Below are 72089 nucleotides of genomic sequence, written 5' to 3' on the forward strand. Positions count from 1 at the left end.
GGCAAAATGGTCCAAAAAATCTCGTAGTACATCGTTGACAAAATGTTGAAATGCAGATGGGGCATTGCAAAGACCGAATGGCATAACTTGATACTCAAATAAGCTGAATCGAGTTCTAAACGCCGTTTTCCATTTGTCCCCTTCAGCCATGTGAACCAAGTGCTGGGCCCCCCGCAGATCTAATTTGGTATGGATTTGAGCCTCCTTTACTTGATCCAAATGTTCCAAAATCAAAGGTAAAGGATACCTATTCTTCTTGGTGACCAGGTTCAATGCACGATAATCAATGCACGTTCTTAAACTCTCATCTTTCTTTGGAAAAAAGAAAAGAGGAGAAGAGACTGGAGACTGGGACGGACAGATGAATCCATTGGCAAGATACTGGTCTAAATAGTCTCTTAAATGATTGTTCTCCACTTCTGACAATGCATATATACGACTACAAAGTAAAGATGCACCGGGTTCCAGTTCAATCTTGCAATCATACTCCCGATGTGGAGGTCATTTCAAAGCTTCCTTCTCATTGAACACCTCTTCCAAATCTTGATACTCTTCAGGAATACTTTGAACTTCCACAGCACAAATCAATCTGGTTTGCTCTGCCACACAAACTGATGGTGATGGTCGAGATTCATGCTTGTCTTCACCCATATCAGAGTCAAAGCAATGCCTGATACAATAGTCTGAATTCAATTCTATGGTTCTCTTTGCCCAATCAATCTTCGGATTGTGTTCCGTTAGCCACGGCAATCCCAGGATTAGCTGAAAGCGAGGGGCATCAATAAGATTGAAACTTATCAAACTCCGATATCTAGTAGGACCATACAAGGTGATCTCCTCTGTATTAAAAGTGATGGGTCCTGAGGTAAGATTGGTGCCATCCACCGCTCGTACAGGTTCTGGTTTTTATTTCTTGATAAACAAAATTCCCATAGACTTAGCAAATTGGATATCACAAAAATTTCCAGTAGCTCCAGAATTAATCATTACAGAAACTTCCTCCACTTGTGTCTCTCGAAATGAGATTCTGCTTGAAATTATCAAATGCGGGGCCGATGATTGAAGAGTGTTCACCACCTGCTGTGTGTTTGGAGTTGTCTCTCTGACCGCTCCCACCAGAGCAACTCCATCTACTGTGGGGCCTGTCGTTGGGCTTCTTAGGACATTCCTTGACGAAGTGACCAGATCCTCCACAGTACATGCCTAACTTCCCTTACCGCCTCTTTTCACGTTCCTCCTTACTCAGAGGCTCATGTACAGTACCAATCTGCATTGGTTCTTCAGTTGGACCTACTTCAACAGGCTTAGATGCTTCGGATTTGGCCCTGTCAAATCTGGGTGGTATTTGCCGAATATCTTTCCGACGCTCACACCTTCTTTCCGCTTGACTTTGATCGATCTGCAGCACTAGATCAATTAGTTCAGATACATCAGTGGGTCTCTTGGGAATCTGAGATAGACCATCCTTCAACTCATCATGAAGGCCTCTGTAAAAAAATGCTGCATGCTTGGACTCAGGCCACTGAGTTTCTACTATAAGTTTGTTATACTGAGCCAGATATGCCACCAACTCATGATTTCCTTGTTTCAGGTCTTACAGCTTCTTGTCTGTGGTCTGTGAAATAGCTCGACGATCAAAGATGCGCAGGAACTCAGACTTAAACTCATCGGAATTGTACAGCACAAAATCATTGGATGTGACCAGAGGCATGGACCAAGATGCGGCGTCTCCACTCAAATAAGACAGCACGAACGCCACTTTAGACTGATCTTCTTCAAAAATGATTGGCTTTCACAAGAAATGTAAAGAACACTGTGTGAGGAAAATTTGCGCTTTGTGAGGATCTCCCATAAATCTTTCTGGAGGGGCCAAGGGGATAGTGGGAGACATTGCATGAATAACCTGGGTAGTTAATTCCGAAGTGGAGGGGGTAGGTGAAAATGTAGAGGATTTTGACTCACTAAAATTAGGACTAGGACTAATAGCTAGTTCATCCAATCTTTGTATTAAATAACTCGCCTCCTGGTTTGATTTCCTCACCTCCTCCCTAGTTTCACTTAACTGTTTTTGTAACCCTTCTAAAATAGAAGCTAATGTCTTGACATCAATCCCTTCTGCCATTCTGCCCATGTGGATCCACAAAAGGTTTTTTGGCACTTCAATCTGTCAAAACCAGTACCAAAAATCAAACCTTCCACAGGAGCTGAATGGCAAAAGATCTTCGATGAATATTTCCCAACTCCCCTATACTCCTGAACCGGAATCACTCCGATGCCAGAAACAGGGGGGAAAGGGGAATGGGAGAGAAAGAGAGACTGCCACACCGGAATCGTCACTGGACTCCTTCCTAGAGGACATCTGACTGCACCTGTGAAATAAGCACAAATACTACAGTCTAGCAAATTCTATTATCAATATTTATGTGTATGTGTGAGTACTTTTATATAACTGAATACCTTAACTTGTGTGGGCTTGAGCTTCTCTCTTATGCAATGTAAATGGAAATACTGCTTTCCTAAATAAGCATATATCTGACTTGATGCACAAAACATTTAAATAAGTCTTTTCTTCTTTTCCGCAGAATGGATTTCCCACGAAGCTGTAGCAGTTTAAGAACAGAATGGAGGTAAGTACAAATATATATAAATATTTCCGCCTACTTGTAGAATGAAGAATGAAACATAGGAACTGTAAGTTTGGTATTGAGCATTTAAATAGTCTTATGATAGCCTCAGGAAAAATAGAAAGTTTATACGGCCAACAGACAATTGAGGCTTTTAATTTTATCCAAGAAACAAATAGCAAAGAGTTTTCACGAGACCTTATCCAAAGAATGGCAGGAATAGAGTAAATCCTACCTTAAGTACCCAGTAGAATTGACTTGGAAATATGTCAAGCGTATGAATATAAACGCAGGCGAGAGCAGTTCAAAGCTAAGGTCAAAACGCACCCAAACTCTCTGAAACCTTGCTGCGCTGACTCCCTGACTGACGACTTAACAGACAGAATCCAAAACACCTCACCGGAAAATTATTGCTGCTTAGAAAAAATGGGTGCAAAATACTTGATAACTCCCAGGACGCTGATGCTGGTACAGGAAGAGCTGAAACTCTGGAAAAGGTACGATGGGAAATGTTTCTCACAAGAGAAACACTGGAAACGAGGTACTCCGGCAAAAACTTCAGTTGAAGTGCGCCGTTTTAAACCAGCACGAGCAGGATACAGCTGCACTGTAAAGCAGAGTGCAACACTAGAGCGCTAACAAACACGCATCCGCCATGTTGGATGTGAAATCAAAGGGTAGTGCATCTAATCAAGCAATGTGACTACCTTGCCTGCGCCACCAATTGGCTCCATGAAATGTGGGAATCAAACAGGGAGTCAATCGGTCTTAATTTGAAACTGGGACCACCGAACCTAGACTGGTGAGGATTTTGCCCAATCCTGACACCAACACAGGCGTTGCTGGCAACTAGGACCTCAGTGAAGGCGGAGGCCCTGGGATGAATTGTGTACCCGTGCCACAGTCTTGGGCGAAAGATGGGGTCACAAACCGGAAAGGAGAGATCGTGGATCAAGTTTTTGATGCCCAGCTGAGAGTCACAGACCAACCAGAACGGCGAGGAGGCTTTGCTGAGGTGACCCGTTTTGAAACAGGGCTGCTTTAGAGATCCCAGCATCAGGCCTCTGAATCCTGGTCCCAAAGTGAATGCACGTTTTCTCCTTTGTTTGTTGGTCAAGAGATACCTGGGCACACTGGATGCAATGTGTGGCCCCAACGAATGAGCAGTGCACCAGCAGAGCAATACAGGAGTTGGGGAAGGACTTGAGTTTAGGGTGCTGGTGCTGTGTCTCTGGTGTCTGTGAAGTGAAGAAAACTGGTGCACTGCCTGAGACACTGGACAGGATCGCTGAGGGCATTTGCTTTGGGGCGGTGTTTGCCCTCTCCTGAAAGAAGAAACTTTTCCTTGAAACTGGGATGTGATTCTTGAGTTGCGAGTTGTGTAGCTCCACTGTGGAAACAACAAGAGCCTGCCTGTGAGGCTCAAACGGACACAGAGAGCAGACTACCCTCTGGGTGTTTGTACAGCGACTTCAATTTCACTTTGGACATCCCTTTTTTGAGGAGGAGCAGCCCTTTGCAGCTCTTCTTCCTAATTCCTATGGCCCTGTGTGGTCCTCGTGGTCCCTTGGAGCCAGGATTGTTTTTGTAATAATCTGTTTATTTGCTTTAATATTCGCATTAGTTTTGTTCATTCTGCACGAAAAAAAGTTTTTCTGAGCAATTGAAAAATGTGACTTTGCCCTTTCCTTGAATGTATTCAATTGTTGTTCTAGCCATCATAAAGGGAACCCTGGAAAAGTCTAGTGAAAATGTTTTTATTAGATATGTGCTGTTGGCTATTCTGAAATTGAAATGGATGGTCACTGAAATGCATAGGAGCCCTGAAAATGTTTTTACTAGATGGTTCTAGGATTTGCTTAAAAAAAGGAAAACATTTATAATTCTGTTTGTGATAAGTGATTACTCTCTCCTGCTGTATGTTAATTATGACCCAATGCTCCGTTCCCTTTGTATTCCTGCTTATACCTCATATATACCCATTGAATGAAATGTTTAGAATGGAAAATGCCCACCTAGTAATGAATTAGGATATTGATAAATGTATTAAAATTAATGTGCAAATATTTTCTTTGTTCCTACTGGATCCTAGGAATGTCTTTAGCTCATGCTAAAAGGACCATCTTCTGAAGATTGCAGGGATTTGTTAGCATGAGATGAAAGCCATTTTGTACTTGGCAGCCATTTTAGTTACCCATGTGCTGTTTCCCTCTTCAGAGCCTTTAACATGATTAGAGAGGGCTAGCTAGTAGAATGCGCCTGCTTCTAGTATTGAACTGTCAGGCTATTCTTGCTGATGTAAGGAGAAGTAAGTCTCCTCCCACTTTGTTGAGCAAGCAAATCTTGAATACCCATATTAGTCATTTTGCATGCTTAGATGTGCCAGGACCTCCCCTTGGTTTTATGCTGACTAATGTAACCTAAGCATATATAAGGTCCCTGTTTTCTGTACTCCTTAGACTGCCTCATACAGTTTCCTGAGGGTACTGTGTAACATAGTCTCCCTCATCTGAGGGGAATAAAAGATGTATTTTATAGTACAGCTTCTGTGCCAATCTCTTCTTTGTTGGTTTAAAAGAACCAGGTTTATCAGTGAGACCCCTGAGAAGGTGCCTATGTTCTATAGACTGTGCCCATGGGAAAGGCTAAAACAGAGTCTTGCAAAATAAAGTCATCTAGTAATGTGCGCAAAAGCAGCATCATGGCAGCAGAGCTTATGCTAACTTAGCAATGTCGACAATGACCCTAATGGCCATATACCAATCTGCAGGAAGATTTTGTAGCCAGCAGAAGGTTTGTGGCAGAAAATAAGTAACTGTTTTTTTTTGTCGCCGAAAAAACATTGGTAATTACTTACTTAAAGACAGAAGTAAATCTAGATTTTATATTGATATACCTCCCAACATAGGTTTATATTATGAATGGAAACTAAATCCAGTAATACCAAAAGAGTTAGAAAAACACTGCTACCCTAGACACCAGTTTGAAATCCTTATTTTTCACATAACCTATGCCCTTTACTTTGATTTTAGAACATTAGTGATGCCAGCAAACAGGACAGAGAGGACAGGTTTTGATGATTATACCTTTAGCTGTGCAGTCATCCCTTCGTGGTGAAGAAGCAGTTACTGTTGGGTCTGTAGTTTGGTTAGGATTCTCATTTCTCACCCACAAAGGCTTTCCCAGCCCTGCGCTCTTACGCCCCTGTCAGCTGTGACTTATGGCTTGATGCATGCATGTGGTGGTCTCTTTAATCTACTAACTGTGCAGATAATACTGTGGTCCAGGGGACATTTGCATCTGCTAAACATTGTAGAACCAAGAGCGGGTCATCTCGCTCATTACTCTGTCCTCTAACATCGAGATCTGTTTTTACAAAAACTAAGCTGTTATATAAAATGGGGAAGGACTAAGTTCCAGGTGATTTTGGTTGGGGGTAGGTTAATAAAAAATTTAATTGACTTCTGTAATAAACTGTGTACCAGGCTTTATTACCACCAAAGCAGAACAACATATGGCCATAAGCTAGTGTATGCTGAACTGTGAATGCTCAAGGGACATCTCTAAATGAGGGACACATACTGCTTTGGTTTTTTGTCACTGCTAGAAACCTAAAATGCTAAGACTTTAGATCTAGGTTTCAAAGAGCAAATATCTAAAAGCACTGCAATTAATAGGATAATATGGAACATATTAATGCTCTTCCACCAGTTCTCTTCGTTAGAGTAATTACAAAATTGGAACATCGAAAAAATTAACATTGCCCATGAATGGTCACAGTAGTGATGGTAACTCGACGTTCATTCCTTTTCCAGAAGCCACTCAGGAGGCTCGGGTCCAAATTTGGTAAGCCCTTGTGTTACCATTATGTCACACAAGACAATGCAAGAGCTTATGTGATCTTTACTAAGCCACAGCTCAGCGTGGCATAGTAAATCCAGAGTAACGCAAGGCAGCGCAAATTGCTGCTTTTTCGTTACTCTATGTGGTTACGGTGTTCCATGGATGGAGTGTGGGAATTTCCTTTCATCCACCTATGGATTAGGCACATTCTTAGATTTACTAAGGGTAGTAAACCTGAGAATGTGTGATAAAGCGATCCGCACCCCAACAGAGGCGTGATGAGGAGAAATCTGTTCATTTCTCCCTTTTATTTTCTCTTTCTTCATGTGCTTTATCATGCAGCACCCACGGATGAAATGTCTCTGAGGATTATTTGGGGGGGAGTTTTATGTAGCGCAAACTCGACCCAAAGGTACCAGAGCGCTTTACATAAGCACTTGTTTAATTAACGATGGACACATTAATTTTGTTAGGCATGGGGAGATTAAGTGATTTGCCCGGAATCACTGGATGTTGAGTGTCCTTGCTGTGACTCTAACTTGGTTCCCCAGCTCCGAGATCGACTGCTCTAGCCATTAGGCCACATCCTCTTCCGTAATTGGATTGTTTTTGTGCAGGGTGGTGTCTCTTGCTGCTCAAATACAATCCTTCCTGAAATGCTGGCACCTTTGAATCATGGGGCAAAGGTGCCTATGTTGAGGCTAAACTGTACGCAATGCACCAATGCAGAGAGAGAGAGAGAGAGAGAGAGAGAGAGAGAGAGAGAGAGAGAGAGCGAGCAGAAATGCCCCATAGTAAATATTGTGCAATCCTGCTCTCTCCATTTGAATCCATGCAGCAAGTTGTTGTGCTTCATTGCGTTGCATCAAATGTTAGTAAGCCAGCCCTTGATCTATACATACCAGTGTTAGATAGGATTGTTCATGGTAGGCTTCTATCACACAGCTTGACCATATGACTCCTGAATAAGACGATTAAATCTAGTGCCTAATTGTATGGGCATAGTTTTGTTCTGGGGGAGCATTGTTTCCATTCTCTTAGGTGGCAGAAATGGTGCATTTGTAGGTTTTCTGTCAATACACCAAAGGACATTTTAAAAAAGAAACAGAACTACGTTATTTTCTGTATTTGACAAGAAGAGGAATTCATTTTTCCTGTGCAAACGTTCACCTTTCAGTTATGAATGGTTTTTCTATTGTTGATTACAAGTATATATTTTAACTCTAACATCAGTCATACATTTTCATTGCCCTCGTGCTCCTTATTGCCACCCTCCCTGGTAGGAGGACCCTTACTTAATTAGTCATGACGTTATTTTATTTAACTTAACACCAAAGTTGCAGGTATATTAAAATAGCTTTTAGTAAATTATTATTCTTGCTCTGGTTTAGCATCTTCAAGACAATCCATAAGATAGCTGTTGGATTTGCCCATTTTTGCAGGATTATCCCCAAAGTATTTGCCTTCTTCCTCCTATTTTTGTCTGACCAGGTTTTGTTTGCTTTAGGACTCTAGGCACTTTACCATTGCTAACCAGTGGTAAAGTGCATATGCTCTCTGTCTAAATTGTATTGGTGATTGTTTTTTCCTTGATTGGCATTTTTGATTCACCAGTAAGAGCCTAGTAAAGTCCACCAGGTGTACCCAGGGTCTGTAAATCAAATGAGACTAGTGGGCCTGAAGCACTGATTGTGCCAGCCACATGAGTAGCCCTACAAATATGTCTCATACTAGCCACTGCAGTGTCTGTGAGTGCAGTTTTAAACTGCCTTTTCTACCAGGCAAGTGCACCCTCCTCCCAGGACCAAATCTTCCCTTTTACTATAAGTAAGGTACCCCTAAGGTAGGCCCAAGGCAGCCCCATGAGCAGACTTCTGTTTATAGAAAAAAGTAGGACATGTACTGGTGTTTTTTACATGTCCTAATAGTGAAATACTGCTGATTTCTATATTCGCTATTGCAAGGACTGTCTCTACCGTTGGGTAATATTGTGATTGCATTGAAATATCTTTTAGGTGTAATTTCCTATTGGGAGTAGAAATTTGGAGTTTTGGGGTCTCTGAACTCACAATTTAAAAATACCACTTTTGGTGAAGATGTTTTTTAAAATGCATATTTGAAAATGGAACTTGTAGAAAGTTGGCATTTTCTTGCTTAACCATTCTGTGTCTTTGCCTGTCTGTAGAATAAACGTCTGTGTCGACTGACAGTTGGGATGTTTGTGCATTCACTCTAGACAGTCACACAAAAGGAGATGAGGTGTACCTTGCATATCCTGATGGCCCATCACCAGGCGTATGGGCCTTCCTGAGCTAGAATGAGGAAAGGAGTTGCCACTGACACCTAAATAGGGCTGTGCCTTACCTCACACAGAGCTATCTCTATCCCCTTGTAGTGTGTCTGGAGACAGGTCAGGGAGTTTGCCTACTTCAAAGGCAGAAAGGGGTATAAGTATTGGGCCTCTGACACCCAAAATCAGAACACTTCTGGACTGAGGACATTCAGCCACGAAGAAGAGCTGGATGCTGTAGGAAGGACTGCCCCTCTGCCTGTTGCTTTGTTGTGCTGGCCTGCTGTTTGCTGCGTCTGTCCTGGTAGTGAAAGGACTAGACTTTGCTTTCTGTATCATGCTTCCAAAGACTTGTGTGTGCTTACCTCCTGTTAAGTCTCAGGGCAATCAAAGAATTCACCTGCCAGTGCTTGGGCTCTTCTGCTGAGAGCCCTGACTTGCCAAGTGGTTCTAAATCCAGTTCCTGGGCCCTTGTAAGTATAACCTGGTGATTTTAAGGAGAAAATCCATGCATCGACTCCCAGCTCCTGTTTTATCTCTACACTGATGAAAAAAGAAAAAAATGACGCCTCACCTCCTCTGCTTAGCAGTAATGACCCGGGCGCATCACCTCCACTGCCTATAAGGAACTGACGCATCGCTTTGCTTTTCGTGCACTTCATCTTCCCTGCTCCTGGCACCATCTTAGTTTTTTGACTAATTTAAGGTACTTTGAGCTAAAACGAACACATCCATTGATTCCTATAGACTAAACTTGCTCAACCTTTTAAAGGTGATATTTTGACATGGTGTCGTTTTGGTCTTTTTTTTATTCAGATAAATATTGGCTGTTTTTATTTCTAAACTGGTGTGGACTCCTTTTCTAGTGTGTTTTCACTGTCTTACTGTGTGTATTAACAAATGCTTTACACATTGCCTCTGAAATAAGCCTGACTGCTCGTATCAAGCTACCAAGGGGGTGAGCAGGGGTTATCTTAGCTGTCTGACTCCCTTACCCTAACTAGAATGATGGTATCTTCTTGGACAGGTTGCAAGCCACTGCCAACTAGAGACCCTATTTCTTACAATAGTATACGGCCAGAGGTTCTACCACGAAGAAGAACATTGCTTTATGGATCAATTTGTCCTCAGTGAAGTAGGACTCTCAATTAATGATGCATAAAAATACCCAACTGAAAGTAAACATTGACACAAAAAATGACTAAAACTCAATTAACCTTGAAAAATTGTGTCTAATATATTAGAAAATCATACATGGTATGTGATTTATAAATATATAATGAATGACAGGACTCGTACACAATGTACAGATTCAAAACAGAACAACAGAAAATATAATAGTTGTGACATAAAAAGTGACTGGGAAATGAGACAAATACCAACGAAAAATGGAACATCTAAAATATTATACATAGATAACACATGAACAAAATACTTTTTTTACAGTGTCAATACACAGTAGATCACCCTAGATAGATATGCGATTTTCCATTCCAAGCATAAATGTCTCTATTTGGTCAACAATGTCTGTGCAGTTAACATCGACGTTTCGATCCCCTATATATGTGTGTAGGTGGGCAACATCACGGTGGGGTCTTCATCAGGAGTATTCACCAGGAGTGTACAGCTTGTTTGAGAAAATATCTCTTATAGAGAGGATGAAAAAAGATTGAGCAGTCTCCCTCAGAGTCAATCAAAAAACCTCAAAGTCTGGAGTCTTTACCCCAAGGACAATTCAAGAAAGGAGCCAATCAAAGGCATTCCTCTACTGCAGATGTCTTCTGCTTAACAAAATGACTACAAGGAGCAACCAGTGCTTCCTTGCATCCTCCGGTGTGTTGTGTGCTCGGAAATGTCATGCGGTGCGTCCTCTGATACCCTATTATTATAATCGATCTATTTCTAACAACCTAAATCAAGTCCAGCTAACCGCCAATACTCAGGAGAGGAACCCTAGTAGCTCAAGGAAACCACTGCTATGCCGACTGCTCAACTGCCGGTCCGCAGCAAAACATGCCTCAGACATCGCTGCCCTCATCATTAAACAGGAAATTGACGTGACAATCTTAACAGAAACATGGCTTACGGAATCTTCTTCCCCAGTCATGGATCTACTGGTGCCTCCTCATTATAACATTGTGAGATTAGACAGACTAAAAAAGACTGGAGGTGGTATAGCCTGCATACACCGATCTGACATCGAGATCAGCCACATACAATCTAACCCTCTTGAATCCTTGAATACCTCGGTCTCGGTATGAGAACTGCAGATAATCAAAGGTGGAACTTGCAAGCGCTCTACCATCTACCAGGCGATAATGCCACCTTCACAGACCAGTTAATGGATATTATCACGGCCAACTCTAACAGTCACACAAACCACATATTCCTAGGAGACTTTAATTTACACTAGGATGACAATATTGACAAACAGGTCAACGCACTTAAAGAATTTTTAAGAGATCTAAACCTTACTCAAGCCTGCACACAACCAACACATTCAAAAGGGGCAACCTTAGACTGGGTAATCTCGAGAAACAAGGATATTACAATCCACTCAATTGTTCCGTGCGATTGGTCGGACCACCATGTCATAACTTTCTGGATACCCACCATAAAAAAGATCAGGACTACACAACAGGTCAAACTTCAAAAGTGGACTCGAGACACCAAAGACCCTAGTATTGAGCTACTAGTAGCAAGATGTGAGAAGGACCTAAGTCCGCCTAGCAACTTGCTAAACGTTAAAAAACCTACTGATCACTACACTACGTCAATGACGAACATAGTTAACTCCACCATGCCTCTAAAACTGAAAAGAATCTCAGAGAAAGATAAGAATCCATATTTCAATGGGACACTGAATGAAGACAGGCAGAAACTTAGACTGGCAGAAAGAAAATGGAGACAACATCCATCATCCCCCCCAGCTAAAAACTCTCAGAAAAATCAGAAACGAGTACAACAGAAGTGTTCTCAATTCCAAAAAGTTTTTTTTTAGATCAGAACTGGATGATGCCAAAAACAGACCTCGGAAACTATTCGACATGTTAAAGCAACAATCCAATAAGCTGGCCAAGTCTTCCCAAGAGACAGCTAACACGCAACTGAGCTGTGAGGAATTCTCAACATTCTTCACGGACAAGGCCATCACTCTAGAAAGAGAGCTCAGAATGGCAGCCGACAACCTCGCTAGCCAACTACCACCGCTGGACGATGCTAACATGAAAAACGATCACGAGAGATCGAAAAACAATGCGCAATGGGCAAACTTCAAGCTATATGACCAAAATACCATAGCAAAAACTATATCGGAGATCAAACCAATTAACCACTACAATGACCTCCTCCCCTCAAAATGCCTAAAAAGAATCAACCATGTTGTCGTCCCTATATGGACAAAAATAATCAATGCATCACTATCTCAAGGGATCCTACCAGAATGCCTAAAAACTGGTCAAGTCCTCCCCATCATCAAAAAACCTACAGCAGACCAGGCAGATCCAAATAACGTTCGCCCAGTAACCAATATTCCATTCCTTGCCAAACGAATTGAGAAATGTGTGGAGAATCAACTGAGCGACCACATCGCTAATTTCAATCGGCTGGATGACTGCCAATCGGGATTCAGACCAGGCCACAGTACGGAAACAGCAATCTTACATATAGTGGATGATGCACTACAGGCCCTAGATCACAATTAAACATGTTTATTAGCCCTTCTTGACCTGTTGTCGACATTTGACACGGTAAATCATGAAAAATTACTAGCCCGGCTTCAAGGCAGGATGGGAATATCTGGAAATGTTCTGAAATGGTTTGAATCCTTCCTCCAGAACAGAACACAAAGGTTCCTGGTCAACCAGACGCTATCCCCTTCATGCCCGAATTCGATTGGAGTCCCTCAAGGATCAACACTATCTCCGTCACTATTCAACCCGTATGTTGAACCCCTTACAGAAATTCTCCAAGACGCAAACATATCCCATCACATGTATGCAGATGACACTCAGATCTACATCAAGATCGTGTCATTGGAAGACATCAAGACAATGAATGAGGCCTTAAAAGTGTCACTACAATGGTTAACTAGCAATCATCTGAAGCTGAATGCACAAAAAACGGAATTCCTATTAATATCACCTCCAAAGAACCCCTCAAATGTGAAGGAATGGACCAAACTGATCACAATGCTAAACTGCACCCCTACCCTAGTTGACTCGACTAAATCACTGGGAATCACGCTTGATAAGAACCTAAACATGAAAGCCCACATCAAATCAATGGCAAAAAGTGCCTGGTTTCACCTGAACTATATCAGAAAAGTGAAACATCTCATCACTATGACAGATCTCAAACTGGCAGTTCAGTCCTTAGTTATTTCAAGGATTGAATATGGATGTACAACACTAGCAGGTCTACCAAAAATTTCTACAGCACCAATAAAAGCCTGTCTCAATGCGGCCGCAAGATTTATTACTGGGTCTAGAAAATATGACCATATCTCCCCACACTTGAAAGCATTAAACTGGCTACCATACGAACCCAGAATCCAATTTAAGCTGGCATGTATTACCCACAAAGCGCTCCACTACAAAACACCAAGGTACTTAGTCCAGAAAATTGAGATATCAATGGGAAGCAGACCAGCCAGGACTGCCAAGTAGCTGTTGCTAAAACCACCCTTATTTCGGAAGAAGAAAACGTATGACACAGCATTCTCCGGAGCAGCCCCCAGAATCTGGAACTCACTTCCTCCAAAACATTAGAAAAATTCCAAACACGGCAACATTCAAGTGGGAAGCGAAGATCTTCCTAATGAACAAGTTCCTCCCTTAGGCAAAACTTTCCATCAGTACTACTCTGGAATCTTGATGTAGAACTTAATGGCAATACACATCGGGACCATTCAGAGAGGATTAGAGGTACACCTTTGTACACTAAACAGATCCTAAATGTGTTATTGTTGAAACTGCTAAGAAAGACATATACCGGAATCTAATATATATTAACACTACTATACCGTTGTACTCTAACTATAACACATGTAACTGTGAAGCGCTCTGATACCCTTGGGTCACATTCGCGCTATACAAAACTCTATAAATAAAAAGAATTAAAAAAAATATCTGTTGAAAGGCAACTGCAATTAATAAATCAACAATTTGTGGAATTTGTGAATGAGGACATTCAAGTAACATGTGCTTCAATGTGGAAGTGTGGAATTTACAGGTCCAGTATGATGAAGCTATACTGGAATGTAATTCATGCAAAGAATCGGTGTAAAGAAGTAATCTATTATAAATTAAAAAACAATGTTTGTGTAGTATTAGCAGCATGCAACGTTCTTCTGAATCTTTATCCAAATTTTGTCCCATAAAGCCGCAGAAAAAGAGTGAGTAAATCAGATTCCCATTGTAATGCCAAAGTTGTTTTTGTCTGAGTTCAGATAAGGTAATCAATTGGGAGTATATCTTAGAAGCAGAGGGAGTAGATAACAACTTTTTTATAGGGGAGTTTATAGATATTGAAGAAGTGACATAACGAAAATCATCATACGCAGCAGACAGCTTAAGGGGTGATATTTGTGATAGTCTGAGTTAGAGAACTTAAATAAGGCTTTGGTTTGAGACAGCAGAATAACTGAATAATTAGATATAAATTGGTTGGTCCATAACAAACCATTTTCTCTCCATGATTTCCAAAATATAGATGTATTAATAATTTCAATGAAATTACTATACCAAATAGAAGATTGAAGAAATTGATCCAATGCAGGGAGATTTGAAATGAAAAAAAGAAGATAGTATCCCACTGGTATTTGTGAGGATAGGTAACAACATGGAGGCAGGATGTTGTTAAAAAGATAAATATTTGGGAAAAGATAAGAGATGAATGTAAAATACCTCCAGTGCCATCCATAGAGAATGCTCATGTGCAGGATGATCTATAAGGATATAAGTTAAATGTTTTAGAAAGAAAGCAATGTGATAAAGTTGAACATTTGGAAAGTTAACACCCTGTGTTGCTTACTACGTTGAAGTTCATTGTGAGGTATATGAAGCTTTTTTCCCATTAAAAGTTTATTAAAATAGAATAATTCTTTTTTAACCAGAGAGGAGATTATAGATGGAATTGGAGAAAGATAAAAGAGTATTATGGGAACTAAACTATTTTAATAGAGTCCAGTCTACCCCACTGTGAAAGAAAAATTGGATTCCATCATGATAAAAGAGTGTTTAGGGTAGTAAAAATATTAGTAGAATTAATAGAAACAGTACCCTTAATAGAAGTAGTAAACCAAAGCCCTAAATATTTCAGTTTTGTGGGACTTCCCAAAACATTTGAAGAGAACTCATGCCTAACACTATTTATTGAGTGATAATATTTCACATTTATCAGCATTAAATTAATAACCCCTAGAGAGCTGCAAAAGTAGAAACTGCGTCCAAAAAATGTTGTAAAGAGGTAGCTGGATAACACATGTACAAAAATGATATAATCTGCATAAATGGAACATTTAAAGTGTTGACCTTTGTTTAAAGCCTTGTATATTGGGGTTTTGATGGATATAAGATATAAAAGGTTCAAGTACCTTGACCTTGCTGGTAGGTCACTCCCCACCACACAGCTCCACCTGTATGTCCTGACCCTGCCCCAGCTGCCGCTGCTGCAGAAGTTGAGGCCCTCCTCTACCCGCAGGCTAACACCTGAGCCTCATCCCTGGTGGCCAGTGGTAGGCCTTAGGTTTGTATCACTGTCGCTGTCTGTCTGTCTTCTCTGTACTGCCCATACTGTCTTCTGGTGTCTGTGACAGCTGTCGCCTGTCTACCCCCTGTGCCTGCATTCTTATCTGTGGTAGAAAAGGGGGTGGTGATGGACGGAGCATCTGAATCAATCAAACACTCACACCCAGTCAAAAGATCTGGGTTTAATCCATCACCGTTCTTTAGCCCACTCTGCCATCCCAGTTCAGACATGGCTATATGCAAATCAGTCTGACCCTGTGCCTCATGGGAACAGTCCAGCCCGAACTGCCAAGCCATGTCTTCCCTGGACCGGAAAAAAGCTTCCGAGGACCGGTTTCTGGCATTCCAGCCGTCTTCAGCCCGGCTTGCTTGAATGCAGTGGCAAAGTGAGCAAGGGACTCACGTCTGAGCATACCCTGCCACACTTATGGCGGCCAAAAGCGGTATAAAAGGGGGTGGTGCTGGACGGAGCATCTAAATCAATCAAACACTCACACCCAGTCAAAAGATCTGGGTTTAATCCATCACCGTTCTTTAGCCCACTCTGCCACCCCAGTTCAGACATGGCTATATGCAAATCAGTCTGACCCTGTGCCTCATGGGATCAGTCCAGCCCGAACTGCCAAGCCATGTCTTCCCTGGACCGGAAACAAGCTTCCGAGGACCGGCTTCTGGCATTCCAGCCGTCTTCAGCCCGGCTTGCTTGAATCCAGTGGCAAAGTGAGCAAGGGACTCACATCTGAGCATACCCTGCCACACTTATGGCGGCCAAAAGCAGTACAAAAGGGGGTGGTGATGGACGGAGCATCTGAATCAATCAAACACTCACACCCAGTCAAAACATCTGGGTTTAATCCATCACCGTTCTTTAGCCCACTCTGCCACCCCAGTTCAGACATGGCTATATGCAAATCAGTCTGACCCTGTGCCTCATGCATATAGCCATGTCTGAACTGAACTGTGGTGGCAGAGTGGGCTAAAGAACAGTGATGGATCAAACCCAGATCTTTTGACTGGGTGTGAGTGTTTGATTGATTCAGATGCTCCGTCCATCACCACCCCCTTTTGTACTGCATTCTTATCTGTGCCCGTTCTCTTGCCTTCTGTTCCCTGATTGTGGTTGTTCTCTTGCCTTCTGCTCCCCTGATTGCACTCGTTTTTCGTGCCTTCTGCTCCCCTGATTGCACTCATTTTTCGTGCCTTCTGCTCCCATGATTGCACTCGTTTTTCTTGCCTTCTGTTCCCTGATTGTGCTAATTTTCTTGCCTTCTGCTCCTCCTCGCTGCCCCTGATTTGTGCCTGTTTTCTTGCCTCCTGTTCCCTGATTGTGCTCGTTTTCCTGCCTTCTGCTCCCCTGACTGCACTCGTTTTTCTTGCCTTCTGCTCCCCAGATTGTGCTTGTTTTCTTGCCTTCTGCTCCCCTGATTGCACTCGTATTTCTTGCCTTCTGCTCCCCTGATTGTGCTCGTTTTCTTGACTTCTGCTCCCCTGATTGCACTCGTTTTTCTTGACTTCTGGTCCCCTGATTGCACTCATTTTTCGTGCCTTCTGCTCCCCTAATTGCACTTGTTTTTCTTGCCTTCTGCTCCCCTGATTGTACCTGTTTTTGTGCCGCTGCTCCCCTGATTGCACTCGTTTTTCTTGCGTTCTGCTCCCCTGATTGTACTCTTTTTTCTTGCCTCTACTCCCCTTTGTGCCTTTATGTCACTCGTTTCCCCCCATTTTTTGTGACCTTTTCTGCCCCTTCTTGTGACCTTTCTGCCTCTGTGCCACTCGTTTCCCCCATTTTTTGTGACCTTTCTGCCCTTTCTTGTAACCTTTCTGCCCTTTCTTGGGACCTTTGTGCCTCTGTGCCACTCGTTTCCCCCCGTTTTTTGTGACCTTTTCTGCCCCTTCTTGTGACCTTTCTGCCTCTGTGCCACTCGTTTCCCCCCATTTTTTGTGACCTTTCAGCCCTTTCTTGTGACCTTTCTGCCTCTGTGCTACTCGTTTCCCCCACCTCTTTTTGTGACCTTTCTACCCATTCTTGTGACCTTTGTGCCACTGTGCCACTCGTTTTCCCCCGTTTTTTGTGACCTTTCTGTGCTTTTTCGTGACCTTTGACCCAGCTTGCAGGCAGGTCACCCCCCGCCGATGCTCGTCACCTGACTGCCTGGTTCCTGCCTCCTTGCTGACATCTTGTTTCCTGGGTTTTTCCCTCCCCTCTGCCCTGTGCACCAGTTCCCCCCACTCCCCTGCCACTCCCGATCTGACCTTTTCCCGCCTCTGCATCCTTGCGGCCCGCCCCCCTGCACACCCATTCGCCTCCCCGCCCCGCCTCCCAGCTACTTCTCCCTCCCAAGCCACCTCATATCCAGTGCCATCCATAGGAATGCTCATGTGCAGGATGATCTATAAAGATATAAGTTAAATGTTTTAGAAAGAAAGCAATGTGATAAAGTTGAAAAATTGGAAAGTTAACACCCTGTGTTGCTTTCTACGTTGAAGTTCATTGTGAGGTATATGAAGCTTTTTTCCCATAAAAAGTTGATTAAAATAAAATAATTCTTTTTTTAACCAGAGAGGAGATAATAGATGGAATTGGAGAAAGATAAAAGAGTATTATGGGAACTAAAACTTTTTTAATAGAGTCCAGTCTACCCCACTGTGAAAGAAAAATTGGATTCCATCATGATGTAAGAGTGTTTAGGGTAGTAAAAATATTAGTAGAATTAATAGAAACAGTATCCTTAATAGAATTAGTAAACCAGAGCCCTAAATATTTCAGTTTTGTGGGACTTCCCAAAACATTTGAAGAAGAGAACTCATGCCTAACACTATTTATTGAGTGATAATATTTCACATTTATCAGCATTAAATTAATAACCCCTAGAGAGCTGCAAAAGTAGAAACTGTGTCCAAAAAATGTTGTAAAGAGGTAGCTGGATAACACATGTACAAAAATAATATAATCTGCATAAATGGAGCATTTAGAGTGTTGACCTTTGTTTAAAGCCTTGTATATTGGGGTTTTGATGGATATAAGATATAAAAGGTTCAAGTACCTTGACCTTGCTGGAAGGTCGCTCCCCCACCACACAGCTCCGCCTGTGTGTCCTGACCCTGCCCCATCTGCCGCTGCTGTAGAAGTTGAGGCCCTCCTCCACCCGCAGGCTAACACCTGCGCCTCATCCCTGGTGGCCAGTGGTAAGCCTTAGGTTTGTATCACTGTCGCTGTCTGTCTTCCCTGTGCTACCCATACTGTCTTCTGGTGTCTGTGACAGCTGTTGCCTGTCTCCCCCGTGCCTGCATTCTTATCTTTGCCCGTTCTCTTGCCTTCTGTTCCCTGATTGTGCTCGTTCTCTTGCCTTCTGCTCCCCTGATTGCACTCGTTTTTCGTGCCTTCTGCTCCCCTGATTGCATTTGTTTTCTTGCCTTCTGTTCCCTGATTGTGCTCATTTTCTTGCCTTCTGCTCCTCCTCGCTGCCCCTGATTTTTGCCTGTTTTCTTGCCTCCTGTTCCCTGATTATACCCGTTTTTCGTGCCTTCTGCTCCCCTGTGTGTGCTCGTTTTTGTGCCTTCTGCTCCCCTGATTGTACTCTTTTTTCCTGCCTTCTGCTCCCTTGATTGCACTTGTTTTTCTTGCCTTCTGCTCCCCTGATTGCACTCATTTTTCGTGCCTTCTGCACCCCTGATTGCACTTGTTTTTCTTGCCTTCTGCTCCCCAGATTGTACCCGTTTTTCTTGCATTCTGCTCCCCTGATTGTACTCTTTTTTCTTGCCTAAACTCCCCTTTGATCCTCTATGCCACTTGTTTCCCCCCGTTTTTTGTGACCTTTCTGCCCTTTCTTGGGACCTTTGTGCCTCTGTGCCACTCGCTTCCCCCTATTTTTTGTGACCTTTTCTGCCCCTTCTTGTGATCTTTCTGCCTCTGTGCCACTCGTTTCCCCCCGCTTTTTGTGACCTTTTTTCCCTTTCTTGTGACCTTTCTGCCTCTGCGCCACTCATTTCCCCATGTTTTTTGTGACCTTTTCTGCCCTTTCTTGTGACCTTTGTGCCTCTGTGCCACTCGTTTTCCTCCGTTTTTTTGTGACCTTTCTACGCTTTTGACCCTGCTTGCAGGCAGGTCACCCCCACGCCGCTGCTTGTCACCTGACTGCCTGGTTCCTGCCTCCTTGCTGCCCCCTTGTTTCCTGGGTTTTTCCCTCCCCTCTGCCCTGTGCACCTGTTCCCCCGCCCCCCTGAGGCTCCTGATCCGACCCTTTCCTGCCGCTGTATTCTTGTGGCCCGCCTCCTTGCACACCAATTTGCCTCCCCGCTCCCGCCTCCCAGCTGCTTCTCCCTGCCAAGCCACCTCATATGCAGGCCGAGAAGCAGCCGCGCAGCAGACCTGTGCAGCTGGCGTGCCGTGCCCATCCGCGCCTGGACCACGCCCATCGCCAGAACCCCTGGACCCCGCGAACACCACGACACCAGAATCCACTAGGACGCCAGACACCCTCCACGCACTCAACGCCGGCTGAAACCACACCTGCTTCCAGGCCGCCCCGAAACAGACACACGGACCCTTCTCCTGCCACACCTGCAGCTTCACCTGCGACAGAACCACCAAACCTCCAAGGAGTGGACCCAACCACCTCCGATGCATATTCCTCAATACCCGCTCCGCACGCAAACACGCCGTCGAGCTTTGGGATCTGCTCGACACCTCCACCCAGACGTGGCCTTCCTGACAGAGACCTGGTGGAACAACTCCTCGGTGCCTGACATCGCCATAGCCATCCCGGATGGCTACAAGATCACCCGCAGGGATCGCGCCAACAGAATCGGAGAAGGAATAGCCATCGACCACAAGTCCACCCTCAAGGTCGCCACCCACTCAGATGACACCCTCAACACTGCCGAACACCTGTACTTCCGGATCCACACCAACCCCACCCTCAGAGGAACACTCATCTACAGACCCCCCGGACCCGGGCTCAGTTCAGCGACTCCATCGCTGACCTCACCAGCACCCACGCACTCGCCTCCACGGACTACATCCTCCTCAGGGACCTGAACTTCCACCTTGAGAACAACAATGACGCCAACTCCGCCACCCTGATCGCCAACCTCGTCAACCTGGGCCTCAGACAACTCATCACTGCACCCACCCACGCCGCCGTCCACACGCTGGATCCTGTCTTCTGCACAGGCTCCCACGTCGCCTTCGATCACACCACTGAACTCCACTGGACCGACCACCGGTGCATCCATTTCACCTTCAAGAAACCAGCCACGCACCACCGCACCCAATAGCTGCCTCGCCGCTGCTGGAGGAAAGTCACCGAAGACCCGCTGATCACCTCCCTCACCAGGAACCCACTCACGACCCCACTAACCCAGACGCCGCAGCCCGAAACCTCAGACAGTGGATCGACGACTGCGCCAACACCCTCACCCTGCTCAAGAAACCCTCCAACAGCCACGCCAACAAGAGAGCCACCTGGTTCACTGACGAGCTCCAGACCTCTAAATGCACATGCATGAGACTGGAGAAGACATGGCTCCATGAATGCACACCGGACAACCACGCAGCCTACAAGGACGCCACCCACAGACAACACCACCTCATCAGATTAGCCAAGAGATCCTCCTTCAAAAATCACTTGGATAACAATGCACACAACAGCAAAGAGCTCTTCAGCACCGTAAAGGAGCTCTCCAACCCCAGGGCCAGCGCCAACACCAACGACATCCCGCCCTCACAAGGACTGTGCGACTCACAAGCTATCTTCTTCCACCGCAAGATCGCTGACATCCGCGACAGCTTCAACACCACGACTGCCCCGACTATGCCAGACTCCACCTCCCCTGTGAACACCACCAGCGCCAACAGTCTGACCTCCTGGTCCAACATCAACTACGACGAGACACGCAAGGTCATGAACTCCATTCACTCAAGATCTCCGTCTGACCCATGCCCACACTACGTATTCAACAAAGCAGACGCAGCCATCGCACCCCAACTACAGAAGGTCATTAAAATCTCTTTCGCAACAGCAACATTCCCGGAAAGGTGGAAGCACGCCGAAATCAACGCCCTTCTCAAGAAGCCCAAAGCGGACCCCAAGGACCTCAAGAACTTCCGCCCCATCTCCCTGCTCCCGTTCCCGGCAAAGGTCATCGAGAAAATCATCAACATGCAACTGGCCTGCCACCTCGAAGACAACAACATCTTGGACCCTGTCCGGATTCAGACGAAACCACAGCAGAGAGACAGCCCTCATCGCTGCCACAGACGACATCAGGCGCCAACTAGACAACGGCAAAACATCAGCCCTCATCCTCCTGGACTTGTCAGCCGCCTTCGAGGCGGTCTGCCATCGCACTCTAAAGACGCGCCTCTTAGAAGCCGGAATCCAAGAGAAAGGCTCTTGACTGAACCACCTCCTTCCTCTCCGGCAGAACCAAGAGCGTTCGCCTCCCACCCTTCCGATCCAAAGCTACCGACATCATCTGCAGCGTCCCCCAGGGCTCATCCCTCAGCCCAACGCTGTTCAACGTCTACATGGCCCCCCTCGCACAAGTGGCGCCATCATGACCTCAACATCATCTCCTACCCTGACGACACCCAGCTCATCCTTTCCCTCACCAAGGACCCACACAACACCAAAACAAACCTCCACGAGGGAATGAAGGCCGTCACCAATTGGATGAGGAGCAGAAGTCTGAATCTGAACTCAGACAAGACGGAGGTCCTCATCCTCGGACCTACCCCCTCAGCCTGGGACGACTCCTGGTGGCCGACCACACTGGGAACAGCACCAACACCCACTGCCCATGCACGCAATCTTGGATTTATCCTCGTCTCCTCCCTCTCCATGTCTAAGCAGGTCAATGCCGCCTCCTCCTCCACCTACAACACCCTCCGCATGCTCCGCAGGATTTACAAGTGGATCCCGACCGAAACAAGAAGAACGGTGACACAGGCCCTCGTCAGCAGCAGACTTGACTACGGCAAGGCACTTTAGGCAGGAATCCCAGCCAAAATCCTACGACGACTACAACGCATCCATACGCCTCCGCCCGACTGATAGTCAACGTCCCCCACCGCAGCCACATCACCCCCCACCTGAGAGACCTACACTGGCTCCCCGTTGACAAGAGGATCACCTTTAAGCTCCTCACCCATGTACACAAAGCACTTCACAACGCTGGACCAGCCTACCTGAACAGCAGACGCAACTTCCACACCCGCCAGCTCCGCTCTGCCAGCTTCGCCCTCGCCGCTGTGCCCTGCATCCAACGAACGACCTCCGGCAGCTGGTCCTTCTCCTACCTCGCCGCCAAGACCTGGAACACCCTCCCTACCCACATACGGCAGACCCAAGACCTACTCGCCTTCAGAAGACTCCTCAGGACCTGGCTCTTCAAGCAGTAGCAGCACCCTCCTCCCCATAGCACCTTGGGACCCTCACGGGTAAGTAGCGCGCTTTACAAGTACTCTGATTGATTGAAGTACAAGGAGAAAAAGAAGCAGAGAAAGGGGGCTCCCTGTCAGACTCCTCTATATAAACAGAAGGAAGAAGATTTTAAACCATTAGCGAAGATTGATGCTTTAGGAGAAGAATGTAATAGAGATAAAATTAATACATAGTTGTCCAAATCCAAGCCAAGAAAGAGTGGAAAAAAGATATCACATGCCTTCTCGGAACCTAAAGATATAGCAGCCAACGACTGTGAATATTGTTTTGACTCAAAATATTAAAGAAAACCCCGGTGTTATCAGAAAGGTGTCTGCCTTTAACAAAACCAGATTTTTCCCTATCAATTAAAAAGGGAAGAAAAAGATCAAGACAGAGAGCAATAAATTTAATGAAAATGTTGTAATCAAAATTAACAAGGGCTATCAGTCAACAAATTTTACAAAGCTTAGGATCTTTATTCTCTTTGGGTATGAGACAAATGAGGGCCTCTTAAAATGTGCCAGAAGTTGATTGATTCATGGTAACACATGGAAAACATTTATGCAATTTTAGGGAATAAAATATAAGAAAAATGAATGTAGAATTCAAAAAGGGAAACAATTTTCTCCAGGAGCCATAACATATTTAATGTAAGTAATGGCTGTACAATGTTAGGTTTTGCGATTCTTAAATAGCAAATTTTTGAGAATCGCTATTTCAGAATCGCAAAATGCTATGTATGTAGGATTTGCAATACATTTTGCGAATCCTACATATTCCTTAATTGCGAATCGCAAATTGCAGTTCGCAATTAAGGAATACCTCCCCATTCATTCCTATTGGCCTAGAGGCCCATAGGAATGAATGGAAAGACATTCTCAATTTGCGATTCTCATTCAGAGAATCGCAAATTGAGAATGCAATTTCAAGTGTGCCAGGATGTCAAAAGGACACCCTGTTGTACCTCTGAAATGAGCATGGTTGCACATGTGGCGCACATACATGCCCCAAGGGCATGTGTGTGCACCGCATACCACTGTACCACATACCGTAAATGCATTTGCAAAATAAGGAATCACAAATTTTGCGATTCATTATTTTGCTAGGCAGTTTTCCTTTTATACATACCATTAAGCCAAATTGCGATCGCAAACGCAGAAATTTTGCTAATTTCGGCGTTTGCGATCGTAATTTTGAATGATACACATGGCCCATGGCCGATTGTGTGGAAGCATAAACACTGAAAATTGTTATTGGGATGCTATTGATAGTTAAACGACCATCTGTGTCTGTCTGTTGTGGCAGCAATTTAACATCAAATTTTGTTTTACATAAAACAGTGACACCATTATGTTTACCCGTCTCTGCAGAAGAAAAACCATAGCCTACCCAGTTACGAATGTATTTACCAACTTCTTTATCTGCAACATGAAATTCTTGTATTAAAGCGACATCTGCATTTAATTTAGCTAAATGTGCAAGAGCTCTTTACCTCCTAAAAGGTGAACCCAACCACTTAACATTCCATGTAATGATATGCAAATTCTAGGTATGCAGAATCAAATATTGGGAACATTTACTGGATGATTATTGCGTAAATAATTCACAGTACAACCAACACAGCTGAAATGTAGGGCAAAAGCTTCATTTTAAATAGTTCACCCTGGTAATAACTTTTGCTCTATAAAATAAAAATAAAAACGAACGGCATTGCAGACTTAAAGGCAAGCAATGAGAAAATAGTTCATAGGCGAGTGCTAACGCAACAAAGACAACAGGAACTGCAAATGCTGTCAGACGAATGTGCAGCAGAGAGACATGTGGGCCAGGAATGGGAAGTTTGTGTAAACGGTCGATACATTTCTATGAAACAGTTGTGTCATTACTAACCCTGGGTGTAAAATTCCGCTCCGCTTGCAGAGCTTGCATATTTTCGACAACTCCAGGTTCCGCGTAGAATGTGGAGTGCTGGAAAACTCCGGAACAGAGCTGAGTTTTTTGTGTTTACGTGCCCAAAATCGTTCTCGCATGCGGGAGCGACTTACCGGGTGCATACGAACGCCGCCGGGTGCCTGCGATCACCAAGGGGATTTCCCATCCAAACCCAAGCGCCCTAAGATTTGCTAGCTGGGTGCACGGTCCGCAAGAGTTTGCGATTGTGAACATGTCATTCGAGCGCCGGGAACTTTTGTGAAGAACGCGATCATGAACCTGTAGAATCTGAAATCTGGAGAAGATTCTCTCCGGAGCAGCATCAAAACCTTCTCAATATGACCATTTGGATTAAGAAAAAGCTCCTCAGATTGACATTTGGCTGTACTATTTTGTGCAAGGAGTCCTTTCTCTTTTTTTAAGAGGAAGGAAGTGCCCCAGAATCTCCAACTTCCAGTTCCTGTCTACCAGACTCCTCCAAGTGCTTTGTCCATCTCCTGTTCACTTTTTATTTGGATTTGGAGCTGAAAAGATCACTCTTTGTGTCATATATCATTGGATTTGAGGGCTTTTGCATTTGAGATTTCACAAGTATGTTGGAAAATTGGTGTTGTTTGTTTGGTTGGGGCAATGCACGTAGATTTGTTTGTACTTTTCATCATTTTATTATATTTATTGAGGTGGGTGGCCGGTAGTTTTTGTAGGGGCCTAGTTGTTTCTTTGTAAGTAATCTTTATTCTTTTATAAAGGAAACATGTTGCACAGTTCACTACATTTTCTCCAACTTTTGAAATTAATTAGCAATATGTATTTAATTCACTTGCCAATAGCTAGTAGGCCCAGAGCTGTTATATGGGTGCATACAACAACTGTTTTTGTGGTGTCTGTTGAATTTAAACATCATTTAGGGCATGGATGTCATTGGATCGAAATGCAAAATGTGTTTTCTTTGGGCATTTCACTTTTTTTCATGTGTGTCAAATAAATGCTTTTGTTGGATGTGTGTGGTTTTTGTAACTTGCATACATTCATTAAAGCTGTGTTGTTTAGGATGCCTCCTTTGTCTGGCCAGCGTGTGAGTGTGTTTATATTAGTGGGCCAGCATTTGCCTTGGCTGAGCCTCCCTATGTGGCCAGGGGCCATTTTGTAAAGTCTGTCTCCATATAGACCTGCTTGAGTTCATTGTTTTCCAGGCCTCCTGCTTGTTGTTGTTTTGAGTGACGATGTGGCTAGTGGCCATTTTGTGGTGGTAGTAGTGTGCTTTTACCATAAGCCTGCATGTCTTTCCTTTATTCCTCTTGGCTTATAGTTTGTGCTTCTTGTTGTGGTAGCCTGACCATGTGGCTGGCAGCCATTTTGTGAAGGCAGCCAGTGTGCTTTTGTCATAGGGCTGCATTGTCTGTCTTCCCTTGCTTGTTGTTGCGGCCTGGCCATGTGGCTGTTGAGCAATTTGTGAAGGCAGCCCGTGTGCTTTTGCATAGGCCTGCATTGCCTGTCTTCCCTTTCTTGTTGTTGTGGCCTGGCCATGTGGCTGGTGGCCATTTTGGAAAGACAGCCAGTGTGCTTTTGCCCTAGGCCTGCATTGTCTGTCTTCTCTTCCTTGTTGTTGTGGCCTGGCCATGTGACTGGTGGCCATTTTGTGAAGATACAGCCAGTGTGCTTCTGCATTAGGCCCGCAAGCCTTCTTTGTGGTGGCCATGCCTTTATGACTGGTTATTGTTTTGCATGCAATTTGTTTTTCTTTTATCCAGCAAAAAATGTAGCACAGTTTGCTACATTTTCTAATACATTTGCAATATTATTGATTTATTTAAACATCATTTAGGGCATGGATGGCATTGGATTGAAAAATGCAAACTGTGTTTTTTTGGTATTTCACTTTTTTCATGTATGTTAAATAAATGCCTATTTTGGATGTGTGTGGGTGTTGTAACTTGCAAACCTTTTTTAGCCCTGTAGTCTTTTGTTTTTGGCAGTGTTGCATTAAAGCTGTGTTGTTTAGCATGCCTCCTTTGTCTGGCCAGTGTATGAGTGTGTGTAATAACTGGCCAGCATTTGCCTTGCCTGTGCCTCCCCATGTGGCCAGGGGTTATTTTGTAAAGCCTGTGTCCAACTCCGTGCAGGGCGGCTTGAGTTCATTATTTTCCAGGCCTACTGCTTATTGTTGTTGTGACTTCTGAGTAACCAGGTGGATGGTGGCCATTTTGTGGTGGCAGCTAGTGTGCTTTACTGCTTTAGCTATAGGCCTTCATGTATTTCCTTTGTTCCTCTTGGTTTATTGCTTACATCCATTGTCAGCTGCAGCTCCCTAAATGCTGCATCCCACATGAGGCAAAATGCCAAACTGTGTCCATTACATTTGTATTTTTGTTGTTGTTCTTCTTTCCTATCCTTCCTGAGTGTACTTACAGTACACTATAAAAGCCCTTGTTGTTGTCAAAGTTTCATAAATGGCTACAATGTATTATGTTTTTTTAATAACTGAGGTAATAAATGTTATAATATTAATAACACTAGCAAGTGTGACCAAACACTAAGTTATATATTATATTTGTTTGTTTGTACTAGAAGTAATTGAACCACAACAATGAATGGCATGTTTCACTGATGTTCTTTTGCATCTTTGCTTTTATGTGCACAAAAGATGAGGAGACAACATCACCCATTGTACTGCCAAAGAGAAGGCCTGCTACGTATAACATCAAGTGAAGTGTGACCACAGACATCTCTTCAACTTGTGCTGCTGATATCTTCAAGATGGCCCCAAAGAAAGGTACAGGTCCAGTACCAAGAATGTTGCCAGTGAGAAGAAGGCACTGCCACTTACCAAGACCGGTATAATGCCTAAAACCTTTTTTGGGAAACCAAAAATGTTGCCTGCAGCAGTGGTGTCTGGGGAGCAAGCTGAAAGCAGCACCCCCATATCAGTGGACCCGCCCTACCAACCTAGGCCCAAGCCCATGTCTGATCACGAGTCCAACCCTGATGAGCAGCACTGTTCCCTCTAGGGCGCGCGCGCACCTCCCCTGACGCCACCGTGCACCACCTTGAGTGGAGCGCGCACACAGGACGTCGCTAGAGAGAGTTGCGCCACCAGCCGCTTTAAAGAGGCGAGCGACGCGAACATGAGGCACTTTTCATCGAGGTGGCGGCGGAGCGGGCGTGAGGAGTGCCGGTAAGGAGGCGGGGGGCTGGTGAGACTGTTGGGGCTTGTGGCGCTTGCGGCGCTTGGGCTATGTGGGAGCGCGAGGCAGGGCTTTTGTCATTAAAGCGCGGGCAGGCTGTGGCCTTTTGTTTAAGTATTGCTGTTAATCGTAGCCCGTGAAGGGGCTCTGATTAACAGCAATACCTAAACAAAAGGCCACAGCGGTTGGGGAAATGAGCGGAACCAAAGGCAAAAGGGGCACTAAAAAAAGGAAAAAATCGAGTGGCACAGAGGGCAGAAAGGCACAAAAAACGATTAGGACAGAGGGCAGAAAAACGAGTAGGACAGAGAGCAGAATGGCACAAAAAATGAGTAGGACAGAGGGCAGAATAGCACAAAAAATGAGTGGGACAGAGGGCAGAAAGGCACAAAAAACGAGTAGGAGAGAGGGCAGAATGGCACAAAAAACGAGTAGGACAGGGGACAGAAAGGCACAAAAAATGGTTGAACAGAGGGCAGAAGGGCACAAAAAAACGAGCGGAAAACAGTGGAACCGAGGGCTAAAATGATCAAAAAAACGAGTGGGACAGAGGGCAGAAGGGCACAAAAAACGAGGGAAAAAAACGAGTGGAATAGAAGGCAAAAGGGGCAGAAAAACTAGTGGAACACAGGACAGAATGGCACAAATAAACGAGTGGAACAGAGGGCTTAAAGGCACAAAAACAAGTGGAACAGAGAGTAGAAAAGCAGAAAAAACGAGGGGAAAACAGTGGAACAGAGGGCGAAAAGGCACAAAAAAATGAGTGGAACAGAGGGCAGAAGGGCACAAAAAAGGAGTGGAACAGAGGGCTAAAAGGCACAAAAAACGAGTGGAGCAGAGGGCAGAAAGACACAAAATACAAGTGGAACAGAGGGAAGAAAGGCACAACAAACGAGTGGAACAGAGGGCAGAAGTGCCCAAAAAGTGAGGGGAAAACGTAGTGGAACAGAGGGTAGAAAGGCACAAAAAACGAGTGGAACAGAGGGCAGAAGGGCACAAAAAAACGAGGGGAAACCGAAGTGGCACAGAGGGCAAAAGGGGCACAAAAACTAGTGGCACAGAGGGCAGACGGGCACAAAAAACTAATGGCACAGATGCAAAATGCAGAAATATACGGGCAGCTAAGAACAGAAGGCAGAACGGTCAGAGAGGCACGGTGGCAGCGAGGGGAACAGAAGGGAAAACTGGACAGAGACGCGGACGGCGAGGGGTACAGAAGGAAAGACCGGGCAGAGAGAGCACCGGGACAGCAAGGGGAACAGAGGGAAGAAAAAGGGGCACGGACCACGTACAGGCAGCGGGGAAGACAGACAACAGCAGTCAGAGACACAACAATGAAAATACAGGCAATACAACACATTTGCAAACTGCCCTTAAGACCCTTTTTGTGGATCTGTATTCGTGAAAATGCACCATCTTTTCACCTTTTAAAGTAAACATTTTGAGTGCCGTTTGGTGCCGCAGACACGCGCGGTTTGGTTCCTGGTCCACATAGCCATGGTTGAAGCGCACAGAGACCCTCCACTGCGGCACACAGAGGAAAAAAATTAGAGGGAACATTGATGAGCAGTGATGTTGAAATTGACTTATCGTTATCGCAAAGTACCCATTCAATGCAGGAAACTCAGATAATTGGGCAACAACAGCCGCAACCACCCCCAATAGTAGTTGTTCCTCCCGTAATAGGGGCAGTTCAGGAGGTCGAGCTTCCAGCAGAGAAGGAAGAATGAGCAGGTCACTCTTTCAGAAGATCCATTGTCTTACAGGTCCCAGTGAGGAAAAGGACATTACTCCCTCCCCAGTGGAGACCGACATTACCCCTCCCCAAATTGCTTTGAGGGATGTGGCACAGATACCACCAACACAGATACCACTAACACCACCTCCAGCTTCAATATTTTGCCAGCAGCGACCTATATCCACCACAACCATCTCAGTAGAAGTAGGTACTGCAGAGAGTCAAATGTCACACCCACCTACCAGCTCATCAGACATTGCAAGTGGCACCAGCAGCGCCAGGAAATTTACTTCACCAGTTTGGGACTTTCTTTCAGTTAGCAAGGAAGTGAACATTGCTATATGCTCCATTTGTGGACCAGGTGTTAGTTGTAGTAAGCTTGGTACAAACTATGCTACTGGAGGCCAAACAACCCATATGAGAAAACACCACTTGATCCAGTGGGAGGCGCACCTTAGCGGCCACAAAACTGCATGTGTTGTTGGTGGAGGGGATGAAGAAGAAGATCCAATCATGGTGGAAGGTGAACAAGAGGAAGACATTTTCTCTGTTACACAAAGCAGACCTGTCCCCAGCAGTGCAGTGAAACCATCTACATCATCATCAGCAACATTGCAATGGCACAAGAGTCAGGCTGAGACACAAAGGGGTCCAAGGCAAAAGAGTACCGCAATTAAAAAACATGCACTGAGCATAACATCTGGTATCAAGAAGTCACCTGCATCAGTGGCATCAGAAAAGAAAAAAATCCGGGCTACCATTCTCAGCATGTTTAAGTCGGAGGGGCAGTATGAACGCAACTACCCAACTGCCATGTACTAGTCTAGTACTACACTCAGCAAGTCATCATCATGCATGCATTTCCTTTTTCTCTCTTAATAGATTTATGATGGTCGGCTGCCAAGATTATGTGTGTTGTCCATGTGTAGTGTTGTCTTTGTCAAACCTTTCCCTCAAATCCCCCTTCCCAACCATTCATCAAACCCTAACCCTCTTCCCCCGGGCTGTGTGATTTATATAGAGGTGTGACTAAATTAGCAACACTTATTCAAGGCAGGGAGAGGATCTTCCGCTGCTCTAAGTATATATACTATACTCCACACAGGCAGTATTAGATTGCCCACCCATGCACAGTATTTGATATTGAAATTCTATTTCCAGAGGAACATAATCCATCATAATATAATTGGTTGCCAGCATTGAGTCCTCATCAATCATCCTCGTTCCAGCACTAAAGGTTACAAAGCTGCTTGTCCTCTTCATAGCTCGAGTCAACTTCAATTTGTAAGTTGTTCTAGGCTAGCCCTCCAGGCATTCTGGTTCATTATTTTATTTCATCATGATGGTTTCTTGTTTGACAGTCTTCATGTGTACTGTACTTCTACTACTCGTTCCCTAGTCTCCCTCAGGTGACTGACTGTCTAATTTTCTTTTTTTGCAAATCCTAATGTCAGTGTCTACCTCTACTACCACCACCATGGCACCTTGGGAGACCAAACCATCACCACCATGTAGCCATCGCTTCGCCTAAGTATAAACATCAATCACAGGTGAGAGAAGAAGTTTGGGGGAGGCATAAGGTATATACTATGGAAATTAATTAATTCACACATACACACACATACGAGTCATAGGGGTTTTGGTTGCAGACTGCATAGACTAGGCGGAGAGACTGACAGTACTAGTCAGACCCTCCAGGATATCGTGATTTTGCAATTTCGCGATTTGCCGCGAAATCGGCACTTTTGTAAAAATGCTGCGATTTTTACAAAAGTGCCCGCGAAATCGGCACTTTTGTAGAAATTGCGGTATTTTTACAAAAGCTAATCCATGCCACTATCTCCTGGGGCAGGCGCGCAACACCCATTGAACTCACCGGGCTTGAGCCACCTCCCCCCCCGTCGTGTGTGGCAGCCCGGGATGAGACAGATCCCGGGCACACACAGAGCCGCACCCGAACGTTTCACAGGTCTTTAAAAGACCAATTGAATGTTAATTAGGCCTTGCAGTTGTTTCACCCCTTCTAAGAGCCCCTGCAGCTCTTAGCACCCCCTGCAGCTCTTAGCACCCCCCCCCAAATTTGGCTCTAGTTGCGCCTCTGTCCTGGGGGTTCTGACTAAAAGTGGGCTCGGAAGATGTCCCCCCAGATCCTCGGAGGTGGGAGGCATGCAGGTGCGGGCCCAGCGCTGCTTGGCTTTTAATCCTGCTCGGAGCTCTGGCCTCGGCTGTGCCTTTGATTTGTGCGTTACGCTGCAGCCCATGCTGGCTCCTGTGGAAGCAACACTTTGCATCTTGTAATTTGATATATTTTTGCAAGGGGCAGCCCGAGCCCCCGGGCATATGCAGTGTAGTCGTCCCTGTCAGCCGTCCCTTTGGAGATGGGTGGGCATTCATTGTTCTCAGGCGTGCACAATGAATAAACGATAATACCTATCATCGTGCGCCGCCTTTTATTCTGCATACTACACATGCGCCAGGTAGAGACTTCACCTCGCGTCATGCGCTCTAATTTGACATTTCGAGGACGCGCCTCTATCCTGAAGGTGTACATAATTAGCTGGCGCCATTACCAATCAGCGCGCACATAAATACGCGGTTCCTCCTGTCCGTCGGCACCTCCCCTTCGGTTCAGGCTTTTTCCTGGAGGTACCGACGGACAGGTAAGGACACGAAGATACCAGGAATCTTTGTCATGTATTTTAAGTTCCCTTAACCGCTATAGTCTATGTCTGGCAGTTCTATTCAGGCCTGGTCATATGACTATTAGTCTAGCTAGGATAGCTCTGAGGAGATATTGGATACCAACATGGGAACCATTGCCAGCAGTCTAAATGTAGACCCTAGGGATGTTTTTCCTGTACTATTCTCTTTGAACCCTTATAACCTTATAAACCTACAAGACATGAATGAGAGATGAATTAATAACTAGAACCCTAGTTGAGTGCAGCCCCCTGAGTGCAGCATTTCGCTTTTTTGGGACCTGTGGGCTATTTTAGAACAACCAAGTTTGTTAGTTTCAACACAACATAAAATACATATTTGAGATAGTGACAGCTATCATGTCCTGGACTTGTCCTTCTCTATATGTTCAATAGAGCGGGGCCTCTTTATCCGAGCCGTTGCCGGGTGAGGTGAGGCTTACTTCCCACACAAAGCTGGGTAAGTGCAAATTAGATCTATTACCTTTTTGTACACATATTATCTGGTTGTGACTTTATACTATGCACAGATTTCCACTTGGCCGGTATATAATTAACTGGCCCACCGAGTAATTGAATGCCACAATTTCTGTTCACACATCTGTTTATAAGAGAGTTTTTGTTGGTCACAAAATTGTTCCTTTTTCCATGATGTTTGCAGGAAAGGATTGCTGTTGACATGGTTATCCACGAGGATACGGTAGGGTGGTTCATTTAGCCACAGAATTCTACTTACCTTAACCATGGTATATTATTTAAAAAAAAAATTCTGATTATGATTTCACACTCACAATAGTGGATGTTGCAGTAGCTGTTATTCCAGCTTGGCTCTGAAGAATGCCGGTAAAATATTACCTTTACGGCAGAAACATGTTGGCCTAGATTCTATACACTTACTGTACAGTGATTTTTTTACACTGTCATCACACTCTTTTTACCTGACGTCCAGGGGGATATCAATAAAGACATTTCTCTACCCTGACCGTCATTTTAATTACACACTTATTCCTTTGAGCACTGCACCCTATCAGTACCACTCTCAGTGAGGACACATCTTCTTTCAGCTCTGGATCTATTGGTACCAAGCACTAACATTCAGGCTTGGCCGTAGAAAAACCTGCTGATAAAGTCCTAGATGACGATGCTCCGCCATATGGATGGGCTGATAGGACTTCTTTACAACTGATGGTCCTTCACCGTTAGTCGTGATAGTGGTGTGTGATATTTTCTTGTGGCCACTTCTTTTTCTCAACTTTGTAGACCTTCAAGTTTTTTTGTTGTTGTAAAGTAGTTCATTAGGGGTATGAACTTGACAGGTCGGTAAACATTGTCCCCTAGACCCTTCCTTAACAGTTGTATTCCTCATTCATTGTTCTCACCTGGTGTCCTAAGAACGGTGTTGGGTAAAGCGGGGGCTCGAACTTGGTGAGTGTTGTGATGTGCAGCAGCACTTCTTGCAAGAGCTGAGCATGCATGCATGCATGACCACCGCATGTGAACATACGTGCTCCTCACTACAAGCTTTCCAGCTAGGAGCTGATCTGTTGAACATTGATTTTGCTCTAACTGGTAAAATACCATCTAGTGAGTCCTATGTAGGCATTTTATTTGCTTTATATTGTGAGTGAGTCAATAATGTTGTTGCTCTCGTTCAGATTTATGACCAACTTTCTACGCACCGGGCCGCCCACACCGTGTCCCACAACTGTATGTCCACATGTTTAATACCTTTGGACGTTGGGCTCTCAAGTAAAGTGCTTTGGAGAACCACAAATGTCTGTGGGCAACGCAAGACAGCTGAAGCACAAGGCTTTTGTTTATGTGCACCCCCTTACACGGCACTCCAGGTGGGCATGCTTAAAAACCTAAAGCCCACCAGAGGGACAGAAAGGCAGGGGGCAGAGCTATCAATACTGCAACAGGTGCAGTGGCACTGACGCCCTGGAGTATGAAGGGTGCACTTCAACTACTAGCCCTGCTGGCCCTTTTCCCTTCAAAACAGGCGGAGGTGTGCCAAACGTCCCTTCTTGCATGCACCTCCTATAGGAGGATGAAAGGAGACATCAGCCCCTCACGGGAGGCGGCGGTAGTGCCACACCCTGGCAGAATGAATCGTTGGGAACAGCAGACCCCTTCTGGCACAGGATGGGTAACTGGTGCTCCCAGCAGGGTTCAGCTGGGCTGCAGAGGTATTTGTGTGTAAATCATCCTATTCACAGTTTGAATCTGGGCAACTCAGACATTCATCATTCCGAGGTCGGTAAACTGACTCCTATTAAATCAGGCGATATTAACACTCGTTATTTTCAGTGCTTCCAAATGACTGACGTGTGTTATGAAGCTCATATTATATGGAAAGTGGGGACACTTCATAATTTTGCAGGCAATGCAGCGGTTGAGCAATTGGTTAATTCCATTGCCCCTGTCTGTACAAAGTTATGATTTGTAGGAGGGTCCTGGTGGTACTGAATGAAGAGGGTACACACAAAAGCGCAGGAAGAAATGGCACCACAGAGGCCTAGTCCAGGCACATTGAGCTGGCCTAGGCCCTGTGGCAATCATGTTTCCTGTTTATATTTATCTGTGTGTATTACGTAGCGCCAAAATGTCCCTGTCCGAGACGCAGGAAGCATATTAAAATACCAAAAAACAGGAGAGGCATTCACAGTACACATATAGCTGCAGAGAACCGAAAGTGCACCGTGCATCACGATGAGGCATAAGTAGGGCCGTGAGCCAAAGGGTGTGCATCACGGTGGACTCGGGTGAACTCTGCATTTGACATCTCGCTCGGTCACGCCATCACCTACTCAAGGTCTGTTTCGACAACAAGCAGAGCACGCACTTCAAGAGACCAATGGTGCGGACTGTCCAATGACGTCAAGCCCCTGGAATACTTCACCACTTCATTTCCCCACGACCAGCACCAGGATTTGACATGTTGAGAATTCCCAAACCATATCCAGAGATACACTCGAATATCTGTACATGCTTTTCGAGGGAAACAAAGTGTCTACATTGTAATTAAACCAAATATACATAGCTTCATGTTGTTAAAGAACTAAAAAAGTTTAGATATCTGTGTTTGTTGTAGGAAAAATGGCCAAATAAAATGTTGCAAAATTGCCGCAAAATTTCCATATTTGTGCCGCTAAATTTCCATTTTTGTGCCGCTAAATTTGCGAATCCATGCCGTTATATCCTGGGGGGTCTGACTAGTAGGACAAGTGTGTGTTACACTATCACCAGATTTCAATCAAAAAATGGCTGCGGCCCTGAAGCAAAGGAAAATGTTTGAAGTAAAAGAGTAACCTCCCCACAAAAGATTTACATAAAATGTAAACTATAAATAATGTATTCTCCTAACAAATAAACTAACTAAAATTAAAAAAACACAACACCTGACCCACCCCGCTCCCTAACCCCAACCAATATCCATCATCAAGAGTCCAATGTCCATAAATTGTCCATATAATAAACTATGTTTTTCCCAACACACAATTCCCACCCACCAAAAAAAAGATTAAAAAAGGGGCAAGGTGACAGAGGTTTAACGTGGGCTCACCGAATCTCCCTCTCCACGGTGTTTATCAGCTCCTCTAGGTGGCCATCCGGAGGAGCATGCAGCGCTGAAATGTCTTGCAGTTGCATGAACAGGGGTGGGCAGCAGTGTTTAAAGATGTGCAGCAGGCAGCTGCCAGACCACAGCGCCATACCACTGGAGGCACTGGGGGACCTGGCTGGGGCCCGGGCCATTGGAGGAGGCTGCAGCTGCTGCCGCCTCCTCCTCCGACAGAACCACCAGCTGCCGATATTCATCACGGATGGCTTCCAGCTTCCGTTCTCGGCCCATGGCTGCGAACTCCTTCCTGTTGGGTTGTTTCGCTTGGGAAGGAGTAGCTATATCAAGAAAGAAAAAAGACAATTGTAACCAATACTCTTAGCAAAACAGTAACACAAAATTAATTATACACATAAAAGTATAGTGACACAGTAGCACTAGCAAGCACAGTTTATAACATTTGTGGTATCCTCCCACTTCCTCTGCCTGTAAAATTTGTGGGAGTTGCAGGCATTACTAGGCACTATGGAGTGGACAAGTCGTCTTCTTCTCTCTCTTGTTTAGCTAAGTTACCCTTGCAGGCATGCCAGCTCAGTCAGCTTGCGGACTAGACAGACATACTTTTGCTGCAGTCGCAGACTCACTTTACTTTACTACTGTCTGCAGGTGGGGCTGCTGTAGTCTACAACTGCACAATTATCTATTTTTCTATTATGGCCATACTCTGTTAAAGCAATGGCAACTGCTCAGTTTCACTTTCACCCTGACTACTACAACATGGCAGATGACATCTGATATGAATGATTATATATGGGACAATGTGAGGAACTACTACTACTATTGTTTGATTTTGTAACCATGCAGCCGATAGGCCCCCCATGGCTGACATGGTCGAAATGACATAGGAAGGGAGTAGGCCTCTGAGTCGGAGGGAGGCGATTGATAATGGGTGGCTCTGGGTACATACATACACAATATATATGTTGTGCTTGCAAACTACTGTGAGTCAAGGGAGCATTCTGAACTACAATCTTGAATCGAAATCCTTGTAAAAAAAACAGTCCTTGTTTCTTCCCAGCGATTTTTGCATTGCCCTTCAAGCCTTTTTTTTATTCTAATCTTATTCTTCTCATCTTTGCCCTTGGCTTTGCTACTTTGGCTCAGTTTATCTTTCTTTGACATTCTCTTCATCGAGTGACAGTCTCCACCTATGCTATGATTGAATACCATCCAGCCATCCATCCATGCATCCAAGGTAAACATGTCTATCATTCTTCTTAATCTCTCAACAAACCTTTCACCAACAACTTACATGTGTCATTTTTTTTCAATCACCACCCATGCATCCTTGCTTGCCTTTGAGTTTGAACCAACAAACCCCACAGAGGATTCCTATCACCCATACAGTTTTGCCCACGCAGGCAGGCATAGTTTCTTTCACCTTTCACCCATTCTTCAACCACCCATGCATCCTATCAACCACCTATGCATTCCGGGCCCCCTTCCTTCACCCATGCATCCTTCTCCGCCAGTCATATAGTACATGTCACCCATCCTTCCTCCTTCCATCCTTCTCTCCCTATATGTTCAACCCATCGATCAAGGTTGTCTGACTCTTAGTCTTCTTCATAAAACTTTCCCAGCTGAGTTGAAGTCAGATAGAAGAGGCCATTAGTTACTCAACTCCAGCTGCTAATGCTATTGATATTGCTAATGCTAATTAATGGAAGTCTTCTTCAACCATTGTTCACAACAACTTGGTCTCTCTCAAGAGTACAGTGTGCCGTTCACCTTTGCAGGCAGTGTGTATTGTCAATAAGTAAGGAATTTAACTTACTACCGGCCACCACTGCTGCTGGCTCACCTCCTGCAGCTGCCACATCAGCTTCCTCCTGGCTGGCATTGTCTTCCCCACTGGCCCCGGCACTGGTGGTCTGTACGCGTAGAAAAAACATTACACATTTTTTAGATGCCATATATGCCTCTCCCTATTTTTTTTCACTGGCAAGCTTGAAAATACAATACATGCATACACCACACACATCAGTAATATAGTAGAGTAGAGTAGCCAGTATGGCCTATCCTATAAAAAATAATAAAATATATGATTGGCCATTTTGTTGGTGGCAATTTTCGAAAAGCCTCTCAAGAAGAGGACAACCCAAAGGACTTGACTCTTGGTGAATCTAAGTTTCAAAAACGTTTTAAAAAGAAAAAGAGTGGCCAACTGGGTGGACAATTGATCATGAGGTCTCTCTTGTCCTCTCTCTTGGTTGGCAAATGTAATTGTGACCTCCTCCTCCTCATACTTCCTTCCAGCCATGGTGCACGGTAATCAGTTGTTCACAATCAACTGCTGCTAATAATAATGGTATTAAGCCTGGGCGAGAGAAAGTAAAAATACACTGTTTTGGGGTGTTTAATGTGACCATCATTTTATTTACTGATTGAGCATGAGAATGAAAGTAAAAGAAAGCCTTCTAATCTCAACAAACATGCGTAGAATATCAGTTAGACCAACCATGCGTTCTTACCTTGAATCCGCAAGGTTGAGGTTCGCAGAGACGTTATGGACCAACTTCCCAGTACCCTACCTTATAACCTGTGTAACTGGTAATTCACCAGGGATAAGTGCTAGGGTTCAGGGAGGAGGGCCTGTGTGAGGAAGAGCAGTCCGGATCCCCTGCAAAGGAACATTTTCCCCATTATCTTTCCCCATCTCCTCTCATGTATTTGCAGAGCTGGCTCGAGGAGTGCTGGTCCTTTAAGGCGACGGACTTCCCAGGTCAGTTGATCTGGTCACGTGGGGAGGAGATCTTCAAATCGGAGGCCGCCGGAGGAAGCGGGTGTACTCTGGGACCAACGGATGAAAAGCGCGAGGAGAAGACGCTTGCACGAACCTACCTGGTGAGCCCGTGGCTGGGTGAAAGCAGGAAACCTACAAGACTCTGCAACCGAGGAGAAGAACCGGAGCGGGTCGGACCCAGCCGAAGAAACAGACGGGCAGCCAGACCCTACCTGGCAACGCGCAGACTCGAGCCACGGCCCTGGAGGGACGTGGCTCCACATGGTACGGGGACAGATTTCCTCGGTGTGGGGACACGCATTAGAGGGCTCTAAAGGGGGAGTAAACAGGGAAAACCAAGTCTCTGGCTCGTCCTCGGCGTAGTAGTAACGCGCACTGCATGGCACGTAACACTGGTGACGGTATTGGTGGCAATTCCCTACACTTCCCCTGACTCCCTGCGCCACTGTTGTGATAAACAAACAAGCCCCTTACTGGGTTTTTCTTTCTTTTTTTTTTCTTCCCTTATGGTACCGACGGGTCACGGCCGCCAAGCTTAAGATCCAGCTGAACTCCCACCTTCCATCAGAGAGTTCAAGAGGAGTGGCTAAACCACACTACAACATCCAGAATTCCTTGCCCAGAGACCCAGGTTACCTTGCCTTTTGCCTTTTGCCTTTTGCCTTTTGCCTTTTACTTTGGACTAAAGACAATAACGAACAAAAGTCTTGCTTGTTGTACCCTACTGACATTAAAATCCTTAATCAGAAAGCTGCCTACCCTGGTCTGCTTCTCTACCGCGCCACAGCCTGATACTGGACGCTTGATGACTTTTTGATGTCGACTTGCGAGCCAACAAGAACAAGCATTCAGTATTTCATTATCTATTTTTTTTACAATAAACACTCCCTTAATCTGATTACTTTCTTTTGTGTAATTAAAACGTTCCTACCTGCGATCTAAAGATTGTTTGTACAGCGCCCAGGTCTTCTTATTGTAGTGGATGGAGTTCTGCAATTGGTTTGTGTGACGTAGTTCACTTCACTAAGCTCTTCAATGATGACTGTGCTACAATAAGAAATACCATTCCATTAGTGCTTACAGATACATGGAAAATCAAGCAATGTTCTCTAACGTCTTCTTTGAGATACTTACTAACTAGACAATGTTCATACTCTTGTATCCATCACTAATCTTGAATATAAAAGAAATAATACTAACACAACTTTACAAGTTTTAAGCACAAGCGTTAACACACAACAGCACTATTATTATAACTAGTGCTGTTCTCGCCTATTTAAGTCTCTTGAAATAAAGTTCAATGTTCTTTTCTTAATACTGCAGATTATCAAGAAAAGAGGTTTTTCCTAAAATTGTTTGTGTTTCTTAAAACACAATTAAGCATTACACTTATCTTCTTTTTGCTGTTTTTTCCTAGGTTCAAGTTCTGATGAAAGCCGGAAAAAAGGATTGATGAAGAAGACCGCTGTATTGAACTACAGGTAAGCGTCCTTCAATTAAGCGTCCCTGGATACAGACTCGAAACAACAACCGGAAGGCCAAGCACCTTCCAGAACTTGGTGTGACTTTAAATAGTCTTACCACACCCAAGATGGCCGCCACGGAGATGAGCATACAGCGTTATGCAGCGTGGTCAAAGGTCATTCCTGCGGTGCTCCGCATCAGCTGCGTTGACTTGAACGGTGCCAAACCCAGTAAACGTTTCTTTGAGTGTTTCTTAATTGTGTCTCTACTTTTGCTCATGACTTAAGCCCTGCATATTTAGACCCACATGTTATTTTACAAGAATCTCTAATCACCAAGTATAATACATACTACTGTTGCTCATAAGCATGTATATCTGAAAGCACGCATATCTAAAGAACCATGTTCCTGACAAGAATCTCTAATCATCAAATAGAAATTTACACAACGTTATTTAGCACATAACCATTGCTAAACAAACCGTTCATGCTGGTTGTACGGGACAGGGATGGGTTTTGATGGGTATGAACAGTTTATAGGGATTAGTGGGAATCCCTTGGTGTAATTGTCCCTAGCACTGCCATACATTCTAGATTGGCCAATGATGGGCAATCATGACACCTTAGTTGGGCATGCAATCTGCACAGCAGAGTAGTAGTAGTAAAGGACAATGTGTTCTCTGAGCCTGACAGTAATACCACCAGAAGGCAGTCCACAGAATTTAAGGGGAGAGGAAAAGCAGACTGATGAACCAGAATAAATGATAAAGCATGATACAGGCAGACTAACAGTAGTACAGAGTCAGAGGCAGTTAGATTGATGTAAAAAAAAAGAGACACTAGAAATATAAATAACTAAGTTGCTAGGTAATTCAGGGATAACAAGAATTTAGAAATTAGGAAACAGAAATAATAGTTAAAAAAATAGGGTGCAGTTATATTAGGGACATTTAATTATTATTATTAACAACAGGATGACTTACTGGAGCCAGCAGCAGAGCCATCTGTAGAGGAGAAATCCTGGGAAGCACCTCCAGCTCCCGCCTTGGCAGACTCCGTTGTCTCCTTGTCCCTGGTTGCTGATCATGTAAGACATAATAAAGAGACAAAAATTGATTGGTGTGAAACGCATAATAAATATTTAACCAATCGCTCCAAAAAGATTTTTTGACAGGAAATGGCAATAAAATTGACCTATCTAATCAGATCGACTATTAGTAGTAGACTAGTATCGCTGTCGCGGACCGTCCTATCTGTTTATTATTCAACTTTTCCATTCCGATTCCAGAATCCTAAACCTAAGTACCACCTAGCCTGTCTATTGCAAAGACTTTGGAATGAATTGCCAAAAATGATATTGGCTTCTTCTACGTTCTGAACTCATTCACAATCATCAATGAATCAACTCCCTTTGACAGGCCAATTTACTAAGTCTGCCTTTATTTTAGTCCTCAAAAAATGCATAGATGGACGCATGCATATTGCAGACACCAAATTGTTGGTTGGTTGCTGATGTGCTGAGTAGCTATATTATTCACTCACTAACGAGCTATAAAAGGTTCTGCTAATAAGTGAGCAGCAAGTGACGGACGCATCACGCGAACTGCTAAAAAATTACCAACTAATACTAAGTAACTATAACTACCTGCCACTATCTTAGAAGGAGTCTCTCTAGTCTACATTACCTAACTTAAGTTCTCTAACCTCTCTTACATAATCAACCGCAAACCTGCAAACAAGAAAGATTAGTAGCGCCTTTCACCTGTCTAGAAGAATAGCAATCACATAGTATGAGATTTATAAACGTAACTTACCAACATTTAGGCAGCAGCATTTTTGCTAATTGGGAAAAAATAATATTCACAATAACTCTGAACAGAACAAACAATAGTAATAAATTATCTACTCACCAAGCCCCACAACCTTAACACTTAGCAGGTCCAGTAGCTCCTGCTCCCAGTCCAGGATGTCGGACCACCAGTGAAGCAGCTGGTTGTTGGTGCACCAGACCTCAGAGCCACGAAACACTGCCCGGCGCACCTACGCCCACCGGCGGTGACACTCCTGGATCCCATAGCTGGAACCAGGCCTGCTGCCTGCTGCCAAGGTTACGGGAGGTGGCACTGCACAAAAAATACTATGGCAGTGTTATAACGTCATCCTGTGCACCCCCTAACTTTCTGCTGACTGGTACTGGTGGTAACTGACTCTGAATGACGATGGGCTCTGCCTAACCAGGCCCAGGGCCAGTGAAATGCCGAACTACAAACATTTAGATTACAGTGAAAACGCGTACATACACTAGAGTACACTATTGTTTGGGGTACACCTGTGATTGGCATGACCTACCCCATAGGGCCCTAGTACATATCAGGGCAGGGGGATTGAAACTACCTATCAGTTCCTAGTATAAATAGGGTTTGGCAGTTTAGAGGCCAGTAGACCTTTCTGCACTTGCATTTGTGCACTGCTGAAGCCTGAGGTATTTTAAAAAATGGCTCTGTGTGGCAGGACTGCTTTTAAAAAGTATATTGTGCCCAAACTCGACCTTTGTGTTTGGGGCACTTAGAAATAGATAACCTACAATGTTTTGGCATATTAGGAACCCAAAGGGTCCCCCCTAGGTGTCCCAGGGGTGGGGGGTCAGGTATTTATAAGGAAGACCCTTACAAAATGAGTTTTATATGTCCTGGGTTAAGTGAAATTTCACATTTCACTCCACACATTGTGATAAAATGCTGCCCAAATTTGACTCTGATGCTAGGAGCGCTGTGGAGGGAGGATCTGCAATATTTCAACAGATTCAGAGCCTCTAAAGTCTCTCCTAGTTGTCCCATGGATTGGGGGTCCTGTAGATATAAGCAACGTACCTATAAAATGTTTTTATAAGCCCAAGTGCTGGAAAAATAGCCCAAGTCATTTTTCCCATTGCAAATCCCATGCCACAAAGGTTAACATGGCAAGAAGATATTAACTAATAACTCTTGATAGGAAAATGAAAGAACTTCCATTCAAAGACTTTCCAGAATGGTACTGATGAATCCAACAATATCATGTTGTTGAAGTTCTCCTATAATGTACAGACAATAAGTTATAAGACTTTCTTGTTTGTAAGTGCAGATTCAGCCTTCCAGTGGTCTGTCCTGATTGGTCAGAGTTAAGTGGATTAGCCAGGCTGCCTTGAAGTGGTGATAAAGAGCCCCTGGGGTTAACCAGCTTTGCTGGGAGGACAGTGTGCTGCTACACAGGAATGCCAGAGCAGGGGGGAGGAGTCATAAACCATGGTCTTCAAAGAGAAGAGGACGGCCTCAGTGTCATTTACAACTTCATTCTTTTGACCCAAAGTGAGAGCTAGGCTTATGGAAGGAATGCACAGATGCAGGGGGCGAGGCTATGGAAAGTAGCCATCCTAGGGGTGTGTTTAGCTAGCTCTTACCTCCCTGCTGGAAAATCAACCATTATGAATTTGGAGGATTTGGTGCACTCTGGGACAAAATAATGCCACACTCTACAGGATGTGGTCATATCCTTGGGGAGTTGCCCTGCTCCCATTGGTCAGGAGTAAACTCCTGCTTGACCCAGAGAACTTGGAATAAGTATCTGTGAGAGGCAGAGTCTCTCAGATTTGCTGCTTGAAACTAGCAAGACGTTGCCATGCGGAGAATTTGGGATGCAAAATTCTAAGGTCTGCCCTCTGAAGAGTGCACCAGCTGAAACTACAGCTTTGTGGATTACCTTGCTGTAAAGGAACTAAAGATTGGGCCCCTTGCAAGCTTCAGGTTAACAGAGCTCACCTGGAACATCACCACCAAGGATCCTCAACTTGGAGAATGACCAGTGGATTTGTAAGGGTTTTGTCCAAGTGGGTTGTGGAAACTGAAGTCCTCAACTTTCAAGGACCATCTTGGAGCTTCCAGACCCTTGGAGTGAGTTTGAGAAATGTTGGGACCCCTTGGGGAACTTCAGGAAGAAGTTCCAGAAGTTTGGAGAACTTTGGAGCAACTTTGATAAAAAAGCTCAATAAGGGGACCGACTCAACCTGGCCCGCCAAGCCGCCTACCTTCAACCGCGAGCCGGCCAAGCCATCCAGGTTTGTCCCACTAAAAGCTCCATAGGTCCGACTTCCAGAGTTTGACCAGGAGTAGAAGAAATCCAAGGTCAGCGAACCCTCACCGAATCCGGCTAGTGAAGAGCATCGAGGGACCCAGCGAGAAAAAGCTCCAGAAAATGTCTAAGTCCGAAGGTAAAAACTGTGACCAGGACTTACTACGTGTGTAGCCGCTCAGGGCTCCATTGCGTCTGCCTGAAACTTTGACTTTGAATCGGTCTATCGCGACCAGATGTCCAAATAGGGTGCTCTAAGTTTCTAAGTGCTATAAAGTGATAGATCTTTAAAAATTCATATCTCCGGCACCAGGCGATGAAACTGATAGGGCCCACGAGACACACAACCACACTATGGCATAAGGCACAGGCAAAGCTTGGTTGGAAGGGTAGGATTACAAAACTCACCCCGCTGTGGGACACAAAGGCACTGGTGCGACTGCGACAGAGTAGAGGGTTTGCACAATGGGACTGCATCGGCATATCCACGGTGGGAGATCTGTGTGATAAAGGTACAGTGGTATGTATGTATCGCATACTTATATAGCGCAGCTGTCACCCAGAGGGTATCCTGGCGCTTTGACTCTACCTAGCCGATACACAACACCAAGTTACACTGCCCTGGGGAAGAGATAAGTCTTCAATCCTTTTTTTTAAAGGTGAAAGAGCCCCCAGACTCCTCAGAGACAGAGGGAGAGAATCCCAAAGTTTAGCGGCCGTATAACCAAAGGAACGGCCACCCATCCGAAGCGTCTGAATTCTGGGGACTACCACCAGACAGGCCGAAGATGAACGTAGGGGTCTAACTGTGGAGTACCAGGAGAAGAGCCTTCGCAACGGGACCGGCCCCTGATCATGAAGGGCCCTTAAGAGCAAACAGGATGCTTTAAAACAGATGCGCTGCTGGACAGGCAGCCAATGAAGATCTTTTAGCGCCAAGGAGGAGGAGGCTGAACGCAGCCGAGAAAGGGTAAGCTTGGCTGCCATATTTTGTATACGCTGCAACTTACTGATCAGAGTGCTAGGTGCGCCCAGAAGCAATGCTTTGCAGTAATCAAGCCTGCTAAGAATAATACCATGCACTACCTCTGGTCTGGCCTGTGCCGGGAGCATAGGAAGAATCTTGCGTAGATTGTGAAGCAACATCATACAGGTGGCTATTGTTTTGTTGACAAAAACATCTAGTTGTAAATTGGAGCCAAACATGACCCCAGGTTGCGAGCAGAGTCCGCCGACGCCACAGTGCCCAAAGAAGATGTAGGCCAGAAGTCTGTCTGTCTATTGAACAGTGCAGCACCTCTGTCTTAGACCCATTGAACTGAAGGGAGTTGTTTCGTAACCAGTCCGCAGTAGCTGTCATACACTGATAGAATGTCTCTTTCGACACAGCATATTTGCCTTCAAAGGAAAAGATAAGCTGCGTATCGTCGGCATAATTAATAACCGAGATACCGAAAGATTTATTCAAACTGATCAGAGGACAGAGGTACAAGTTAAATAAGATGGGACTGATTGCCGACCCTGAGGCACACCTTGCCAGGGGCGTAACACAGGCCCCCGCAGCCCACACAGTGCGGGGGGGCCTCTAAGCTCCAGGGGGCCCCTTCGGGAGAACAGACACCACATCAGGCTGTGCCTTGTGTTGATTATAAACTCCGCCACTGGCGCCACCCAGCAGTTTGTGCTGGTTTCATTATAGCTGATAAATAAGTGGAAGCAAATTCAACTTTCGCTTTTGTATTGCGCAGGAGATTGAGGGTGTGTGCGAGGCTCGGGTTCGGGTTCACGTGACATGAAATTGTCAATGCATTTGAGCCTTTAGTTTACAGGGTTGTTATCGTACGTGACTGGCGCACCCTGATTTGCTCTCTAGCCTGCTTCAATGCTGCTTGGCTCACCGGAAAATAACATTCCAGTGGTCCCCTAATCACTGAAAACTACCACCAGCCTGAGCGAGATACTGCTTAGAGCTCCCTCTGTGTGACTCGCCGTGTGCTCTGAGACAGAATGAAATGGCAGCACCCGGCTGAGTCATGCATTTCAGTTTAATGTTGACATCTTTCCGAGAGAAAATTACCGGGCATTAGTTGTATTTCGAAGTCTGCAAAGGCCTGGATTCTGGATATGACTTATACTAATTGGAAACAAAATCCTATGTATTCATTTGCAATTTCTTTACTTTAAGTATTAGTCCCTATAACACATTTAAACATGCTTTCTATTTATATATTTAGCATGAAGTATACAGATAAATGGTAAAAATATGTACCAGCTGTGATTTTGCTTGTCTTGTACTGGCTGTTTAATCAAAAAATCCACCCTATGTTTATTTGATCTCTGCAGCAGGTACCTAACTGTATTATTAGGACGCAATGAAGTGCAATGACATGGAAGGGGGGGGGGGATGTTAGATGTTTTATGATGATTGCTTTACTTTTATATTTTCTTAGTATACCAAGCTTTGTATCAGTATTTTAACCTTCAATTTCAGGGGTTTTGCTGCAGTTCAAATATATTTTAGGGCTTCTCATTGATCAAAAAAGTGTCATTTCTAATATTTATCTTTTATCAACCACTTTTGCTTGGTTTTGCTTGCAGGAAAATATTACACTAAGTGACACACATTTTGCAGTTGAGTGTCACTCATGCACTGAAACCATGGAAATGTTGCACAGTCCGAAATCTTGGCAGCAATGTGTATGAAGCTTTCTCGCACCCCTCTGTCTCCAGGCAACACCCCAATGTATGGAACCTTCTCCAACCTCTTTTCCTCAGACACCTGAATCTGGTGACTGACTGCAGCGGCCCACAATCTCCAGGCAGCAAACCCATGTATCCTTCTTACACCTCTTCCTTCCCTCAAAACCCCTGAATCTGGAGCCTGGCTGCAGTGATAAACACCCTCCGTGCAGCACCCCTATGTAAGGGCACTAGGTTTGTGCCCTTCCATTTATGGTACTATGTAGAGTTTTAAGCTCTTCTTAGAGTTTCTCATCGCTTCATTGGGTGTAATTGCTGACATTTATGTTTCTCTCGTCTTCCTTGTTGGATTTTGCTTGCGACAAAGTGTCACTCATAGTAGGTGAATGTCACTCCTAATTACACTAAAGTTATGAAAATATCACACATAAGCAATCTGAAACCTTGGCAGCTATGATTTAAACGTTAGTTACCAGAGTCGTAGTTATCAATAGTGCTGTAGGTGCACTGGGGCCAAAGCACAAGAGTGTAACGGGGCAGTTGCACCCCAGTACTCAAGGCACACATTGGCATTGTGCCCTGGGCACGCCACAGTTTGTAGCCATTGAGCTTGTGCAGGCGACGTAGTGACGACGTGTTTACTTGAAGCAAAACTGGTGCGTGGCGCTTGCCCTGTGTGCATCCCCCACCTACTTCCAAAGACAAATTGCCACAACAACAAAACAGGCAGGTACATTAGAACATTAGAAAGGCAGCACCTCCTGCAACACATTAGCAACACATGTTGTCTTTTTTATTACATTAATGCAGGGAAGTGCGGTTTTTTTGGTCAGTTTGAGTTTTATTGACTTCCTTCTGTTGCACTGCGACCCCCCCCCCCTCTGACGTCCTAAGGGCACCACTAGGAGCCTGGCGGCGGCCAAATGTCTCACCTGTGCAGAGAACAGACAGTCCGTTGCTTGAGAGGCCCCTCTGCGGACCCCGTCACTCCCCTTATTCAGTACTCTATGTACTCAGGACCCAGGACGCACTCTTGGAATGGAGGTGAAGGAGGTGGAGGCAACCTCAAGTGAAGAGGGCGCTGAGCTGAGATTGGGGTGGAGTTGAGCATATGAAGAAGAGGTGTTGAGATGAAACTTTATTGTGGTTTACATTAAGGGTATACAGTATGTCTGGGGCATGATGCTTAGCCAGCCTCATAATAAACAAGAGGCCATGTGCCAGCGGGTTCACACACGTTGCCTTGTGAACTAATATGTTTTTGTGCAAAATGTGTACTCTGAAATGTGCTGCTGACTTTAACCTCTTCTCTGCCCAGGGTAATGAATATTGAGCCAGACTAGCTTTCAGTGAGCATGTTACTAAGGACTGAAAAACAAGCGAGCATGAGCTATGGTTCGAAAAAAACAAATACTATTTAAAGCAGCAGCGTTATGCTTCCACATTCAACAAAATGTTGGGTTTTGGCTTACTATGTATTTTCTAGCCAATGTAGCTGTCCATGGCTTCAAGATAATTAAAATCATACTATTGACATAGATGGATGTGAAAGGTAGAGCCAAACCTGGCCTTTCAGGTCCCTAGGTCATGGGCTGAGGCGATGGTCACATTATTGTTGAAGCCAAATAAGGACCCGAGTAGAATAGAGTCCTATAGGTCCATTTCATTATTAAACGTGGACTATAAGATATTCTCGGGGGTACTGGCAACAAGATTAGCAAAGGTAGTAAAATCGGTGGTACATTGTGACCAAAGGGGCTTCATTCCGGATAGGCAGCTCAACGAGTTGACCTTTCAAGGTGTGGCAGCGATAGATGCTGCTCAAGAAAAGAAGCAGCCCCTGACCATAGTAGCAGTCGATGCCGCAAAGGCATTTGATCAGGTAGACTGGGACTACCTTTGGATGGCGATGGAAAAACTTGGCTTTCCAATGAGCTACATAACGGCCAATAAGCTCCTATACTCAGCCCTGACAGTGAAGGTTCTAGTAAATGGTTCCCTGACTGAGCAGTTTTTTATTTCCCGAGGCACGCGACAGGGATGTCCCTTATCCCCCCTTTTGTTTGATTTGTATATAGAGCCTTTTGTTTGTCTGTTAAGAGCGGATCCAATAATTAAACCCTTTAAGATTGCGGAAATGGAGTTGAAGCTTGCATTGTATGCTTATGATTTGCTAATGTATACAACAAATCCGGATGTAGCGATACCCAGACTAGTAGATCTTGCTAAGGGGTTTGGTAATATTTCAGGGTATTCTATCAATGCTGAAAAAACTGAAATAATGGAATGGAATCAGCTGACTAGCTCGGTGGGGAAAAAGAATAAAATGAGGTATTTGGGAATCCATCTGGTTAATAAGATTGAAGAAATCCCCAAAACGAATCTAGAAAGGGTCATGAAAGACACAATCGCTCTATTACAACGCTGGTCCTCTCTACCTTTAAATATCTACGGGAGAGTGAACCTCTTGAAGATGATAGTCCTTCCTAAAATTACTTTTTTATTTAATGCTATCCCATTATCTTTTCCAGTACCTTTAATCAAAAAACTCCAAGGAAAATTTGGTTAATTTATTTGGAATTCCAAAGGCCCTCGAATAGCGTGGAAAAAATTAAGAAGAGGTCTCAAGGCAGGAGGGCTAGCCTTCCCTGACCTACTGTTGTATTGCCACGCTTTTCATTTTAAGAATTTTAGAACCATGGCGGGCCGTTTGGACCAATCTTCGATGGGTTTGCTATTCTCTGCTTTGTTAAAAGATGTTCCTCAAGGATTAAATTTCTTCCTTTATAAGTTCGGGGACCCAAAATTCTTTAAAAAAGTGAGGTTGAAGATCTTGAGGTCAGCTTTGAAAAATTGGGTATTTGTAAGGAACAAACTAAACATTTCTTATTATACGCCGCAGGCACCCATATGGGACTCACCAGGCCTTCCAGCCTGTCTAAATGATCAATTATCATTACCATTGAAGCAGGCAGGGTTGGAGAGTTGGGGAGACTTGCAGGGAGATGGCCAACTTTTAAGCTGGGATATATTGTCGAATCTAACTAGGGGATCTCTGACGCGGTTTAAATACTATCAACTATCAGGTTGGTGGGCAACGAGACCTGTGACACCCGGAGATAACAACCCCCTAACCCTAAATTTGATGCGGTAGCTAGAAGGGGTAAGTGGAAGAGTCAAATATCTTTTTGGTATTCGGCAATGTTAGAGGGCGAGGATGTTACGGAGGCTGAAATTAGTAAATTGTGGTGCAACGCTTTTACCCCGGCCAGCGGGTCCTTCATGGATTTCTGGCATGACTCTTTCAAGGTGTTAAACGCTGTAATTAGGCCGGCAGCTCTGAAAAGAAACCACATATACACTATGTACAGGGTTTATATAACTCCTAAAAAACTGGACAAATTTTCAAATATAGACTACAACTGCCCAAGGTGTGGCCTTTTGAAGGCAGATGATGTACATATGTTCGTGGATTGCCCTGAATTGGTGGATTATTGGAGCAAGATCAGGGAATTCCTGGAAGAAGTCCTCTTAATGTCTATATCAGTCCCAAGGTTTACAGTAATGTCTGGGCTTGTCACGAACTATCAGGTGAATGATCTTCCCACAAAATTTGTATTTTACATTATCCTGTTAGCAAGGCGTGAGATTTGCAGGGCGTGGAAAGATCCAACTCCCCCCACTTTTGCTAACTGCCTGAGGCAGATTATGAGAACTAGTAAATCAGATGTGGCATGTGATCCCAGAAGTGAGACGAATGTTTGGGCGGCCTTGGCGGCATGGCAATCTCGATGATTGGTATTCCAATGATTTGTCTGGAGCCCTGCTGGTTCCCCGATCTCCTAAGCAGCATGGGGCGCTCAAAGATCGGCGAAAAAAGGAGTATGGAGGGGAAGGTAGTGGCTACTTGAGGGTACGGGCAAACCAACTTGCATCAGGCCGAAATCAACGAGGGCCGGTACAGAATGACCATTGGTGCATGGAGGAGCCAATTTCCCATCAAGAGTTCCATCTGTGATATGAGGATTACCAAAAAAAAAAAAAAAAAAACCTAGCCTTTCAGGAAGGCCTCTGAATAGTACCTGCCCTCCCCGCCTACCACGGGATGAATGTGAAGAGCCTGCCTTGGAGGGAGCATGGGAAAAACACAACCTTTAGGCTGCCAAACGACCCTAGGGCCACAACACCTGGCCTGGCCTCCCTGCGTGGCTTCTCAGCCTCCTCACACTCTCTTCTCTCCCGCCTGCCATTGCCTCAGGGCAAGGAGTGCTTGGCAGAGGAGTACTGCAAAGACACTGCTTTTGTGCTTAGCTGTTCCACCTACCGAGCCCCATGTCCCGCAGTGGCCGAGTTGTGAATGGTCTAATGACCAGAGGAACACCTGCCACGACCCGACCACATCTATTAAGGCACAGTGTGATGGACTGGCAGGAATGAATGTGGAATAACACTGCTTGTGGGGTCCGGGCTAAGGTGAAGATGGCCCAAAACTACAGCCACAAAACTGGCCTCTCACTCGTCTCAGCTCCCCACCTCTAAGCATAGCCTTTTGTGCAGGGACCCACCTACACATTCCATAGTAGCAGGGCCGGCTCTAGGGAGGTGCGATTGGTGCCACAGCACCGGACGTTGACTTGGGGTGTGGGCGTCATTTAAAAAAAAGTATACTATCATTATAAAAGCACCTGTTGCCGTGTTCCTGGCCTCCAGCAATTTTCAGACATCAATTAAAACGTCAATATAACTCAGGTGACTTATCATCTTCCTGGAAGGTTTGTCTAGTGGAAGTTTTGACTCATCCTTAGGTAGTGCAGAGGATTAAGATGCCTGCTGCTAAGAACGTGTACCATGCATATAACGAAGTGCATATAATGCAAATAGGTCAGTTTGTAACTGCTTCTGTAAGAGAGCTCCTTTTGTAACTTGTCGTTTCTAAGGCAAAATCCTAATATAGAACATTGAGCTGCATGCAAACTGCAAGGTATATGTTAGATCTATAGGTTTTTTGCCCAGTCTTTCATCATCCTAATCTTGCAAAAAGGGTTCATTTGGGAAGAAAATAATTCTTATTATGAAAGAGAAGTCCTAACAATGATGTTACGTTTTAAATTCTGAATTTGTGCTTTAAAATTAAATGACACTGTTAAAGAGTGCTAGGGAGGGAATCCGTGGCAGAGGTGGTCATTGGGGGGGGGGGAGGAAACAGACATTGTCGCACAGGGCGCCACCAGCGCTTAAGCCGGCCCTGCATAGTGGCCTATTCAGGTGGCCAAAGTGGGGGCTGGGTGGCCAGTAGGATATTGTGGTTGGTTGTCCTCCATGGAACCAGCCCACAGGTGACACTAAGGCAGGGCCTATGCGCTTTGCCAATCCATTCCTGGCTGCTGCCAATATTATTAACCTTGATTCCCATCGGCTGTGCTAGAATTTCACTGTCGGTACAAAAGGGGGTGGTGATGGATGGAGCATCTGAATCAATCAAACACTCACACCCAGTCAACAGATCTGGGTTTAATCCATCACTGTTCTTTAGCCCACTCTGCCACCCCAGTTCAGACATGGCTATATGCAAATCAGTCTGACCCTGTGCCTTATGGGAACAGTCCAGCCCGAACTGCCAAGCCATGCCTTCCCTGGACTGGACTCCAGCTTCCTAGGACCGGTTTCTGGCATTACAGCCGTCCTCAGCCAGGCTTGCTTGAATCCAGTGGCAAAGTGAGCAAGGGACTCACGTCTGAGCATACCCTGCCAACTTATGGCAAACAAAGTCGTACAAAAGGGGGTGATGATGGACGGAGCATCTGAACCATTCAAACACTCACACCCAGTCAACAGATCTGGATTTAATCCATCACCTTTCTTTAGCCAACTCTGCCACCCCAGTTCAGACATGGCTATATGCAGATCAGTCTTGACCCTGTGCCTCATGGGAACAGTCCAGCCCGAACTGCCATCAGGGCTTTATTTAGAATTTTGAGAACGCAAATATAGAGGCATTTCATTAAATGTTGGAGGTTTCAATTCAAAATATACCAGATTTGTGGGCGGTGGGGCAAAGTGGTGGGCGGTGGGTCAGAGGGGCCCCCTCCATGTACTTTGCAGGGGGGCCCCTCAGGTTTCGTTACGCCACTGCACCTTGCCCTACTCTTCTGATGCCCGATCTAAAAGGCGGCAAAGCCACCACCTGGTGTCTGTTGTGAAGGTAGGAGACTAGCCACTCCCGTGCCAGCCCAGCTACCCCAACCTCTTCCAGTTTGCTGATAAGAGTGGCATGGCTGACCATTTACTTTGTTACAACAACAATATGACCTGAGGCCAACCGAGAAATACAGATATGTGCAGATTAGACACGCACTGCTGCAGGCCATACCGGTAGACACTGATGTTCCGGACTCCTCACCGTTGGAGGACAGGCTACTCACAGTCTACATACAACATAGGGTGACTTCACTCACCTACCGTAACCTGCTCAACAACCTCACAGACCCTACACTGAAATTACGGGACAAATGGGCGGAAGAAATTGGGAATTTCGATGACACGGAATGGATTGAGGCGTTGGCATCCCCGAGGGAAGTGGGAATATCGGCCCGATTCAGACTCGTGCAACTTAAAATCTTACACCGAGTCTACTACACTAGATCCATGCTACACAGAATACACAAAGCTCCACATCCCTACTGCCTCTGAGGCTCTGGCAAAGAAGGACACTACTCTATACACTCTGGGACTGCCCACTCATTGCCAACTACTGGCGTCAGTTATGCGCACTGGCTCACAAACACTAAAGGTGTCCCTGGTGAATAAAGGGAGAATAGGAGACTTCAACACTTAGGTTATTTTAACTGTGACCTGCCATGTAGAATGATATGATCAACTTCCAGGCTGCACTCACCTGTATAGAGTACATATGCGCCACAATGAGCGTATTGTTTGTCAACGTGTAAGTTTGTTATATTGCATTATGTTTCAATTGGTTTTAAAAAACAAAAAAACACAGACCTATGACTCATCCGGATTACGATTGGAATCATACCTGTACACCATACACTGATACGCGGCCGGACCCCAGGGATATCGGCTGAAAGGCTGTGTTATTTAGGGTAAATGGATTAATCGCTATAACTGACGCGGCCGGCCCCAGGGTTGTAGGCCTTTCGCTGTGTATTTATGAGAGTGTGCAATAAAGGTCTTTACATTTTTTTTTTTTAATTATCTCCAGTTCTCTACATTGGATTTTAGTCGTTTTGGTGTCATTTCAAAGATACAAATATTTCCAATTTTTTTAATTGGTGTTGGATTTTTATTATGTGTTGTGTCTTAATTAGTTACTGAATTGGTGTTTTTAAATGCTTCACATACGGGAAACAGCTGTTACACTGCAAGCGTTACAATGCATGCATTTACACCGCATGCCATTGCAACTCAAAAGGTGTGTAGCAGAGGGTAGAAGGTTTTGGATTTAACTCCAACACCATCCCTACTGTTGCACACACTGGAGTTGGAATAGTAAATTAAACTATTCCAACTTCCAGCGCACCCCAGACAGCGAGTCGGGGTAAAGATTTCCGTTGCAATGGCATGCGGGGTAATGGCATGCGTTGTAACATCATACAACGTTTACATACCTGGAAATAATTTTCTAAGACCTATTCTGAGCCCTATACTGTGTTAGTGGCCTTATTGCCAGTGGCAGATGTACATTAGCCCTTACCAATAATCCACTTTCCAGCAGGCAGCCACCTCCACCTCTGAGAATAAGACACAAGCTACACCCCTTCCAGGTGCCACCTCCCGCAAGGATGCCTGCTCCTGGTCACACTCTGCATCATCCTAGTACTCTTAGCCATGGTTCTGGGGGGCGGGGTGGAATGCAAAATATAGAAGTAGAAAACAAAGTCAGGAAAAGAAGTAGGCTAGAAAAAAAAGTAAAGCAGGTAACAAAAAAACAGTACAATAATGCAGTAAAAGCAGAAATAAAATGCAAAATATACACTTAGGAAGAGAGAGGGATAGATAGTAAATAAAACAAATGTGCAAAAAAGTATTAGAAACAAATGATTGAAACGATATTGGTAGGATTCAATAGAGGCCCCAGAACCATAACAAAGAGTCGAAAAATAAGATGGGAGTACCCATTGACGACCGCGTGGTGAAGTTTGCGCGATATTTCCCCCTGAACACGCAATCCGTGTTGCTGAACATCACAAACGTCTCACGAACATGCCAGAGCATACGAAACAATCACCTCCACATGCTCGTGGAACTTTGTGTCGTTTTTTACCGCTTCGCAGAGTTTGTCGTAGTATCGCTACACAAACTCCGCCTGAGCTTAGTCATCACGTATAGCTGAAAATCCTTTTGAGTGCAGCTACAGAAACTGAATTAATCATGCAATGTTGCTTTTTCCCGCTGCTCATGAATGAATGAATGGATGAATGAATATACTTGGTATAGCGCATGGCTACCCTAAGGCATCCCAGCGCTTTGACCCAGGACACATCACCAACACTCATCGGAAAAGAAAGGTTTTTAGTTGTTTCCGGAACATGAGATGGTTCGGTAGAAGTCGGATGCTCTCCGGAAGATTATTCCAGAATTTGGCCGCTTGCAAAGAAAACCGCCGACCCCCCGTATGGGATCTTTTGATCCTAGGGACTGTCAGAAGATTGAGTTCACTAGACCTAAGGGTTCTAGAGGGTCGGTATGGGCAAAAGAGTGGGCAGAGAATATCAGGACCGTTATTTGTGATGGATTTGTGGACCATGCACATGGCCTTGAAACCTATCCTCTCCTGGATCGGTAGCCAGTGTAGAGCACGCAGAGCAGGCTTAACCGAACTGTGTCTGGGGACTTTGACCAAAAGTCGAGCAGCGCAGTTCTGAACTGACTGCAGAATTTTGATAGTGCCTATCGGAGCACCAAGATAGAGTGCATTAGAATAATCCAATCTGGAGATGATCAAGGACTGGACCAGGAGCTGTCTGGAATCGGGAGGAAGGAGGTTCAGAACCTTCCTTAATACCCTAATCAGGCCAAAGCATTTTGCGGCTACCTTCCTAGCCTGCACTTGAAAACCGAGGGAGGGGTCAAGCCAGACTCCCAAACTCTTGAGTTGTTTCTTTGGGGTAGGGGGGACCCAGGCAACTCGGCCATCATGGGTTGAGATTCAAGGGAGCCTTGTAACCCATGATCATAATCTCGGTTTTAGTCCCATTTAGTTTCAGAAATGAGGCTTCCATCCAGTCACAGACCTTAGTGAGACAGGGGGACAGATTGTTGGGTCCAGAGGTCCCGTCTTCAGACCTCGTAAGTGAGACCACCAACTGGGTGTCATCGGTATAGGTGACCAATTTTATTCCCCAGGGAAGTACCACCTCGGCCAGGGGCCTCATATAGATATTAAATAAGGTGGGACTTAATGAGGATCCCTGGGGAACACCGTAGTGAAGGGGGAACTGTCTTGATGTATACTCCCCTTCAAAAACAGAGAATGTTCTTTCTGCTAGGAAAGATTGAAGCCATTTAAGGGCAACACCGGAAATACCAGCCTCGCCTAGGCAGCTGATCAACAGGGAGTGATTGACCGTATCGAGGGCTGCGCTGAGGTCCAAAAGGACCACCGCAGCGCAGCCTCCTGCATCTACAATCTTCCTCGCTTCCTCCACTACAACCACCAGGGCGGTCTCAGTGCTCTGTTTTGTTCTGAAGCCAGTTTGAGTAGGATGGAGCACAGCCACATTTTCAATAAAGGCTGATAAAGCTAGATTTACATGCTTTTCTGTGATTTTACTCATCGCTGGGAGCAGGGAGATAGGGCGGTAGTTTGACCAGTCCTCAGGGTCAAGATTAGCTTTTTTTAATAGAGCTTTGACTCTGGCCTGTTTCCACAGTGGGGGAACCACTCCAGTGGAAAGGGAGGAGTTGATTACATCCCTCATGATTGGCACTACCACCTCGGAGACTTGTTTTAGGGCAGAGGGCGGGCGCATGTCCGATGGAGAGCCTGACTTAAGATTCTCCAGAAGTTTTTCTACTGTGGATTGATCTATCAAGGGCAGAACATCCAGAGTAGGTGAAGAGACCAATCGAGTAGTGAGCTCAATGGGTTGTGCAAGATCATTTGTAGCTTCCTTCACACAGAAGGAGGAGTAGATGGTAGCAACCTTTGAGCTACAAAAATTGGCTAACTCTTCACACCGTTTTAGAGGATCGGCCACTTCATTCAGAGGACTAGGCAGAGTAACCAGCGACTTGAAGATTTTGTACATTTCCCTGGGGGAGTTAGCGGCTTTAGATATCTCAAGCTGGTAAAAATAGGCTTGGGCTGATTTTAATTGGGTCTTGTAAGTTCTAAGAATTGCTCTGTATTCCGATTTATCGTCTAGGGTGAAATTCTTTCTCCACTTCCTCTCTAGCCTCGTACAGTTCCGTTTAAGACATTTCAATTCTGCGGTGTACCAAGGCATTTTATTGGAGCCTCCATGATGCACTATTTTGCGTTTAGGGAGGGTGAGATCAAGAGAGGACTCTAGGGGAGGAGCCAAGATGGCGGACGGGACGGACGTTTGAGCTCCCGGCTCCGTAAGCCATCTGCCTTTGCCACAATATCCTGTCTTTAATCCTGGCTCACACCGTGTTTTCATGCCGGAACGGACGCGCAGAAGCCGACTGCTTTCCATTGAGACCTCCGCCGTCTAAATTGGTGCAGGACTCGCTGAGTTCGTCGACCTCCGGAGCTGCCCGGGTAGCTGTGCCGATCGCTACCGCTGGACATCACGAGACCGAGCCGGTGAGACGAGCGGGGGAGGTGCCGTTGCCTACGGGAGTATGGCGATCTCGGAAATGGACTTATTAGTTCTCTCCCGATGCAGAGTGACTCACCTTGGCTGAGGTGTGTCTTTATGCGACTGAAGCCCCCCACGCGGCGCTTCCCCCCGCTCTACTACTTATCGCCTGGACATTCCCCATTTTGAGGCGACTCTCGGCTGCAGAACACTCGCATTGGCGAGAAAGGCAAAGTGACTCTCGTACTGTGCGACCCCCTTGCTGTGGGCTGCATTTCTACCGGCGGTTTCAACGCCTGCTTCCCCGGATAGCAAGATCGCCCCCCCCTCTCATCATTGCGGATTACTTGAGTGGCAGCAATGGCGCTTGCCTTTCATGACGGAGAGGAGGCTGCTCCACCATCCCTGTTGCGCTCTGCCCTGCCTGTTCCCGGACTAGAGGCGGACCCCGGGGCATCGCCGCTCGCTGCGGATTGGCTGCTATCTCAGGGCACCCTGACTTATGGGGATATTCTGTTCTCCCTTGCGGACTTGGGGACAACATGGCGGCGAAACGTCCAGGAACTGACGGAGAAGATCGAGGGAGCTTCATCTTGTATAACGCGACCGGGGCTGGCTGACCCTCTGCCACCTTTAACATTGTCTGGAACGGATACAAAGTTGCAATATGAGAGGGCGGAGGTGTGCAGTGTCCCTGGCAACAATGTTGATGGTCTTCTCCTCGGTGAGGCTCTTGATACAATGTTACCCCCCACTTTGAGAACTGTGACTCTGTCCCCACAATGGCTCTGTTCATCGACCTTCCAGTGCCTGACCCCCCTAAGGTCTTTGCCTTTGGAGCCGTTTTTTTGCAATGGTGGAGATTGTGCTGTCCGGTGGAGGAGGAGGTGTTCAACAGAATTGATGCTGGCTTTGGTGGTGACCGGGGACGCTCTTCTCCGCCTCCTGTGTTTCTTCCTTGTCGGGAGCGGCCATCTTGCTCTTTTGTTCTACCCGGGGAGTGCTCGCAGCGATGGCCAGCCCTGGCCGGAATCCGCCGTTCAGGCCAGGGCTGAAGTTCTTTTCTCGTGGTTTTGCTCGTATGGATGGCGGAGACCCGGACTGACCTATATCTTGATTGGCTGACTGCAAAGAATGTTCTCCTTTTTCCCCACTTCGATTCATAATTTCTATGTCCTGCTCTTTATTCTGGTTGTGGGGGTTGCGATTATTGTGCTGACCTGTGACTCTAGATATGGCTGTTTAGATTCTCTCTTGGCTGCAAGTCCTTTGAATTTCTTGATACACGGTGTGGGTGTTGCACATGGCTGTGTGAGTTCGGGAGACCTGATTTTGGAAGGAAATTATGGCCCTCCCCCGGGGTTAGTTTTTCTTGGGAGGTTTAGATTAGAATTGTCTTTTCTGGCTCCCTATATCAATGGTGACATTATATCTTTTCTTTTTCTTTCTTTACTACTTCTACTATATTTCGGGTTTATGGGGCGACAGACGCGCTGCTGGGGGGGGGGTAGGCCGTAGCCTTCGCATGCGTGTAGGGTGGGGGTTGTGGGATGGGTATTTTGTTTCTTTTTTGTTCCTATGGTGCCTTGTTTTTTCTTTTAATTTATTTCTTCTTCCTTCTGTCTTGGGTGCGTGCCGACGTTATTGCCGGGTGGGTGGCGGCGAATGCTGATAGGGCCTTGGGTCTAATATCCTGGTAACGTACATCCTGACCGCCCTTCTGCCTGGTGGGATTTGTCCCTTGAGTTGCTGGGCTGTTTTTGCCTGTGTTGTTATCACCATCTCACGTCTTCACGGACCCTGTTCTTTCTTTCTGTTTATGTTCCACTTTTTATTGAAACAGAATAGTTGGACATTATTGCTTGCAATGAAAACTTTAAAATTAACCTTCAGAACTCCTGAGACGCGACAGCAAGGGCTCTACAGTGTAACTGCTGAATGCTTACTAATTATACTGCTGTACTGTTGCGTCACCGTCTTGCATGTACATGTGCTCAACCGTATTTGTGGCCGGCCTGAAGGTTGTAGGCCACTATTTGTACTTTTCGAGATGCACTAATAAAGGTTTTCAAAAATTTAAAAAAAAAAAAAGAGAGGACTCTAGCCACTTATTAAAGGAACTGTAGGCTTCGATCGGATTATCCTCCCTAATTAACGGAAGGGAGTCCTTTAGGGACGTTGCCAACTTCGCCACAGGCAGTTTTGACCATATCCGACCTGTCTTAGTAGTAGTTATAGAAGGCTGGACAACATCCGTAGGCGCCCATGCAAATGAATGTAGTGAATGATCTGATCATGGAATAGATAGCGACTCCTTCCACTGCATGTCAGAGAGATTGGTGTAAAAATGGTCAATCAAATGGCCAGCAGAATGAGTGGCTCCTTCCACAATTTGTTTCAATGCTAAGGTCCCCATTGCGTCTAAAACATTTTGCGGAATCAGTGCTTCAGGGTCATCAATATGAATGTTAAAATCCCCGATAATAGAGAAATTTGAAGATGTAATGCTAGGGTGAGAGATTTTTTCAAGGAGGGCATCACAAAAGCCATTGTAAGATCCTGGTGGACGATACAGTAGGATACCCAAAAGAGTACAGGTAGGTGAGAAGGAAATAGCAAATTCCAGACTTTCGCAGTCTGACAGCGGGTTATCTACAGTACGACACTTAAATAAGTCCTTACAAATAATAGCTATGCCCCTGCCCCTGGGACGATCAAGCCTGCTTATCACGTAACCATGGGGCAAGGCCCTAACAATATCCGGACCTGAGACCTCTGAGAGCCAAGTCTCAGTAAGAAACAGGACATCAGGACTATATTCCTCTAACAGCAGGTGGATTTCGACGCTATGTTTAGGAAGGGAACGGCAGTTCAGGAGCATTATGGAGTATATATTCGGAATGCAGGTGGAAGATGGAGGAGGTCCCTCCTGTTTGTCTCCACAGTGTGGACAGGGAATCAGAGGAGGGATAGATGGGATTATGGGTGGGCAGAACAAACCCCTACCATCACTAAGTGCCAGCAGTTGATCTCTACCATATAACAGGTCATCTTCTCTCCTGATGTCAGTCTCCCTGGCCCCTGGTCCCATCCTGTCACGGACGGGCACAGACGGGCTTTCCTTAGGTGCTCCTTTGGCGCGGGACCGGCGCCTCCGCTGCTCGCGTCCGCTGCGCGGAGGAGTAGCCATCTCAATTTATACAATTCCGCCTACCTCCTTCCCCGCCCTAGAACGCTGACCTGCCTCACCCAGTATGGCCGCCTCCGCGTACCAACACCACTCAGCTAGCAAATAGGCTGAGAGGGGTCACACTGGTCCAGAAATACGGCGCAAAATAAACTGAAATGCGTGCGGTTTAAAATCCGGACTTAACAAATTATTTATTCAATTGTGCAGCGTGACAGGAATTAAAATAATACTACATGTGCCAAACACAGTTTTACAATGTTAAAAAAGACGAACTACTCCCGGCTTCCGCCTCAGGAGTGGGATGATGTGCAAGGGTCTGACCAGAGCGTTTCACAGGGCTCAATTTATACAATTCCGCCTGGTGGTGGTGGTGGTGGTGGCAGAGATGCTCCTGCTGCTGCTGCTACTGAAGCCATTTTTCAGTCCAAAAAGGTACATAGAGGTCTTTCAACAGGTCTTCTTCGCTCAAAGTATAAAGTGAGAATGAGGAAAAAAGGTGGGGGCTTTCATCATTAGGAAAAAAAACTGTCCTGAACCAATGAAAAGTGTTATTTTCAGGTCACATGACCAGAGCTTTCATCATTTGGAAACCAAAACTGTCCTGAACCAATAAAAAGTGTTATTTTTAGGTCACATGACCCGACGTGCTTACGCTACGCGCCCCTGGTCATGGGTTCTCACTAGAAGAATGCAAGGATATGTTGGGGCAGATTTACTACAAAGTAACGCAGCACAGTGTAGCAAGACATTTTGCTGCGCGGTGCTGCGTTAGTTTGGAAAGCACAGAGATGCGACATATTTACAAGAATATGCAGCATCTCTGTGCTTTCCCTGCGCTGGCGCACAAACTGCTGCCATGCGCAGGCACCCTTGCACCATTGTGCAAGGATGCCTGCGTCATGGGGAAATCGTTTTTGTGCAGGAAGGGACACCTTTCTGCACAAAAACAATCACAAGAGGCTTTTTGCTCTTTCAATGTGTGCTGTAGAATTCAACACGCATTTAAATAGGAAAAAAAACAGGAGAAATGAAAACATTTCTCCTCGTTGCACCTCCCTACTCCACCTCTAGGGTGGCGTACCATTCACACGCATCTCCAGATTTACGATTTCTCGTAAATCTGGAAATGTGTCTTGTTCCATGGGTGTTGCGTGGGAACACCCACAGCAACACCCATGGAACGTCCCCTCCACGCACAGTGCTGCGTGTGAAGGGGCCATATTTACGAGGAGAGGAAAAGTCACTCAGGGTAGCTTTTCCTCTCCTTGTAAATATGGAGGAGCCCCCTCCGCCACCAGTACGTCATGAAAAGTGACATAGTGGTGGCGCAGGGGGCTTGTAAATCTGCCCCCCTGTGTTTTTTGTGGTTCGCTTGTGAAAAGCACCTGAAAACACTACTGCCACAAGGCCAGGACCAGTTTGGAGATGGTCTCATTGTCTACAGAAAGACCTTCGTGCTCTGATGTCACCAAATACACTACAGGTCAACTCGATGGGTTATTTGTATCTTGAAAATGTTTATTACTTTCTGCTACTTAAAGTCAACTATAAAACCAGGAAATAAAGAAATGAGTGGTTGGCCATTACAATTGATAGATCTGACACAACTTCTAACTTTTTTATTTTCACAAAAACTATTCCACACAACATCTAAGTGGAACACCATAATTTGGCAGAAAGGTATGTGTTTATGAGAGAATGAATGTTGAAGTGTCTTAGGTGACATTAGATGCATTCTAGGGGAGAGATGCCTCAACTATTGCAAGATCATTTTACAGCCGTAGGTATTCATCATGAGCCATCAAAGTTGCTTTTGCCCTCTTTGATCCAATTGGCATAATATATCTACCCAGATGTACTACCAGAAATGTCTTTTTGTAATAACAACAAACTACTTGTGAATAGTTGTGTGACACCAGCAAACTCTGTCATTTTGTAGAGAACTGGTTCCAGCAGGGCATAACGACTAGAAAGCAGCATGACATGTAAAGTATGTAAACCTCTTCAAACTCCTGACGATTTACATGGTGATTTTGCTCTCATCTTTCTTTCTGCTGTATTATGTTTTAGGTACAGACTCTATGAGGGCTGTTACATTCAGCGTTTGGTGAGGGGAAGCTTACTAAAATAGCAATGCTAAACTATTGGGACTGCACTGTTTAATATACACACTCCTCTAAAGAAATAGTATGTTTACGTAAAAAATGACACTGCGGCCCTCGCATAAGATTTTCAGTATTTCGTTGGGTCTAGAATGTCTATTCTGATCTTGCTTACATTATAACATTTCATTACAATATCGTATGCTGTGGGACGTTGTTTCTTTAAAAAATCCCGTTTACAACTGATTTCCTCTTAGTCTGCTTGCATTTTGAGATTAGGAACGTGCTGATGACATTCGTATGTATATCTAATTGATAATGCTCATACATGCCCTTCGGCTAATCTCATGTGCAAAACATTGCTGTCAAGTTCCTGATCCTGGCGTTGAAAAGCAGATAGTGGCCCAGACTTTAAACAAACACAAAGAAATTAGCTTGATGAGCACTTCTATGTAGACGCACATTAAGATGTGACCTCGAGTCCATTGGCAACTTCTTCTTTAAGCTGTGGAAACTATCCAAAGGGCCTGTGCTTGCTGTATCTCTGATCAAATATCAGACTGCCATGACTAATGTATGTGGGACACATTATGTTTAATCCCAGTCGTGGCTGTGTTTTCTCTTTCCCTTCAAAAATTAACTTCAATGCAAGTGAATGGTGAAATATTCCAGTTTCAATTTAAATGTCTGTGGTTTGCATGCATGTTCAGGGTACATTTCAAATACCAAACAGCAACATTCTAGCTGGAATGATTGATGCCTTTCTTTGTATGTCAAAAAGCAGCTTTCATTCACTTTTCTTCTCCGGACAAATTCTTGCTGTGCGTGTGCTGTGTCTTGTCACTATTTCTTTCTGTAGAATTTCCTACTATCATTTGCTACAGAAACAATGGCATTCTACCTGGTTAGCAATCTGTTCTACACTATTTCTCATACCTTCTCCCTTAGTTAATATGCTTTCATGTAGTAATAATGTTTTCCTAACATGTCCCCCTCGACCACATGGAAGTAATTTGTCAAGCGAAATGGTGCCACGCTGCTTTAGAAGTAAAAGTGTGGGCCTTGAATGTCTCATGTGGTACATGTTGAATTATACGGGTACATTCACAACTATTTTTATTTTTTTATTTTGTTATGGGCGAAAAACCTCGATTACCAAAAGCAGACATCAAAGTGTTCCATCGGAGAGTTTGATGTGCTGGTAAAACCATATGGTCATTTGATTCAAACCTCTTCACGCCAAATGCCATTACAGACCACTTTCCAAAAAGAAAGCTATGTGGGAAAAAAGTGGTGACTAAAGTGAACATGGTGGGAGCACAGAAACGAGACGCAAAGGACTATATGAAAGGATTTCGACACTTACTCCTCTGTAGGAGCGAGTATTGACGACCGTGTATATGTAGAGGTATATTCACAAGAATGTGTAATAACTACCGCAAGAATAGCGTAACGCAACTTTCAACATCGCAGCCCATCGCAAGAAAATAACCCTGTGTCAACAAGGCATTCACAGCAATGCGGAAGCATGCGATAGTCATCAGATAACGAGTCAAAAATCAGTGTGAAAATCAACACCACACTGCAAAAATGCAAAACGCGAACACAAAAAAAACATGTGATGAGGTAAATCGCGGTACAGAAATCAGAGAAAACTAACCACAGGCCTGCTAACCCCACGCATCTGGCGGCAAATAGCACTATAAACTACAATTTTTTGAAAAAAAAGAAACATTTCAAACTGCATAGCACCATGGATGCGCCCGGACCGAGTGCAGAGGACAAGGCAAACCCCACAAGCCCCACGGAGGACCAGAATGGAACCCCGTGTTTGGGGAAGGGCAAAGACAAGAAGAAGAGGAAGACGAGGTTCAGCCCGCAGGAAGACCGGACCATCGTCACGGAGGTCATAGGACACTACCAACAACTGTCTGCCACCTCCACTGCGGCACTGGAAACCCAAACGGAAATATAACAGGCCAACGTCAATGCAGTCGGAGTGGCGAGGAGGTGACTGGAGGAGGTCAAGAGGTGCTGGCATGAAGTGCACAGCCAAACCAAGGAGAAGCTCTCTACCAACAGGAAGGCAGCAAGGGCGACTGGAGGCAGGAGTCTTGCGACACAGGAGATGACTGATGACCTAGAGGAAATGGTGGCCACAGTCTGCAGTGTGGAGACGGTGGCAGGAATTGGAGGCCTGGACACAGCACGATACGACCTGACCCAACAGCAACAGGGCTGGGGGTTACGGGGGGAGATGGGCACAATGGCACAAAAGCACAATTATGTGTAGCACACTGCACACCCACAATGACCCTGGATCATGTCACTGAGAGCCGTGGAACACCGCAGCACACATAGAAACGCCAAGTACGCCCCCATCCACAATGTGCAAAAAGGGGCCCCCTCCAGATCACCAATAACACAACTGACCCATGCACATGTGATGAACCTAGCAAAGCAGCTGCTCTGTGACCCACAATGACTATGTAAGTAACACTGCATGCCCAATAGCATGGCAGCACCCCAAAAACATGAGATGGGCCATGAATCAACATGGAGGTAGCCCAGTGCGGATCACATCCGTAAAGGAGCAGGTCACACTCCAACATGTCCATGTGCACACACAACCCATGCCGTACAATACACGCAGCAGACAATCATTGCCAAGCCACAAAATCTGTCAGAGAGCACATATGACCCAAGTAAAAAACAAACGGGCCCTGAAAAGCACACAATTCAAAGGTATTCCGCCTCAAAGGGAGAAGGCTACACGAAATCGGAGCTGCAGGGGCACAATGCAGCACACACATAGCAGTGATGGCAATGAGGTACAAAATGCAACACCAGCGCCATAGGACACGACTCACAACAGGTCTCGTACGTGCTTAGTCACTGTCCACTCAGATCAGGCATTGCCTGACACTGTTTGATGACATTGCACGGGTGCTACCACACATCCGTCATGTAGTCAAAAAACACACTGACTGCACCGACACCCTCCAACAGATCTTAGATAGCCTCCGCACCCCATCCCCAGAAGCAGGGCAGGCCAGCAGCCCGAGGTGACCCCACCACCAACACAGACCACACAGCAGGAAACACACATCACCACGGCTGTCTCCCAGCACCCCCGATCAATTCATGGAGTTCCAAATTCGTATGTGGCATTGCCAGGTGGAGTTGGCTGACCAGCTGCGGGTGTTCTTCAAACTCGTGGCAGCCAAACTCGATGCCATACGTGGGTGTCTGAGTCCCATTAGGGACCATGTCCAGTCCCTATCGGACACCCCTTGTACGCAACATGGTCTACCACAGACCTTGGCTGACCTTGCTGGGGCAATGAATCTGATATGAGAAATGTGTGGTCAGACAGGCACCAGTGACCAGAGTACAGAGTTGGCACAGATGGGGAGGTCAATGGAGATAATGGAGCAGATGCAGACTGGAAGTCTGTCTGCCACGTCTGCCACATCTGGACACCAGCGAGTAGTAACTGGGAACCTCAATGCCCTGTAGCACTTCATCTTGCCATTGCTAACACTGAGCCGGTCCCAGATGACTGCAGCGGGAACATCAACACACTGTCAGACCTCCAAAGAGTGCCATGCCAATTGAGGGTGCATTACTAAATAACAATTGTTGCCAAAAAGAAAAAAAACAGCCAAGGAGCAACTGTGGACAATACTGAATCGTCAAAGGAATTTAAAGATGGCCACCGCTTCTAAATCAGTGTGGCAGTCTAGTCTTTTTCCCCACAGGTGTTCTAAGGCTAGGTGAAGTGCGCGCTCTGAGACAACAACTTCCAGACGGTGTTTTTCGCTACCACAGCGCCACCTATGAGAAGAAAATAAGAAGACAAAAGCTAAGTAAAATAATACAGAGAAATGTTGTTTGACAAGCAAGAAGCAAATTAAAAGGCATTGTAAGTAGGTAATAAGGTATAGATAAGTACTTACCAGTGCGTGTGAGTAAAAGCCCAAATCTGTAAAAGAAAGTTAAAAACAAATGATAAGTGAGATGTTGTTGTAGAGCATGAAACTTTAAAAAGTATTGTAATAGGTCGTTATACAAAAACAAGTACTTACCAGAGAGTAGAAATAAAAACGAATTCCTGCAATAGTAAGAATAAGGTATATAACTAGGTTAACTTTAGGCAACTCATCTATTAATGAAAAAATCGAGATTCCAGTGTACAAAAGAATATTCGAGAGAAGATTATACAGTGAATAGATGCACCACACAAGAGAAGTAAGTGAAGAGAAAGGCACTAGAACATTTAGACTTGACAGTAAAGGCTAGTAGCTAAAAAGATATTTGTTTAATAGGTAAATTCAACGGGTGCAGCAATAAGAAAACAAGAAGGACAAGTATTCAAATTAAAACACACAGAGGAGAGGCACAGCACTTGGAACTTAGGGTAGGTAAGGTAGATAGATTTACAAGAGGACATAGAAGCAGAGTAGAGTAGGTGTCAATAATTTTGTGTTTATTATTTAGATTCTCTCTGAAGAATCCAGTCTGCTGAATTGAAGACGAAGTAGGCGAGTAAAGAGAGGACCAGAGTTTCAGGACCAGTCTCTTCTTGGTTTGTTATTTTATCCACTCTCCCTTCCCCCTTGAAGGTAGTATTGGAGTCTAGGTGTGATCACTGGATCTCCAGAGTATCTTTGAGAGGGAGTTGGGAACCAGCGACTCTGTTCCTGTGCAAGGTCTTGGTAGGAATAATGTTCTTAGCCCTGACAGAGTGAAGTGCCCAAGTGTTATACTGGCACCCAGACTGAAATGGCTGAAGGAATAAACTTACAGACGCCCCCACACACCCAGGACACACCGGACACAGAACCTGTATCAAGGGAGTAAGAAGGGGATGGGAATTACTTAGTGAGGAAGGAGACAGTAGCATCCATCGCCGCCATATGCCCGTTCCCTGCCTGGTTATGACATATGCATCATGCCCTGGGAAACAACTCAGACTGACCCCCGGAACATTCTGCAACATGCACCCAGACCCCGCCACAGACTGGCATTTCATCACTGCTGGGCCACTTACACAGCAATCCTGCAGCGGACTGCACTCTCCCACTTCTTAATCACTTCTTGTACAGTACCAGCTCCGTCACTCACCTGAGTGTGAATAAAACATTCAAATCACACAGATATGTCATTACTATGTTCACTCAGGTATAGAAGTATGGCTGGATGTTGGGACAATGATTGCACATCAAGGTGCACCATGGTAACTTAGATCTATGCGCATGCGTATCCCTGAGATACATGACAAATTGGTTGACTGTGAAGGTGAGTACTAGCTGTGTCCCCATGGCACATCAACAATAATCTCACGACCCCCCAAACTAGGCACACGTCCATGAATAGGGCTGTGGGTAGGACTGACCAAATCGGTATCAGGCCAGGTGTGCTGGCCTACATCACATATAACAACAGAACAGCACGTCACATACCCACTTACCCACACCTGTGTGTACACATTCTGTTATGATGTATGACATTGCTCCACATGGTCGGAGGTTGCACACCATACTCACATTGCTGTAGTCACGTATGTGCACATGTCGTCCAGCACCTATCCCAAAACCATGTCTAGCTCACAGAGGTTGAACTTGCAAAAGGGACACACCACCATTGCACATGCATCAATCAGTCCCTTCCTGTGTAGGGACGATGTTCATTGGGGCACACGAGTGGACAATCAAATGAACACACCTCACAGTTATGCACCAGTGGGTTGACATAGACTTTATTGGCATGTGTGTGTCAGTACGGACGAGGCAACGACCACAGCAGGCAGGGACATGCTTAAGATAATTACATACAGCATGGGTACATGTTGAGGTTCATATATTGTTGTTGACACAATTGACAACAACCATCATGGATGGCAATGCTCCCAGGCCACCTTGCCTTTCTGGATGAGTCAGGTGTTGTTTGGTGTCTGCCCATTGCCCCGTGTAAGGGAGCACGGCTCACTGCCCATGAGATCTGCATAGATCTCTGCCACCGGAGTGTAACTATTGCCTGCTCTGCTGACAGTGCTCAGGTGAAAGGCTCAGACAGGTTCACATGTCGTACCACAGTGCTGTGTGTGTGCTGTACCCCAGCTGTGTGTCTGAATTGGCAATGTTGCCAAAAGAAGCTGTGTTGCTTCGACCATGGACCTGCATCACCTTGCACAGGTGTGTGTACATACGCGTTGTTTCACACACATACATCCAGAGTTCAGACGATGGCAGACATGTCCTCTGTTGTATTGGGATATGTGAGCCATACCCACAATGCAACATGTTGTTGGGACCTGTGTTGGGGGTATCAATCAGTTGTGGCTGCAGTATCGTAGTTACACATCCATGAATGCCTGCACAGCTTCATATGCAATGTGTGCCAATAGTACGTCATTGTCATGTTCAAGGAACACTAGGGTGAGCCAATCCATTAACTGGTCTGGGCAGGTGTGCTCAGCCCATGCCATTTCACCAATCCGCAAGACAGCCCAATAGGGTAGCGCCTTTATGTGGTCACTGCACACGAGGAATTGTGCAATCTCCCATGCACAACTGCCAATACATATGCAGGATGTCAAGGCATCCCATGCATGGCTGTCTCGGTTACACTCCTGTTTGTGATCCAACAGGGGGCGCAGACACAAGTCATAATCCAGTTCAGCTACCGTGTTGTTTGATAAGCAGACATCCATGGGACACTCAAATCTGCATGTTCGGCAGTGGAACCAGGGCTGGGCACAGGTGACGTAGGCAATGCGGAAGCTGAGCTGGTAACTGATCCGCAGCACTGCCAGTGGCACTGCGCCCAGTAAATGCAGCATGCATGCACTGTACTGTTCCACGTGATGGGGGTTGTGCATGTGCCCGGTATGGTCTTCCAGTGCCTTGGTGCGTCTTGTGGAACTGGCACTCTTCTGTACTGCGGCAGTTGTGTGGAGGATATGTCACAGCTCTGAGCAATAATTGGAATGTGTGTGTAACATTGGGCAGAATGGGTTGCTGTTTCCATGACAGTCAAGGCCATCCCATGAGGGGGTACTTCAGGCAGGGGCTTCTGTGTGTGGGGTGTGGATCAACCGGATGCTTCCTTTGCGCAATGCGTGGTGTGGGAGTCATCCACATCTGCCATGGCATCTCTCTCAGCGTGTTCCAGACGCGTTCAGGACCAAGGTCAGAGGTGCAGGTGTCCTCCTGCATTCTGCATTGGAACAATGGAGCTTTCATCCCTGAGGTTTGTCTGACTACTACTTGTGGTTTCGGAATGTGATGTGGCTTTGTGGCTGTGATTGGGACACGGCCTTGGGCTCATGGTGTGCGGATGGCGATACACACAGGCATGTTGGCATGTGGTGCCAGGTGCCCTGCCAGGCCTTGCACTGCTTGTGCAGCATCACTCTGTCTCTCTCCCTTGCTCTCTCCCACTCTTTCCTTTGTTGATGCTTGTGCAGTCTCACTCTGCCTCTCTCTCCCGGTCTTTCCTTTGTTGGGCGCCTGGCACACCTTCTTCTGTTGGATTTCATCTTCCAGGCTATGTCCTACAGATTGTCCAGTGTGGACCTGCTAGGACTCACCTGAATGGTTGTTTGTCTTTTGTTTGTATGGTGTTTTGTGTTGGTGATTGCATTTCTGTATGACTGGGTCTCCATTTTCTGGCAACGCATGTATGTTGATTCTTCTGCATGTGCGACCTCAGGCAACATATTTGTTATGTTATTCGTGGTGTTTGTGGGCAGTTTCTTGTTCCTGGCGTACATGTAGTCTGTGCCTGAACGCCACAGCTCAGATGCTCGTAAAAATGGAGAAGGTAGTACCGTTTTTCATCCCTCACAGCTTTTTTTTAACATTTTTTGGTGTTCTACAAAAGTATTACGCAAATCGCCATAATGTACTTTATTCTAATGGTTGAACTTCCTTTGCTTGAACACTGCAATGCATTTCCTTTTCAATATGTCCTAGAGCAGTGTTTCCCAAACTGTGGTCCGTGGACCCCCAGGGGTCCGTGACACATTCCCAGGGGGTTCGTAGGCAACAGTTTTAAAAGTACAAAAATATTTCTTGGCTAATTAGCAGCTTTCCAGCAACAATAAAAGTGTCAAGAGAATGCCAGTGATTAATGTACTTGCTGGAGAGTGTGGAGAGTTTTGTTCAGTGGCAGCTTTGATGTAACTAATGTAGCACAGAGGGTTAATGTGCCTACTGTAAAGGACGTGTAACATGCATCTTAAAAAGCAGCATTTTATGTGCCTAGGTTCGTGGTTACTGCTTTTGTCACAGAGATTCCTTTATTACTGTGCACTTCATAAGTGACAATCGTAATCTAGCAGAGGGACCTATAAACTGTCATCAAAGAGCTGTTTGCAAACTGCATGGTACCAGTTAGTAACTTATATTTTGTCCCAGTTATTCATTATCCTGATGCTGCTAAAAATATATATTTGGGTGGAAATACATTTTTAATGGTAAAGTCAATGCTACCCACAGTGTTATGCTCTGAATCCTGAGTTTGTGCTTTTCCAGACCAAGCACTCTTTAAACATTTTATATACACATTGATTTACATGTATGATTCATTGTCTCTATATGTGTGTGATGTAAAGTGCTCTGACATCCTACAATGGTATGAGGGATGCTATAAAACAAATGAAATACATGTGACAGAGGGGCTATTACTTCAATATAAAGTACTAAGGGCCAGATGTACGATCTGTTTTTATATGCGCGAACAGGTTCGCAAACCCATTTGCGCATGCAAAAACCTATTGGGCCATGTACATAGCCTATTTCGCGAGTCGCAATTTGTTTGCGACTCTCTAAATAGGTTTTGCAACTTGCTATTTGGAAGGGGCATTCCCTTCCAAATAGCGA

This window comes from Lissotriton vulgaris, chromosome 3_1, assembly GCF_964263255.1.
Source record: "Lissotriton vulgaris chromosome 3_1, aLisVul1.2, whole genome shotgun sequence".
Lineage (NCBI taxonomy): Eukaryota > Metazoa > Chordata > Amphibia > Caudata > Salamandridae > Lissotriton > Lissotriton vulgaris.